General features: G+C 41.4%; 1 protein-coding gene and 1 non-coding gene across 3 annotated transcripts; both read left to right on the top strand.

Moving 5' to 3' along the window:
• Positions 1-21,274: 21,274 nt before the first annotated feature.
• Positions 21,275-21,350, top strand: TRNAS-GGA (transfer RNA serine (anticodon GGA)). The gene has a single exon. It is a non-coding gene; the product is annotated as a tRNA-Ser (tRNA).
• Positions 21,351-27,973: 6,623 nt separating this feature from the next.
• Positions 27,974-57,210, top strand: TRAM1 (translocation associated membrane protein 1). Of its 2 annotated transcripts, none has more exons than XM_066378910.1 (11): positions 27,974-28,287; positions 36,801-36,864; positions 38,619-38,740; positions 38,846-38,962; positions 41,566-41,624; positions 44,037-44,121; positions 50,301-50,371; positions 50,478-50,582; positions 51,742-51,885; positions 52,204-52,364; positions 55,636-57,210. In XM_066378910.1, the coding sequence occupies exons 1-11, from the start codon at positions 28,165-28,167 to the stop codon at positions 55,707-55,709; spliced, it is 1,125 nt and encodes a 374-aa protein (XP_066235007.1). In that variant the 5' UTR covers positions 27,974-28,164; the 3' UTR covers positions 55,710-57,210. The 2 variants fall into 2 exon arrangements, with proteins under 2 accessions (XP_066235007.1, XP_066235008.1); XM_066378911.1 differs by having other exon boundaries at positions 38,622-38,740.
• Positions 57,211-72,089: the final 14,879 nt, after the last annotated feature.

Here is a 72,089-nt window from a genome sequence, read left to right on the forward strand (position 1 = left end):
CCAACAGCATCCTTTGAACCAGAAGTTCATAGTTTTCTGCTTTTTTGTTCTAAAGGAAGTTCTTTGTTACTGCCATAAAAGATTGCCATGCTGCTTTCTCCTCCTTATTCATCTTCCTGGCAAATTCTTTGTCACATATGAAGGTTCAAATGTGAGGTCCATCGAATATACCTGCTTTTATCTTCTCAAAAGACAAGGCAGGGAAAGCAGAAATAATATGTTGAAAGCATTCACTTTCTCTATTCAAAGCCTGAACAAACTGCTTCATTAAGCCAAGTTTGATGTGAAGTGGGGGGAAAATGATCCTGTCTCGATTAACTACAGGTTCATTCACAATATTTTGCATCCCTACTTCCAGAGCTTCATGTTTTGGCCACTCCTTCTGTGTCCAGTGTTTCTCCAGAGCTTGGCTGTCCCACAAACAGAAAGTAAGGGTATTTCGTGAAACCTCTCTGTTGTCCTAGCAGGAAATTTACCATTTTAAGATCCACACAAATGATCCAGTTATGCTCCTCATACTTCAGAAAATTGAGGACAATTTTTATGTCATTCAATTCAGGTTGGCTAAACTGCTGAGGAGTTAATTACTGCTTGGCATCAGAAGAAGACCCTTCAGATTCTACAACCATTTCCTCATGCATCTTATCAAAATACATTTGATCACCATGTTCACTATCTTCGTCCTTAGAAGAAATAAAACCATTTAAAACTGGAACTGGGAGTGTCTCAGAGTGTGGGATAGGTCGTATTGCTGAAGGAATATTAGGATATGTTATCATGCCATTTTTTCTTGCTGATGCCCTTTGTAGGGATCAGACAGAAATAACAGTCACTGCTGTGGTCCTTAGGTTCACGCCAAACCATGGAAATACCAAAAGGCGTTCCTTTGTGTTTTCCTTCTGTCCAGTCACAGAGCATTTTCTCACAATTATGACACACAATATGAGGAGCCCAATTCTTGTCTTCATTGCCAAGGGGAACTTGAAAATAGGCAATATATGTACGTGTCACAAATGATGAAATATTGCGCCTTTGACATTGAAGTGTGTAACAGCCTCATATATAACAGAAGGTGTCAGGACTATTCTTACATTTACGCCTACTCGAAGAAGCCATGATTCAATAAAAACAAAATAAGGGGTGCTTTTATCAGATAATAATTTTTTACATTAAAAAAAAAACAATTATGTAAAAGTGATGTTTGTAAAACATTAATTGCCTTGTGTTCAAGAGTTGTTGCCCTTTAACTCCAATTTAAAAACCAATGCAAAAAAATAAATAATAAATAAATAAATAAAAACCAATGCATGCCATTAACTGTAACAAAAAGAAATTAAAATTGCATAAAAACTAGAGCATGCACCAAAAAACATGATTTCAGATTTGGAATCAGCGATGCAGAAATATATAGAAACAGTTCTAAAACCTCATGCAACAGAAAAAAAAAAAATTGTTCCCCAGTGTAAAGTCAACAAAGTCTAAAATAGTCAAGACAAGATATAAAAGCATAAGCATCTTATTCATTAAGCCCAGGGAAAAAAATCTTAAAGAGACAAAGTGGAAATGTTTTTCCTATTGATAGTATTTAATTTTTAAACTAGGTACATTTATTAGTTTGATATAAACTAAATATTTTAATGTTCCCATACTGATATTATGCAAAGAGAAGCAATGAGTAGTTTCCAACGTTTTTTCAATTTCTTATGAATTTATTGGCATGACATTGGTTAATAAAACTACAAGATTCAAGTACGCCATTCTACAATTCATCATCTGTATATTGCATTGTGTGTTCACCACCCCAAGTCAAATCTCCCTCCATCACCATCTATCCCCCACTGCCCTCCTCCACCTCTCCTCACCTCCTTTTCCTCATGCAATTCCTACATGTTGTCTGTGTCTATAAAGTATTTATTTCTTTGCCTAATCCCTTCACCTTTTTAATCCAGCCCTCCAATCCCCATCCTCTCTGACAGCTGTCAGTCTGCTCTCCATATCTATGAGTCTGTTTCTATTTTGTTTATTAGTTTATTTTGTTCATTAGAGTCCATATATAAATGAAAACATATGATATTTGTCTTTCTCTGACTGGCTTATTTCACTTAGCATAACGCTCTCCAGGTCTGATCATGATGTTGCAAAAGGTAAGATTTCCTTCTTTTCTACAGCCTAGTAGTATTCCACTGTGTAAATATACCAGAGCTTTTTCATCCACTCATCTACCAATGGGCTGCTTCCTAATTTTAGCTATTGTAAATACACTACAATGAACATAGGGTGCATATAGTCTTTCAAATTAGTGCTTCAGGTTTCTTCAGATAAATTCCTAGAAGTGGAATTTCTGGGTCATAAGACAGTTACATTTTTAATTTTTTGAGGTAATTCAATACTGCTTTCCACAGTAGCTGCACCAGTCTGCATTCCCACAACAGTGCACAAGGGTTCCCTTTTCTCCACATCCTCACCAACATTTGCTGTTGGGGTTCCAACAGAGCAAGCACTTTTGTACTAGAATTTTCATCTTAAAAAACTATTAGGGCCCTGGCCAGTTGGCTCAGCAGGAGAGCGTCGGCCTGGTGCGTGGGGGAGCCAGGTTCGATTCCCGGCCAGGGCACACAGGAGAAGCGCCCATTTGCTTCTCCACCCCCCCCTTCCTCTCTGTCTCTCTCTTCCCCTCCCGCAGCCAAGGCTCCATTGGAGCAAAGATGGCCCGGGTGCTGGGGATGGCTCCTTGGCCTCTGCCCCAGGCGCTAAAGTGGCTCTGGTCGTGGCAGAGCGACGCCCATGAGGGGCAGAGCCTCGCCCCTGGTGGGCGTGCCGGGTGGATCCCGGTCGGGTGCATGCGGGAGTCTGTCTGACTGTCTCTCCCCGTTTCCAGCTTCAGAAAAAATACAAAAAAAAAAAAATTAAAAAAAAAAACTATTAGGAATTGGGAACAATGAGAAGTACATGTTTATTGAATGTTTAATTAGGCCTAAGAATAAGAATTTTTAAGTTCATATTCCTTAATGAATAACAATTCTCAAGTATGTTTCCCCTAAGAGGAAATCTTGACCTATTATCAAAGATCTGGAAAATTAAGGTGAACTGGAGACTTATGACATTTAAAGTTTCACTGTGCAATGAAAACCATCTGAAAAGAACTAGACCCAAGGTTACCATAGCCAACAAATAGCTGTATGGTAGATGCCAACTTTGTTTTCCAGTCACAATATAATAGAGCATTAAAGATCTATCATAGTTTATTTCTCTTGTTGAGATCTAAACTGAATTTAGAATTTAGTAACTAACCGAGTGGTTCTCACACTTTTTGAAGTCAAGGAGCATTTAAAATCTGACAAATAATTGTAGGTGTACTATATTCAAAATTTGAGAAATATGTTATAATAAGTCAAACATTAAAGAAAAAATATAAAGTCAAGCATTTATTTATGGTAAACAAAATAAATACGACAAAATTAAATTTATTCTGACATTAAAAACCATTTTACATTACATTTTTTGAGTTATGCTTTTTAGAATTTTTAGAAAGAGAGGTTAAAAAATAAAAAAACAACAAAAAAGTTATCTTTTTATATATAGAGATACATTCTTAGTAAGATTTAATAGATTCAGCAGGTCCCTGCACAAAGGTGTTAAGTTTTTTCATTCTTGTGTTTATGAGAAACATGAGCCTGATGTGTCCTAGCAATTTCTTCAATGTTTGGGCATATATTTGAAAGGCAAACTCATTTCCTTGTCAATACATTGAAGAATTCCTCTCTTTTTACTCTTGTGTTGAGTGCAGAAAACCTCCATCATACATATCATCTTAACTTTACACCAAACAAAGGATAGAAGAAACTTGCCTCCAGTTTTTCCGGAGAACATGGGGGTAGTGTAAACAATCCAGCACCACAGCTTAACAGCCTTTTGCAATCTAATCATGCAAGTGAGGTGAGGGGTTAGGCAGACTGTCAGCGTACAGCCAATTCCCCACACCTCTGTCCCCCCAAAATCTAAACTCCGAAAACCCTGTTGGTTTTTTGGTCCCCAACAGGCAGATATTTTTTTGGAATACCATAGGGCACACCTGGAAATCTTCTAGGGCAGTGGTCCCCAACCCCCGGGCCGAGGACTGGTACTGGTCCATGGGCCATTTGGTACCGGTCCACAGAGAAAGAATAAATAACTTACATTATTTCTATTTTATTTATATTTAAGTCTGAACAATATTTTATTTTTTAAAAATGACCAGATTCCCTTTGTTACATCCATCTAAGACTCACTCTTGATGCTTGTCTTGGTCATGTGATACATTTATCTGTTCCACTCTAAAGGCTGGTCCGTGAAAATATTTTCTGACATTAAACCAGTCCATGACCCAAAAAAGGTTGGGGACCACTGTTCTAGGGCACACTAGTGTGCCCTGGCACACACTTTGAGAACCACTGGACTAACCAATGTAAAGAGAAGAGGGAGGAGTTGGCCTCTTATCAGAGGCTTCAGCCAACACCACTTTTTCTCTATGATTGGTCAAGCTACCCACTCACTACAGATTCTGCAGGAAAGCTAACACATGTGACAGATTGCCTCATACTAACGTTTTTTAAAAGTTTAGTGTGACTAATGACCACGAAGAACCAAAGAAGTGTACCTCTGAAAAAAAAGATTTTTCCTGATAAAATGAAGACCAGTCCAGAAAAACATGTTGCTATAAATTAGAGGTTTCCAAATACTATATGTTAAGTTGCAGCAATTCAGGGTACAAGTATATGATCCTATTTTGTGCATGATCATATGCTGCTCACAAACATTAGGGGATACTTTATTGCTTCATATTTATTTTTAAATATCCCCTAGTTTTTGTGAGCAGTATATTAATACTGTGATATCTTTGATACTTAAATGTTTTGAGTAAAATGCATCTCTACCAAAAGACTACTAGTCAATTAGTTTTCCCAGATGTTTTTTTCCCATGATTCTGTAAGATTTTCATCCATTGAGTATCAATTTCTTCCTCTTAAGGTGAGACTAACATCTGTTCTCTTGGCATATGATGCAACCTATGCTTTTGATATTTTCCCAACGACTGGAGAAAATTTTTCACTAAAAGAAGCTCTCTGGACCTGTAGTGGCGCAGTGGATAAAGCATCGACCTGGAATGCTGAGGTCACTGGTTCGAAACCCCAGGCTTGCCCGGTCAAGGCACATATGGGAGTTGATGCTTTCTATGCCCCCTCCCCCATCTTTCTCTCTCTTTCTCTCCTCCTACCCCTCTAAAATGAATAAGTAAAAAAAAAAAAAAATTTTTTTAAAGAAGCTCTCTGGTTTTATACCACAGAAATCTTTCCAGGCTACTGTGTGGAAATAAATTAATCCTGCTTCTTTCCCCTGCTTCAGTTTTTAAAAACTTGAAAACATGTCTATCACAAAATGGCATGGGTTTTATTTTGTTTTGTTTTTAGGAAAATGGTGTACCTTTAAGATTCTGTATCTAAATCTAAAACTTTAAGAAATATCATTAATCATCCATTATCTCAAAGCGAAAATGTGGTCTTGAACCACTTGTATCACTCTCAACTGGGGTAATTATTACAAATGCAAGTTTCTGGTTCCTGCACAGATTGACTGAATCAGAATTTCTGCAAGAGACTAAGGAATGTAATTTTTTCATTGGTTCTTTTTTTATTATTATTCATTTGAGAGAGAGAGAGGGGGAGACAGAGAGAAGGGGGGGAGGAACAGGAAGCATCAACTCCCATATGTGCCTTGACCAGGCAAGCCAGGGGTTTTGAACCAGTGACTCAGCATTCCAGGTTGACACTTTATCCACTGTGCTACAATAGGTCAGGCTCCACTGGTTCTTTTCCTATGTCTATTAATTTAGTATTGTGTTGTTGGTTTTTATTTTATCAAAGGTCATAATGAGGTACACACAATGAAATCTCTACCTTTTTTTTTATGCTATTGAGGACAGTTCTATTGTATTATTCAATATTCTTCAGTATCTGAAATCTCAGATTTCAGAGCTAGAAGAAAACTTTTTCTGTCCTGTGAACTGGTATGTTCCCTTTGTTAGGCTAGTGCTTGTTAAATTTGACTAATTCTTAAAATCACCTGGGAAACTTAAAACATACATAGCTCCCCAGACCCCGTGCAAGACCCATTCATCAGAAACTCCAGGTTAGGGAGAGCCATGTGAGTGATAACCATGTTTCAAAAACCCTATGTGGGACAGTATCTAATTAATTACTCTTGTTCACTTTTTGTCTTGGCTTCCTGGAAGCTAGTCTTATAAGAGTTTTTCTTGGGATTCAGTTCTTTAATATAATTATCCTCCTTTTCTTTTCCCCATTTTATTACTTGTCTCATTTAATATGTTTTTAATGAATTTCAGCTTTATAAGAAATAACTTAACAATAATACTATCCTTTGGACTATCAAATTTCATGCAATAGCATTTAAGCCTAAAATAAATCAATTAGATCACACAGTGAATGGATGAATACTCTGAGTACTAAAAGTTTCATCATTCAGATTTTATGGAGGCTTCCTGGGAAATTATTGTTTGAAAAACACTCTGGAAATTATTACAATGAAATGCTATATACATACTTAAGCTCCTGGTCCCACTTTAGTCCCTTCCCTATGGGCACCCCCAAGACTGAACACATCACTCTTCATTCTTGTTACTCACCACCTCAAAGATCTAATCCATGTTAGTGGTGTTAACCATTACCACCATGCTGAATAATTTCCAGATGTGTGCTTGACTTTGAATCATTCACCAAAACTTCAGGCCTAAATCTTTTGCTATCTGCAGGAACTCTTCATTTGGCTGTCTCCTCAAAGTCTAGATAGCAATGTGACGAAACTCAAGACATCTAAAGCCGAACTCTTCTGCTTATTCCACAACTTTATATTCCTAATAACCACCCTTCCCAGCTCACCATTTGGTTAAATAGCATCATCATTCTCCTATATCCTAAGCTGCATTAGTCCTTGTTTACTCCTATTTCTTTTAATTCCTCACTCTACTTAGCAGGGCAATATTTATACTATAACTTTTTTTTTTTTTTTTTTTTTTTTTTTTTTTTAGTGAGAGATGGGGAGGGGAGACAGAGGCACAGGAAGGGAGAGAGATGAGAATCATCAACTCATAGTTGTGGCACCTTAGTTGTTCATTGCTTTCTTGTACATGCCTTGACCAGGAGGCTCCAGCTGAGCCAGTGACCACTTGGTCAAGCCAGTGACCTTGGGTTTCAAGCCAGCAACCATGGAGTCATATCTATGATCCCATGCTCAAGCCGGAGACCCTGTGCTCAAGCTGGTGGGCCATGCTCAAGTCAATGACCTCGGGGTTTTGAACCTGGGTCCCTAGTATCCCAGGGCAACACTCTATCCACTATGCCATCACCTGGTCAAGCTATTTATACTATAATTTGAGGATGTAGATCTAATTTGAAGACCAAAGAAAATGCTGCTGGGTATGAGTGATGCTCAGAAGGAGTGATAAATAGCCTAGGAAATACAAGTGGCTTGCTCCACAGGGACACAGGCTATCATTTGCCTTAGACAGTCTCAGGGACTTATTCCTTTCTCTTTTCCTGCCTGGCCTGGTGCTCATTCCTCAAACTACTACTAATTGATTTCTGTGTACATGGCCTATTCCTATTGTTATAGTGGTGATGTTACTAACAGTTTAGGTATAATATTCCTCATCTATGGGAAAGAAGTGATAATAATTCAGTGAGTTGCTATAAGTATTAAATGTTCATAGTGTTTAGTACAGCCCTTGGCACCCAGTAAAATACTAGTTGCTTTTATTTTGTCGTTGTTGTTAACAATATATTCACATATTCCCCTATGATTATTTCACTTTGACTTATACCATTGAAGTTCCACAAAATATCATATTTATTCTTTAGTAAAATCTTATCATAACTTTATAAGATAAAATTCACATTCTTCACCTTGGGAGTTAATTTTTTTTTTTTTTTTTTTTTGTATTTTTCTTAACTGAAAAGCAGGGAAGCAGGGAGACAGACTCCTGCATGCACCTCACTGGGATCCACCCAGCAAGCCCACTAGGGGGCGATGCTCTGCCCATCTGGGGCATTGCTCCATTGCAACTGAAGTCATTCTAATGCCTGAGGCAAGGCCACAGAGCCATCCTCAGTGCCTAGGCCAGCTTTGCTCCAGTGGAGCGTTGGCTGCAGGAAGGAAAGAGAGAAATAGAGAGAAAGGAGAGGGGGAAGGGTGGAGAAGCAGATGGGAGCTCCTCCTGTGTATCCTGACCAGGAATTGAACCTGGGACTTCCACATTCTGGGCCAACGCTCTACCACTGAGCCAACCGGCCAGGGCCCTAAACAAATAATTTTACAGAGCTTCTGTTTCCCTGAAATAGGGCTAACATTATGTTCCAGGTAAATATGAGGTTAAAATGAATAATATATATCAACAGTGCTTGGGGGAAAGAATTCTCCATATTTTAGTTGTTTTCATTTGTGCTGTCAGTTTTGTCTTGGGCTGGTGCATTTAAGAAAAGAGCTCCAAAGAATCCTTGGCCACAACCCCAAGACCTTGGTTCTCTTGGTTCTACTAGGCACTGAGCCATACACCATTTTTTGATGGCTATGAGATATCAACTCACTCCAACCAGTCACAAATTCCCTAAGGCATAAGACCTTCTAATTATAGAAGCAGCTGACGAGAACATTTTGCACAGAATGATGCAGAAAGAGAATGATTCATTCTCCTCAGGTGTGAGAGTGATGCAAGGGGTGGCCTTCCTGGCAGAAGGCAGATGTAAGTACCCAGTTGCCTTAGGAAGCATCCCCAAATACGCTGCTGTGTCCAACATGTGCCAACCTCCCCAGGAACTGCTGACCTACCTCATGTTAGGACCCTCTTAAAAGCACAACAAATTCAAACTAAGACCCCTCCCCCTCCTCCATCTGTGTCTACTGAGATTATTTCAAATATCCACCCTACCATACATCATAGTCCTTGGCCATTGCCTCAAATATAAGTCACTCCACCCTTCTATTCTCATTCATCTGTGTTCATGCTGCTGTTGATTTTTCTCCCCTGATCCAACCACACCTTGCTATTCCTCTACCCCTAGAACCTTTCCACCAGGTGGTTCATGTTATTCTTTGCCCAACACCCTGTCCTCCACACCTTTTGCTAATAGACTCACCCCACTAGGCGAAAGCATGTGACTACGGTGGGCCACAAAAGTTGACCCAGAAATGATCTCAAGCAACCAAACCAACCTAGTGTAAGTCTTTCCTTCAGATTGTTTTATAGAACTTCAAGTGGCCATATTTTCTGCCATTAAGTACCACCCATTTACAACATGGAAAAAGGAAGCCAAATAGAAAAGAAAGCAAAAGCCTGACCTGTGGTGGCACTGTGGATAAAGCATCGACCTGGAAATGCTGAGGTCGCTGGTTCGAAACCCTGGGCTTGCCTGGTCAAGGCACATATGGGAGTTGATGCTTCCAGCTCCTCCCCACTTTCTATCTCTGTCTCTCTCTCTCCTCTCTCTCTCTCTCCCTTTCTCTCTCCTCTCTAAAATGAATTAAAAAATTTAAAAAAAGAAAAGAAAAGAAAGCAAAAAAGGATATATGAAAAAGTAGAGTCTTCCAATTCTGTAAGCAGCCAGAAGTGATCTCTGAAAATGGTTTGCTATTCACTCGACCCAGAAAACCCCACAAAAGCATGCAAATCAAGAAATTCAAATGTTCATGTTCACTTTAAGGACAGTCAAGAAACTGCTCAGGCCATCAAGGGTATGCATATCCAAAAAATCACCCAATATCTGAAGGATGTCACTTTGCAGAAGCAATGTGTGCCATCTCGTTGTTTCAATGGTGGAGATCGTAGGTGTGCCCAGGCCAAACAGTGGGGCTGGATACAGGGTCGCTGGCCCCCAAAGAGGTGCTGAATTTTTGCTGCACCTGCTTAAAAATGCACAGAGTAATGCTGAACTGAAGGGTGTAGATGTAGATTCTCTGGTCACTGAGCACATCCGGTGAACAAAGCTCCCAAGATGCGGCACAGAGCTCACAGAGCTCGTGGGCAGAGTAACCCTTACATGAGCTCTCCCTGCCACATTGAGAGGATCTTACTGAAGAAGAGCAGGTTATTCCTAAACCAGAAGAAGAGGTTGCTCATGAAAAAAAGCCCAGAGGAAACTGAAGAAACAAAAACTTATGGGCCAGAAATAAATTCAACATCAAACAAATGCTAGTAAAAGTAAAAGCAGAGCCTGACCAGGTGGTGGGGCAGTGGATAGAGCATCGGACTGGGATGCGGAGGACCCAGGTTCAAGACCCCAAGGTCACCAGCTTGAGTGCGAGCTCATCTGATTTGAGCTCACCAGCTTGAGTGCGAGCTCATCTGATTTGAGCAAAGCTCACCAGCTTGGACCCAAGGTTACTGGCTTGAGCAAGGGGTTACTCGGTCTGCTGAAGGCCCACGGTCAAGGCACATATGAGAAAGCAATCAATTAACAACTAACATACCACAACAAAAAACTGATGATTGATCATCTCTCTCCGTTCCTGTCTGTCTGTCCCTATCTATCCCTCTCTCTAGTTCTACTTCCTACTATCCACAATGTGTCCCAGTTCCCAAAACATTTTTTAATGTTTATTTTATTGACTTTAGAGAGAGAAAGGTATGGGGGGGACATCAATCTGTTCCTTCATGCACCCTGACTGGGATCAAACCCGCAACCTCTGCATTTCAGGACTATACTCTAACCACTGAGCTACCTGTCCAGAGCTCAAAACTTTTCTTTTGAATCTGTTAACTTTTGGTCCAATATATTCTCTTTCAGGCCCTTGCATCTAGAAGAGTTATAACTCATACGACCCATTCCATTGTGTATAAACCACCCTACATCCTCCACTGCACCAAACACTCCCTTGACCAGTGGTCTTCTATAGCCTACTCCCCTCAAACCACCAATTCCCTTCAGCCCTTTCGTGTGGGGCTGATAGTGCTTTCCCTCTCCAAACCATTACAGTGTTACACTACCCCTGTAAACCCCGCTCCCGCGGCCATCTTTCCCTCCACCCTCACTGCTGTCACTCCCACTCATCCACACAAAGCAGGAATCCAGCTAAGAGTCCTTCATCCTGACCTCATCACCCGCAGAGGAACCTCCATGACTGCCTTGCTGCTACTGACCTCCTCCCCCCTCCTTCCAGGGTGAAAAGAGGTGCCCTCCTATTAAGTTAATCCCTACCTGTGTTCAGGACGATCCCAAACCTTGGAGCCCATCAGTTTCCCACCTCACCCCATCTCCCAGTGTCTCCACGTCTCCCTCTCTCCCTCCTTCCCATCCTCTAAACATGCTGAGCTGTCACAACATTCAACAGCAAACACAAAGCCTACCTTAACTCCCATATTCCTCTTTACATAACCTGCTCTCTCCTCCCCTTCACAGCTAACCGTGCTGAAAGCATTTCCATGTCCTGCTTCCATTTCTTCATTTTGCATTTACCCCTTTCTGAAATTGATCTCTCTTCAATCAAAGAATCATTAACTCGGATCCTTAATGTGCTAAATAACGTGAGATTAAATACAGTGAAATGACAGAAACCCCATCTTGGGTTCCTTAAACTTCTAGAGGTCAGATCATGATCCTGCCCCTAGCGGGACACAGACTGGTCTGGGTGGATCACAGACTTCATAACCAACAGCAGCCAGCCCTCCTTCAACTGCCAGAGCCTCCTCTGAGTGTGATGTGTCATCTTCTGCCGGTCTGACCTACTGGTAATAACACTGCGTTATAAACTTGGTTAATAGTTTCCATAGCAGTAAAATTTATACTTAAGAAAATTATATCATTTCCAACTACTGTATTAGTAGAGTGATTTTGCTTCCTCATAGACATATAATTTCCTCTTCACAATAAGAAGGCAATTTTATAGTTTTAAAGCTTACTGTAAATGATACAACAATATCATATAAACAGATAAGTGAACTGGTTTTTGTTTTTTTGTAGCCCTGGCGGGTAGCTTGTTTGATTAGCAGGGGTCCCCAAACTTTTTACACAGGGGGCTAGTTCACTGTCTCTCAAACCATTGGAGGGCCAGACTATAAAAAAACTATGAACACATCCCTATGCACACTGCATATTTCTTATTTTAAAGTAAAAAAAAAACAAAATGGGAACAAATACAATATTTAAAATAAAGAACAAGTAAATTTAAATCAACAAACTGACCAGTATTTCAATGGGAACTATGGGCCTGCTTTTGGCTAATGAGATGGTCAATGTGCTCCTCTCACTGACCACCAATGAAAGAGGTGCCCCTTCCGGAAGTCCGGGGCGGGTGCAGATAAATGGCCTCAGGGGGCCGCATGTGGCCCGCAGGCTGTAGTTTGGGGACCCGTGGGTTAGAGAGTCATCCCAATATGCCAAGGTTGCAGGTTGGTTCCCAAATCAGAGCTCAAACAAGAATCAACCAATAAATACATAAATAAGTAAAACAACAAATCTGTCTCTCTCTCTAAAATTAATAAGTATATAAGTAAATAATGTTTTTTTAAAAATGGCTCCGTGTTTCTGTCGGGGCAGGAGCCGTTCTACTGAGTGGATTAGGTTAAGAGTCATTGCTCTCTGGAAGTACAAGGTCTTCCTGGTGAGTGCAGCTCCTGGAGGATTATTTCCATGAAACTAGAATAGGTTTGGAAGACAGATTACTAGCCCTATCGGCAAATTACTTAAACTCTCTGAGCCTCAGTTTTTCCATTTTTTTAAGTTAAAATAATAACACCTATTTCACAGGGTTTCTGTGAAAACTGGTAAAAACCTATGTGAAAAATATCTAGCCTAGCCAGGCAGTGGTGCAGTGGATAGAGACCATCGATCTGGGACATTGAGGACCCAGGTTCAAAACTTGCAGTCACTGGCTTGAGCGCAGGTTCATCCAGCTTGAGTGTGGGGTCACCAGCTTGAGCGTGGGATTACAAACATGACCCCATGGTTGCTGGCTTGAGCTAGGGATCACTGGTTCAGCTGAAGTCCCCCTGTCAAGGTACATATGAGAAAGCAATCAATGAACAATGAAAAGTGCAGCAAGGAATTGATGCTTCTCATCTCTCTCCCTTCCTGACTATCCCTTCCCTTTCTCTGTCTCTCTCGCTTAAAAAAAAAAAATCTGGAACATAGTAGGCAGGCAAGAAAAATGCTTCTTATTTTTTATCCTTTTGTCCCTTCGGAGACAAAAGCCCCTAAGAGAGGTTGGAATCCAATAGTCCCATTTCAGTTCTTCCACAGGCATTTTCTTGCACATATTTTCATATCATCTCAGAACTGGTTTTTCATTCTTATATATGTCTTGTGTGGCCAATCAGAGATAACATTTTGAGGCCAAAGACTTTCTGGGTTGTTGTTTTTTTAATAATTCTCATAATTATATCTACCCCATGCCACAGATTTTTCTACAGTCCCAATGTCAAACAATCTGCCATTTGTCCTTTTTAAAATCTTTTTTTTTTTTTTCTGAAGCTGGAAACAGGGAGGCAGTCAGACAGACTCCCGCATGCGCCTGACCGGGATCCACCCGGCATGCCCACCAGGGGGCGATGCTCTGCCCATCTGGGGCGTCACTCTGTTGCAACCAGAGCCACTCTAGCGCCTGAGGCAGAGGCCAAGGGGCCATCCCCAGCAGCCAGGCCATCTTTTGCTCCAATGGAGCCTCAGCTGCGGGAGGGGAAGAGACAGACAGAGAGGAAGGAGAGGGAGAGGGGTGGAGAAGCAGATGGGTGCCTCTCCTGTGTGCCCTGGCCGGGAATCAAACCCGGGACTTCCTCACGCCAGGCCGACGCTCTGCCACTGAGCCAACCGGCAAGGGCCTAAAATCTTTAAAAGTATCCAGAGAGGCCCTCTTCCCCTCCCGCAGCCGAGGCTCCATTGGAGCAAAGATGGCCCGGGCGCTGGGAACGGCTCCTTGGCCTCTGCCCCAGGCGCTAGAGTGGCTCTGGTCGCGGCAGAGCGACGCCCCCTGGTGGGCAGAGCGTCGCCCCCTGGTGGGCGTGCCGGGTGGATCCCAGTCGGGCGCATGTGGGAGTCTGTCTGACTGTCTCTCCCCGTTTCCAGCTTCAGAAAAATACAAAAAAAAAAAGTATCCAGAGAATCCTAGCATTTCAGATCCCAAGCGACATTTGCCAAAACTTCCTCAGACTGTGGTTTCTATACATGTGAAAGCCAGCACCATGCTGGACACACCAGGGCCTCCAGGGCTGGACACACCGATCAGCTTAAGACAGATATCCAGACGTCCATGGGCGTGGCCAGACCACTCCCCCCACTGCAATGACCACTCAGATTTAATGGCAGTCAGGCATCCCTATGAGCTTCTTTAGAAGGCAGTCCTCAAAAAGAAGCTAAAATTAGGGCCTGGCCGGTTTGCTCAGTGGTAGAGCGTCGGCCTGGCGTGCGGGAGTCCCGGGTTCAATTCCCAGCCAAGGCACACAGGAGAAGCGCCCATCTGCTTCTCCATCCCTCCCCCTACCCTTCCTCTCTGTCTCTCTCTTCCCCTCCTGCAGCCAAGGCTCCATTGGAGCAGGGTTTGCCCTGGCGCTGAGGATGGCTCTGTGGCCTCTGCCTCAGGCACTAGAATGGCTCTGATTGCGGCAAAGCGACACCCCAGATGGGCAGAGCATCACCCCCTGGTGGGCGTGCCGGGTGGATCCCGGTCGGGCACATGCGGGAGTCTGTCTGACTACCCCCTCCCCCACCCCCGTTTCCAACTTCAGAAAAATACAAAAAAAAAAAAAGCAGCTAAAATTAGAATTGATTTTCCACTTTCCACCAGAGTCAGATCCTTTCTGCCTTGGTCCTCTCCTGAGCAAACCTCCAGGGTCATCCATCAGCACCACATTCTTCCCCACATGGCTCTGTTCAGCCTGATATTTGACTTTAGCTATATATCCCCTCAATCTCCCAAACCCTCTCATGTATCCCCTAGCACCCCAGCTGTGTTGTGGCCAGACCCTCCCCACCATCTCTTTCTGAATGTTTCCTTCACTCTCTTGAGCAGAAACCTGGCTGCAGCTTAACTGAACTGAAACCTGCCTTCCTTAGTGCCTTCTCAAGAGGCAGCTGTTTTCTTCCTCCCACACACCACAGAGCCTAGGGGAGGAGAGGGTGCTTTGCATGACCCTCTTTGCTGCTCACAACACTTATCTTCCCTCACTCAAAAAGCACAGCATTTCTGGGAGCCCATGCCCTCCAACTACAGCACCCACTATCCCCTGTGTAGTCATCCGCCAACCTCTCCAATCTTCATTCAAACCAGATGTTGGCCCCTGGTCGCTCACCAGCTCCCCTTCCATCCTGTTCCTTAGGTCATGCTTGGTGACTAGCATCCAAGTGTGTGTGGAGCACCCTAGCCACTTGCTATCTTGACAACCCACTTCCAATGTGCTTGTCCTCAGGCCACGTTGGCCACCTGCTGCCTTCATCATGCCCTGCCCGTCTTACTGTCAGTGACCTCTGAACCCCTCCCAGCATCCCACTTTCACAACTTCTTCCTCAGTCAACTACCCTCCTCCACAACCTTCAACTCCATGGCACCTCCAGGGGTCCTACCACTATTTCTCTGTCTTCTGTATAGGCCGAGGATTGGCAAGGAACAGAGAGCATGCTCAGAGGGTTTAACTAGAGAGAGTTTAATGAAAGGTCCATTCACAGAGGAGTGGGCAGGTTGAGGGAGCCAGCCAGAGAAAGGAAAACTCCCAGGGAGGTGGACTGTGGGAAGCCATTACCACTAAGCGCCTGAGGAGGCAACAGAGGGACCGAGATACTGAGCCCAGTAGAGCTGGAACGGTGGGCGAAAGACTCCGACCAGGGCTCACAGGAGAACACAGCTACTGCCTGACCCATAGTGAGGCAAGGAGCCCTGACTCGACTCTGATGTTTGGCCAGTGTCTGCATTGGCCAAACTCACCTAGAAGTCAGAGGGCAAGGGAGCCTCAGTGATGTGGTCTGGAGAGGGTTGGCTCTCACAGCAGAAAAGAGTGGATTGTAGGATGGAGGATGACAGAGGATACAGAGCATAACCACCCCCTCAGCCCTCACCTCATCACCCCTGCCCTAGTCTACATCCATCTATCCTCAACATCCTTTTTCCTCTGTCATACTGGCCTGGCAAAACCAAACTCTGCCTTCTCTGTACCTGTATCCAAACAGGAGGATGTGACTGGAGACAGAGATGTGACTCTATTCACTAGTCTCACTGTCCACATCCCAAGTAGGTTCAGCTCCTTGATGATATTCCCCTAATCCATTCACCCTCTCACATTTAGCCCCATTCTCTTCTCCACTCCATTATGCTATCTCCATCCCTGATAATTTCATTTCCTATTTTACTGAAATAGAATCAATCAGAAGACGTTTTTCTTGTCATTATCAACCTATCCATGAAATCAGCTTTCCCTCTGGTGACCGTGGGTACACTATCCTTGTTACTGTGGATGCTCCACTGTGTACTACATGCTATCACCTCCTACCTACCTAAGGGCTTTGCTTCTGCAAGTATCTCCTGTAGAAGCAATTCCTCTCTCTAATGGCTCATTTCCTCTGCATGCAAATATGTCATAATAGATCATCTCTAGAAAGAAAACAAAAACCTTCCCTAGACCCCTTTCCAGCTACCTACCTATCTTTCTGCCTCCTCTAAAAGTAAAACACCCTCAAATGAATTGCTTATACCCACGCTTCCAACTTGCCACTTCCCATTCACTCTTGAACCCACTTCAATCAACCATTGATTTCTATCATTCCAAAGAAAATAAATACTCTTCAAGGTCACTAATGACCTTAGTAATAACTCAGGGTCCCTGCTCAGCAAATTTCACATTCAAATTGGGTAATTTGGGTAGTTTTTCATAAAAGGACTCTTCAAAAGGATGGGCACGGTGTGAGGAAACCACAAGGGATAGTGCAGTACTTGAGACTGTAGGCTATGGAGCGCTTCGAGGGGCAGGAGCAAGGAGTGGTTACCAAAGCTCAAGAGAGAGATGTGAGGACAGGGCACAGTGCCTCCTGAGAGAGGCTGTGACCTTCTGTGGAAGATGGCAAGTACACAGGGTGGGAGTATGTAGTCCCTGACTGAGCACAGCAGTGGTACAGGGACCCACCCTTTCTGCCCAGTGTGCTGGAGATCCCCACTGGGCTGGCTAAAACTTTCTCGGACTGCGCCTCAGTCTGAGGCTCTTCCTGCCTAGCCCACCCTCATTTCTTTCACAGGTGTCAGACCTGAACTTTAGTGAAGACTTCCCTACTGATTCCTTTCCCCTTTATATTTCACAAATGTTACTACCAGTAAATTTCTTATGATTCTAAGTCTGTCTTGGCATCTTTTCCTGCAAAACCCAATTACCAATTGCAACCACATATCCTCTGTCTTGCCCAATACAAATGGTTATCTCAGGTCCTATGGCTGACCAGAGTATGGTAGGTTTATGTGACTGAAAGACCAGTGTGGTGGGTATTTTCTCATAAAAGAGTGAAAAATAGAGTGACATCAGAGAAATGGCACCATGAGGGGTGCTCCCAGTCTCTCCCCTTGAAATTTCAACAAATTTAACAACTAAACACAGAAAAACCTCAGGAGCACCTGAAATATACACACACCAGACAAAGGTATGATTGGGCAAAAAGGTGGCTGAATATATAATCCACTCTGAAAAAAATAAGATGGAGAACAGGGTATTTCACTTTCCTCACTGATCTGAGGAAGGGGCGCTTTCATCTGGAGCCAAACAAAGCAGAGGGTCTGAGGCAGAGGGAAAGGAGCTGAGTTAGGGTGGATGATCAAGCAAAGGAGAGAATATACCAGCTCTGCCTGGGGTCGTGGAAGCATGGCACATGCCCAGGTGGTGGGCTCCACCTAAGGTTACCAGTGTGGGGTGCCCTCATGAGCCAGTGCAGGCACCAGCAGCTTTGTGCATTCCTGACTCTGCAATCACTGGTGGTGTGCAAGTGGTTCCACCTGGCACCACTGGCATGGGCATGCATGCACAGGCTGGAGGGCTTAGCCCAAGATTATCAGCAATATGCATCTGCATGGGCTGTTGCCAGCATCTTTGTGCATTCCCAGCTCCACAATCACTGTGTGGATACGCACTTAGGTTGGGATCCTTGGGCCTGGGACACCCAGGCAGGGTGCCTCCTCAGGGCCAATGCAGGCTTCTGAGTGCATTCCCAGCTCTGACTGAGACCATAGGCACTGTGCACCTGAGTGGGCAGGTGCAGGCCTCTGTGTATTGCTGGAGTCATGGGGGCTGGGCGTGCACATGATTTGCTGTGGGCTACCAAAAAGTGCACGAGGGAGAAGCCTGAGGAGATTAGACCCATGGCTCGCTGAGACATGCTAGACATACCTGGGGGCCCTTAAAAAGGTGCTTGAACTGCAATGGGCTCCCAGCCTCACTGAGATGTGCTAGACCTGTCCGTGGGCCCTTACAAAGGCACAAGATCTTCAATTGGCTCTCAGCCCTGCCTGCTCTCACTGGAAGCTGTGGTTGGCACAGTCTTACTCAGAACTGTGCTTTGAACAGTAATGGAGGAAATACCTGCTGCTATTAGAGCCTCCTGCTCTGCAAACAGTGGCTGGGGCAAACCTCACAGTTAAGTCCCCAGGCTGCTAGCTCAAGTGGGAGAGACTTGGGGAGAGGCACCTGGAAAACTGAGACTCCCATTGTCAGATCCTCCAAGCCCTAACAAACCCCGCCTACCAACCAGACTGAGGCCCAGCCTACATCATTGCCACAGCGACAAACCAGCAAACCTCTGCCCAAGAGCCCCAAAAGGGAAAAACCTATAGTAAAGCACCACCTGCCAAAAAAAGGTAAAAGCTACCTCTCAAAACCAGGAAAATAATTACATTTTTATAACTGTTCTGTTTTTTTTTTTGTTCATTTTGGTCATTTAACTTTCTTTCCTTTTTATTATTTCCTTTTCCTTTTGAACTTTATTATCCATAGTTGTAACATTTTTCATTCTTGTTTTTTATGAGGGTTTCATTTCAGAAACCAATTAACCTTTTTTTTTCTTTTTCTTTTTCTCATTCAATCATCATCGATAATCAAATTATTATATTTTGGATTCATATTTTTCTCTGTGGCATTTTGCATGTTTTTTACTTCATTTTTTATCTCTTTTGTCATTTTTCCTCAGTTCCTGCTCCTTGTTCTCTGTAGTTTTTATTCCACTTATCATTATAGAATTTTCATTTTTCACTGTATCCTTTCAATTTTATTTTATTTTTTAATTATCTCCTATTAGTGTTATTAACAATACCACTTTCAAATGCCATTAAGAAAAAGGAAATCAAATATCATGCTTACAAAAGACAGATGTAGCTCAGATAGATGAAAAATCCCTAGAAAAATATTTTAATTACTTGGAAACCTTGGAGTTAAATGACAGAGAATAAAAAATTGAAGTCCTAAAAATACTCAGGGAAATACAAGAAAACATGGAAAGGCAATTTAGAGAGCTCAAAAAACTATTTAATGAACAAAGAGAATACTTCACCAAGGAAATTGAAACTATAAAAACGAGCCAAACAGAGATGAAAAACTCAATACATGAACTGAAAAACAAGGTAACAAGCTTAGCTAATAGAACAGGCCAGATAGAGGAAAAAATTAGTGACATAGAAGATAGGCAACTAGAGATATTACAGAGAGAATGGGAGAAAGACTCATGAATTTTAAAAAATGAGAAAGCCCTACAGGAATTGTCTGACTCCAACATAAATAGCAACATAAAAATAATGGGTATATCAGAAGGAGAAGAGAGAAAAAAATAGAGAACATATTCAAACAAATAATCAATAAGAACTTCCCAAGCCTGTGGAAAGAATTAGAGCCTCAAATCCAAGAAGCCAACATAACACTGAATTACCTTAACCTGAACAGACCTACTCCAAGGCACATCATAATGAAATTATCACAAACCAATAACAAAGAAAAAATCCTCAAGGCAGCCAGGGAATAGAATAATACAACATATAAAGGAAGGCCCATTAGGCTATCATAAGATTTCTCAGCAGAAACTGTACAAGCCAGAAGAGAGTGGACCCCAATATTTAAAGTACTGAAAGAGAGGAACTGCCAGCCAAGAATACTATACCCATCAAAGCTATCCTTCAAATATGAAGGGGAAATTAAAACATTCACAGATATAGAGAAGATAAGAAAGTTTATCACCAGAAAACACCCCACTTCAGGAAATACTAAAGGGGGTTGTCCGATCAGATACAAAGAACAAAACAAAACAAAATCACAAGTAAAAGCTCTAACAACATCACAAAAATACAAGATAATCTGTGACAACAAAAACAAAAAAGGGGAGAGGACAAAGATTAGCAGTAGCAAAGGAGGATGGAGTGCAGAAGCACTCATGAGATAATGTACTACAATGAATATGATATATATCCTTTTTATTAACTAATGGTAGACACCCCTAAAAAACCACTACAGAAACACATGGCTTAAAAAAAAGAAACAGAGGAAAGAAGTATGGAATACAACCAAAGAAAAACAAATGACAGAAAAACAAAAGAAAAGAACCAAACAAGAAACAGAGCCATCAGAAAGCAATATATAACATGGCAATAGGAAACCCTCAAGTGTCAATAACTACTTTAAATGTAAATTAATTGAACTCACCAATAAAAAGACACATAGTAGCAGAGTGAATCAAAAAAGAAAACCCAACTCTATGCTGCCTTCAAAAAACACATATAAGCTACAAGGATAAAAACAAATTTAAAGTGAAAGATTGGAAAACGATTCTCCAAGCAAATAATATCCAAAGAAAAGCAGGTGTAGCCATACTGATATCTAACAATGCTGACTACAAGACAGCAAAGGTAACCAGAGACAAAGATGGTCATTTCATAATGATAAAGGGGAGACTGAATCAAGAAGACGTAACACCTCTTAATATATATGCACCAAACCAAGGAGCACCAAAGTATATAAGATGTCTACTAACTGATCTAAAAATAAAAACCGACAAAAATACAATCATACTTGGAAACCTCAATACACTGCTGACGGCTCTAGATCATTCATCCAAACAGAAAATCAATAAAGAAGTATGGGCCTTAAACAAACCACTAAAACAATTAGATATGATAGACATCAATAGGACGTTTCATCCCCAAACATCAGAGTATACATTTTCTCCATTGTACATAAAACATTCTCAAGAATTGACCATATGTAGGGCCACAAAACTAACATCAACAGGCCCTGGATGGTTGGCTCAGTGGTAGAGCGTCGGCCTGGAGTGCAGAGGTCCCGGGTTCGATTCCCGGCCAGGGCACACAGGAGAAGCACCCATCTGCTTCTCCACCCCTCCCCCTCTCCTTCCTCTCTGTCTCTCTCTTCCCCTCCCACAGCCGAGGCTCCATTGGAGCAAAGATAGCCCGGGCGCTGGGGATGGCTCCTTGGCCACTGCCCCAGGCGCTAGAGTGGCTCTGGTCACAACAGAGCGATGCCCCAGAGGGGCAGAGCATCGCCCCCTGGTGGGCAGAGCATCGCCCCCTGGTGGGCAGAGCGTCGCCCCCTGGTGGGCGTGCCGGGTGGATCCGGGTCGGGCGCATGCGGGAGTCTGTCTGACTGTCTCTCCCCGTTTCCAGCTTCAGAGAAAAAAACACAAAAACAAAAAAAACTAACATCAACAAATTCAGAAACATTGAAATTATACCAAGCATATTCTCTGACCATAAAGCTTTGAAACTAGAATTCAACTACAAAAAAGAAATAAACCCACAAAAATATGGAAATTAAACAATATACTTCTAAAGAATGAGTGGGTCAAAGAAGAAATAAAAGCAGAGATCAAAAGATATATACAGACAGATGAAAATAACAATATGACAGGTCAGAATCTCAGGAATGCAGCAAAAGCAGTAATAAGAGGGAAGTTCATATCACTACAGGCTTATATGAATAAACACCAGAGAGCCCAAGTAAACAACTTAACATCACATTTTAAGGAACTAAAAATAGAAGAACAAATGCAACACAAAACCAGTAGAAAAAAAGAAATAATAAAAATCAGAGCAGAAATAAATGAAATAGAGAACAGAAAAACTATAGAAAAAATCAATAAAACAAGGAGCTGGTTCTTAGAAAAGATCAACAAAATTGACAAACCCTTGGCAAGACTCACTAAGGAAAAAAGAGATAGGACTCATATAAACAAAATACAAAATGAAAGAGGAGAAATCACCACAGATATCATAGATATACAAAGAATTATTATAAAATACTATGAAAAATGATATGCCACCAAATTTAACAATCTAGAAGAAATGGATAAATTCCTAGAACAATACAATTCCTAGACTGTCACAAAGAAGTAGATAGCCTAAACAAACCCATAAGAAGGGAGAAAATAGAAACAACTATCAAAAACCTCCCCAAAAATAAAAGTCCAGGGCCAGATGGCTATACTAGTGAATTCTATCAAGCATTCAAAGAAGATTTGGTTCCTATTCTACTCAAAGTCTTCCAAAAAATTGAAGAAGCAATACTTCCAAACACATTTTATGAGGCCAACATAACCCTCATACCAAAACCTGGCAAGGACAACACAAAAAAAGAAAACTACAGACCAATATCTCTAATGAACAAAGATACTAAAATCCTAAACAAAACTCTAGCAAATTAAATACAACAACACATTAAAAAAATAATTCATCATGATCAAGTGGGATTCATCCTGGAATCACAAGGATGGTTCAATATACGTAAAACAGTTAACGTAATACACCATTATCAACAAAACAAAGAACAAAAACCGTATGATCCCATCAATAGATGTAGAAAAGGCATATGATAAAATACAGCATCATTTTAATTTTAAAACACTAAAAAAAATGGGTATAGAAGGAAAATATCTCAACATAATAAAGGCCATTTATGACAAACCATCAGCTAACATCATATTAAATGGCAAAAAACTGAAAACTTTTCCTCTAAAATCAGGAACAAGACATGGTTGCCCACACTCTCCACTCTTATTCAACGTAGTGCTGGAAGTTCTACCCAGAGCAATCAGACAAGAGAAAGAAATAAAAGGCATTCATATTGGGAAAGAAGAAGTAAAGGTTTCATTTTTTGCAGACGATATAATCCTGTACCTAGAAAACCCCAAAGACTCCACAAAAACACTGTTAGAAACAATAAACCAATACATTAAGGTTGCAGAATACAAAATTAATATACAGAAGTCTATTGCCTTCTTATATGCCAACAATGAAACTTCAGAAAATGAACTAAAAAAAAATCCCTTTTACAGTTGCAACAACAAAAAAAAATACCTAGGAATAAACATAACAAAGAATGTAAAGGACCTATATAATGAAAACTACAAAGCATTGTTAAAGAAAATCAAAAAAGATACAATGAAACGGAAAAATATTCCTTGTTCTTGGGATAGGAAGAATAAATATAGTTAAAATGACTATATTACCCAAAGCAATACACAAATTTAATGCAATTCCCATCAAAATTCCAATTTCATTTTTAAGGAAATGGAACAAAATATCATCAGGTTTATATGGAACTAAAAACCCAAATAGCCAAAGTAATACTAAGGAAAAAGAATGAAGCTGGAGGCATTACAATACCTGACTTCAAATTATATTACAGAGCCACGATAATTAAAACAGCATGGTATTGGCAGAAAAATAGACACTCAGACCAATGGAACAGAATAGAGAGCCCAGAAATAAAACCACATATATATGGTCAAATCATCTTTGATAAAAGAGCCAAAAACACACAATGGAGAAAAGAAAGCCTCTTCAACAAATGGTGCTGGAAAATTAGAGAGCCACGTGCAAAAGAATGAAACTTGACCACAGTTTGTCTCCTTGTACCAAAATTAATTCAAAATGGATCAAAGACCTAAATATAAGATATGAAACAGTAAATTACATAGAAGAAAACATAGATACTAAACTCATGGACCTTGGCCATAAAGAACATTTTATTAATATGACTCCAAAGGCAAGGGAAGTGAACGAAAAGATAAATGAATGGAACTATATCAGACTAAGAAACTTTTGCACAGCAAGAGAAACTGACAACAAAACAAACAGCCAACTAAATTGGAGATGATATTTTCAAACAACAGCACAGATAAGGGCCTAATATCCAAAATATACAAAGAACTCATAAAACTCAACAACAAACAAGCAAACAATCCAATAAAAAAATAGGAAGAGGACATGAACAGACACTTCTCCCAGGAAGAAATACAAATGGCCAACAGATATATGGAAAGATGCTCATCTTCATTAGCTATTAGAGAAATGCAAATCAAAACTATAATGAGCTACCACCTCACACCTGTTAGATTAGTATTATCAACAAGACAGGTAATAACAAGTGTTGGAGAGGCTGTGGAGAAAAAGGAACCCTCATCCACTGTTGGTGAGAATGTAAAGTAGTACAACCATTATGGAAGAAAGTATGGTGGTTCTTCAAAAAATTAAAAATAGAACTACCATATGACGCAGCAATCCCTCTACTGAGCATATACCCCCAAAACTCAAAAAAACATTGTTATGTAAAAACACATGCAGCCCCATGTTCATCGCAGCATTGTTCACGATGGCCAAAGCATGGAGACAGCCTGACGAGGCGTTGGCACAGTGGATAGAGTGTTGGACTGGGATGTGGAGGACCCAGGTTCGAGACCCCGAGGTCACCAGCTTGAGTTCAGGCTCGTCTGGTTTGAGCAAGGCTCACCAGCTTTTAGCCCAAGGTCACTGGCTCGAGCAAGGGGTCACTTGGTCTGCTGTAGACTCCCCCCACCTCCCGTCAAGGTACATATGAGAAATCAATCAATGAACAAGTAAGGAGCCGCAACGAAGAATTGATGTTTCTCATCTCTCTCCTTTCTTGTCTGTCTGTCCCTATCTGTACCTCTCTCTGACTCTCTCTGTCTCTGCAAAAAAACCCCAAGACAAGACATGGAAACAACCAAAAAACCCTTTATTAAAGATTGAATAAAGAAGATGTGGCACATATATACTATGGAATACTACTCAGCCATAAGAAATAATGACATTGGATCATTTACAACAACATGGATGGACCTTGATAACATTATACTGAATGAAATAAGTAAATCAGAAAAAACTAAGAACTCTATGATTCCATACATAGGTGGGATACAAAATTGAGACTCATGGACATAGATAAGAATGCAGTGGTTATCGGGGGAGGAGAAGGGAGGAGAGGGAGGGGGTGGCGAGAGGGTAGGGGCATAAAGAAAACCAAATAAAAGGTGACAGAGGACAATTTGACTTTGGGTAATGGGTATACAACATAATCAAATGTCAAAATGATCTGGAGATGTTTTCTCTGAATCTATGTGCTCTAGTTGATCAATGTCACCCCGTTAAAATTAATTGTCTAAATAAAAATTTTTAAAAAGAAAATAATAAAAAATAATTAAATTTTAAGCTATGAAAGAATCAATTTCAGCTTAAAAACTCAACTTTTCTGGATCAATTGATTTCCAAGTGACCCAGAACTTCCATTGCACCCTTCACCAAGCAAGTCTTGAAAACACCCATCACATTGGTAATTACTTGCTTATTGTCTTTCTTCCATTCCAGGCATATGAGTTTCAAGAACAAAGATTAAGTCCTTCTTTGGGGGATAATAAAAATGTTCTAAAGTTAGATATGGTGATGGTTGCACTAGTTTGTAATACCCTAGAAACCATCAAATTGTACACTTGAAATAGGTGAACTATACGATATAAATTATATCTCAATAAAGCCATTAAAACATACAATTAAATAATAAAATAATAACAGTAGTCAGTGAAGATTTCAAAGAGGTCACATGTGAATGAGACTTAAAGGAACAGTAGGAGTGTCCTGGGGAAAAGGAGAAAACATTCCAGACAGAAGCAGCAGCAGCCGACACAAAGCCAGGGGAGAGCATGCTATAGGGCAGTGGTCCCCAACCCCCAGGCTGTGGACCGGTACCAGTCTGTGGGCCATTTGGTACTGGTCCACAGAGAAAGAATAAATAACTTACATTATTTCTGTTTTATTTATATTTAAGTTTGAACGATGTTTTATTTTTTTTAAATGACCAGATTTCCTCTGTTACATCCGTCTAGGACTCACTCTTGACGCTTGTCTTGTAAGTTTGACAATTATATTTTAAAATACCACAGTTTTTACGCCAGTTGCATAATTTTATTTTGTGCATTTATCCGTCCCACCCTAAAGGCCAGTCCGTGAAAATATTTTCTGACATTAAACAGGTCCGTGGCCCAAAAAAGGTTAGGGACCACTGCTATAGGATGTGCAGTAATGCTGCTACTAGGGGACTGGGGCCTGGATAGGCAGGGGCCAAATCCTAACGGGCTAGTCATGCTAGCTGTCCTTTAAGAAAAAGGGAAACCACCCAAAATTTTTGAGCCTGTTTGAAGCATCATTCTAACGTAAAAATTGGAAGGCAATTTGGGGGTGAGTGAAACTAGTAATCTTTTGATCAGAAAGGAAGGAAACAATAATAGCTAATATTTATAGAGCCCTAATGCTCCACTGAGCACTTTCCTTGAATCACCTCATTTAATTGCCAAAGCAAGTGCTACAATCTCTATGTAGATGATATTCAGGTGGCTTGCTCCCTCACCTCCTTCAGGTCTTCAGGCAAATGCAGCTTCCCAACACTGTCCCTATTCCCCTTGCTTTATTTATCCCTGGGGCCCTCATCTCAGTTTAACACGTTGTACTTTTTAAATCTTGTTTAAAAATTCTCTTCCCACCTCTAGAATCAAAGCCCTTAAGAATGGTTCATTTCTATTTTCATTTAGTTCTGTATCCCCAGTACCTAGATACCCAATATTATGAATAAAAGAATACATAAATGAATGAGGAAATCAAGTGTCAGAGTTTAAGTAACTTGTCGGTGATCACACAGGTAATAAGTGACAGAATTCTGATTCAAAAACCCACATTCTTAACCACTGAGTGATTCACCAGAGTTGCAATATTGTAGGCCAGAGGTAAGTCCCTTCCCGAGGCTGTGGCAGTGGGAGTGGGGTGGGGGACAGAATTGCCTGGGTTTGATAATGGTTTGGATGTGGAAAGATGCTGGATCACTCCAGGATGACTTGGGTTTTAGAGTTAGCTAGTGGGTAAAGAGAGGTACAATTCATCAGGAGAAAGAATACAAAAGAGTCTTGGTTTGGGCAGAAAGATGAACGAGGAGGACATGTCTAATCTGAAAACCTTTTTTTACCATCTCCCTAAATTACTAAAGTGTTTTTAATAAGTATGAAGTAAGTAAACTCAAACAGATCCGGTGGTTGTCTTCAGTCTGAGGCCTAGTGGATGATGGGGATGGGTAGGTGGAACTGAATACGATTTTTTAAAAAACAAAAACTAGTTCAAGTCTACCAACAATAGGGGAAAGTACCCAGGAGCGTTTAAAATAACTGAAGTTAATTTGTAAGGTAGATGCTAAAACAGAATACACTATACCCTTGTGTGGTTACGCTCTAGTCCTATGTTCATATTATCTTAATGGTGGCGGTGGCTTTCAAGAAGTGACAAGCAGTTCGGCCGTAAGAACTGACAGCCAGGCCCAGGGTGGCCACGTGGGCAAGAAAGGATGCTTGCGACCCTGCATGCCAAAGCACGTGGCCGCCAGCGAGCCGGCGCACCCTCAGTCTGTTACCCAGACGCAGAAAGCCCCTGCCTCAAGCTACTTTCAACCCGTGGCCTGGAGCGGAGCAGGGGGCGTGTCGCTCAGGCTCCTTAGCCTCACGGGACCCCAGCCCGCGGCCTCCGGTCCCCAGGCGGCGCTGTGGGCTCGCAGGGGCGGACGCGGCACGAGCGAGCGCTGTCTCCCTGCTGCGCATGCTCGTCCCCGCTGTGGGCTCGCTCTTTTTTTTTTTTTTTTTTTTTTTTTTTTTCCGGGCGGCCCCGGCGGCTGCGTACTGGCCGTGGGATGGGAAGTGAAGCCCCAGCGAGCGGCAGCGGCGGGGCTGTGAGGAGCAGCCAGGGGGAGGCGGCGGCGGCGGCTGGTCGGTGAGCAGCGGGGAAGAGCGGAGCCGGGGCGAAACACCTGCAGGCGCGGGCGGCGGCTTCACCATGGCGATTCGCAGGAAGAGCACCAAGAGCCCCCCGATCCTGAGCCACGAATTCGTCGTGCAGAATCACGCGGACATCGTCTCCTGTGTGGCTATGGTTTTCCTGCTGGGGCTCATGTTCGAGGTGAGCCCGCCCCGCGCCCCAACTGCCAGCACCCTCTTCCCGGGCCCCCATCGTCACCCCGGGGCCGCGGGGACTCGGGCCCGGGGGAGGCACCGGCCCCCCGAGGTGCGGGCCTGGCCGGGGGCCGCCGCATCGCCCCCTGCGCGGACGCGCTGCCCTCCCTCCAGCCGCGCAGTTCCTGGTTCCCGCGAAGGGTTACGTGGCAGCCGGCGAGGGGCCGGCGGCGGCGGGGGCGGCCCCTGCTCTGCCGAGCTGGCTGCGGGGGTGGGCGGGTTAGCGTCCGGCCGGCGAGGGCCGGGGCGGCGTGGAGGCCCGGCGTGGGGGCCGCGGGGGCCGCGAGCGCGCGTGCGGGCCGGGGGCCGGTAGTACCGACTTTGGGGTGAACGAGATACGCGGAGCCCGGCGCCCGCTGCCCACTGCCCACTGGAAGGGCGGCAGCCGTGGCAGCGAGGGTCGCACCGATTGTTTGAATTCGTGCTTCCCAGGCTGGGGCTGTCACCCGCCAGTTACTGAACTTTTTGCCCTGACGCTTGCTTTCTCCTTAAACAAGATCTGATACATAAATCCAGGCTCTGAACAGCAGTGCCAAAGGGTCGAGTGTTTATTTTGTTTGTTTCCTGAAGTAGGAGAGGCTGGAAATATCAGGAGTGTGTAAATTCTCTTTCCACGTAGTACTTTGATCATTGACTTAACAGCTGTTGAATGTGGATGATAAACTTCGCGAGGTGAACGCGTCACATCCCACGGTTTTCTTTCCATCGCTCCCCTATACACACACCCATTCTTTACCTCCTTTTCCTTTTTTTCTCGACGGCCTCTAAGTCCTCTCCAAAGTACTAATTATTTTACCTATTTACTCTCTTCTCCCTCCTAAAATGTAAAGACAGACATTTTTGGTTTTTACTGGTCTATTCCCAGTGCCTAGAATAGTGCCTGGAAGTAAGAGCTGCTTTAAAAAATATGTATTGAATGAGTAATATTACTCATTCTTAAAAAAAAACAAACTACTGGAATGAAACTGCCGGTTAGCAAAGGATGAGTAAAATTTTTAAATGTAGACCATGTAGGTTTTTAAATGTTATTAGTAGGTAACTTAATATTTTATTTTATTTTTCTTGTCTTCAAATGGGCTAGTTACAAGTCTTAATACAGGGGTGGGCAAAAAAAGGTTTACAACTATGAGTATGCGAAAGTTTATTCTTGAATTATTTATTTATTATTATTTGTATTACAAATGTAGACCTACTTTTGCCCACTCCTTTATAGATTTTTTTTCCCCCTGATAATGTCATTTATCTCCACTTAGTCCATTGTGAAGGAGGGAATAGGTATAGTAGAAGGAAAGATAAGAAAATTAATATATGTCACTTGCTTCACTTTTGGCTGGGCCTGTGCTACTTACCTACTACTGTGTGACCCAAGGTTAAGCCTCAGTTTTTCGCTCCATGTAATGACATAACATCATCTGTGCTACTGTCACAGCTGGTAATGCAAGGTATCTGGTTTATAATATGCTGTATGAATGTATGATATTAAAAATGCAATGCTCAACGTTTGTACTCACTTTCTGAATATTCTATTTATTTATACATTCTGTTTTGTTATTAGAAGTAATACTTTTGTGAAAATTTGTCGTAACCCATCTCCATATGGTAAGAATCCCTGACTTTAAAAATATAATTTAGGGGTGCTATTATCTGCAAGGTACGTTTACAGTGCTTTGAGTGAAACGGAATATAAATTAGAAATACTGATACTTAGAAATGGTATAACTTTGCTTTTATGTAAAATATTTTACATTGTCATATCACAATTCTAGGGTAGTTCACCACCTGTACTTTGTCTCATATGTTAATGATTTTTTTTTAACCGTAAGTGGATTTTGCCTTTATGTAAATCTATAAAGTTTATAAAGCTAAATAGAGACAACAAAGATCTGAAAGTTTTTGGAGTCAAACAATTAAAGTAGTAGTATATAGGAGAGGGAAGTTTGTGCGAGTTGTCCACTTTACTTACCATATGTTAAAGATTTAGGATTTGAAAGCATATTTATCTACATATGGGAAAAAATTGACTAAGTTGGTTTTGCAATTTGTCTTTTAAAATAATTGCTGATAAATCTCAAAGTTAACATAATTATAGAATGACAGTAATTGTGCTAGAATAATAGAGAAGTTAATGTTTTTACAGTAGAGCTATTAAGCCTTTTGCATAAATATATTGAGGAAATGTCAGGATTTGTGGTGAAATTGACTAAGCAATAACAGATACAATATTACTAGGCAAAATGAAGAACCAATATAAAAAACTATATTGAAGCATAGCTGCTGGAGTTTAAGGGTTCCATGTTCAAGTTAGAGCTTTACAGCTTGCTAACTGATGATCTCAGGCATGTCATTTAACTTCTTGGCACTTGTTTCCTTTTCTGTAAAATTAGGCTCATTGGCTACTCTGAGAATAAAATTAACTAATGTATGTAAATACCTACCTAGTGGGTGGGCGTATAGGAGACATGCCTTAAGTGGTAACTTTTGTTATTATTTAGATATTTATCAAAGTGGGACAGTAACAAGACAGCATTTTTATGTGACAGCAGAGTCCAACCATTAGTATCTAAAGAGATTATACAGGGTATGACAAAAGTAGGTTTACAGTTGTTCCTATGGAAAATAATAATACAAGAATAAACTATTTCACATATTCACAACCATAAACCTACTTTTGCCCCACCGGGTATATACTGATAAGATTGATGAAGTGTAGTAGTCTGTTTGGAGGAAATGTAAGAGTTTAATTTCCAGGAAACTTCATGTTACCAAAAATTGCTTACAAATTTTGGAATCATGTTTCTAGTATAGTCAGCATCTGTCCACATAATGCAAATCATGGTCTGTAATTAATGGCTTCATGTTTGAGTTTGGAAAATTGAAACAGTTGATAAAATGTAAGGATACTTGAGAAGCTTTCTGAAAGTGAGGCTAGAAAAGACGAGTTATGGGTTTCCAAGAGGAATATTTTCTTCTGGAAGGGGGTTCCTTTCCAGGTACTCAGGAGTCTAGGTTGTGTGGCCGTGCAGGTTTGAGAGACATTACAATTACAACCACCTTGGAATAGTTTGGGAGGGTTTTTTTTTTTTTTTTTTGTATTTTTCTGAAGCTGGAAACGGGGAGACAGTCAGACTCCCGCATGCGCCCAACCGGGATCTACCCATCACGCCCACCAGGGACGAAGCTCTGCCCACCAGGGAGCAATGCTCTGCCCCTCTGGGGCATCGCTCTGCCGTGACCAGAGCCACTCTAGCGCCTGGGGCAGAGGCCAAGGAGCCATCCCCAGCGCGCCGGCCATCTTTGCTCCAATGGAGCCTTGGCTGCGGGAGGGGAAGAGAGAGACAGAGAGGAAGGAGGGGGGGGGGTGGAGAAGCAAATGGGCGCTTCTCCTATGTGCCCTGGCCGGGAATCAAACCCCGGTCCCCCCGCACGCCAGGCTGACGCTCTACCGCTGAGCCAACCGGCCAGGGCCTGTTTTTTGTTTGTTTTAATTTTTATTTATTTATTTATTTTTTACAGAGACAGAGAGTGAGTCAGAGAGAGGGATAGACAGGGACAGACAGACAGGAACGGAGAGAGATGAGAAGCATCAATCATTAGTTTTTCATTGTGCGTTGCAACACCTTAGTTGTTCATTGATTGCCCTCTCACATGTGCCTTGACCTCGGGCCTTCAGCAGACCGAGTAACCCCTGCTGGAGCCAGCGACTTGGGTTCAAGCTGGTGGGCTTTTCCTCAAACCAGATGAGCCTGCACTCAAGCTGGCGACCTCGGGGTCCTGAACCCGGGTCCTCTGCATCCCAGTCTGACGCTCTATCCACTGCGCCACCGCCTGGTCAGGCGGTTTGTTTGTTTTTTAAGCGTGATTTTTTTTCTTCCTTTCTCTCTCTCTCTCTCTCTCTCTTTCTCTCTTTCTTTCAGAACTTAATTTTACATATATTTATACTAGTATGTAAAGTTAGCAGGAAGTGGAATTTGATATTCAGAAATTGTCCTTTTATCTTATGTAGTATTCACACCAACCTCTAACAAGTACAAAATAGTTAACATCTTTGTATAACAACAACAAATACCAAGCCCTAGTGGTGACTGCTTAAAGAAATATTACAGTATTCCTGATGTTGCATACAACAGTTCATTTGTGTGTGGTAACCTCTTTAAGATGTATCTGAGTAAGTCATTTTTTTCTTATAAATGGAAAACATTGCTATAAATGTTCAGAACTGTCATAAACTCAGTAATTTTACCTTTTCGGGAATTACATATTTCTGTAGTGTATTTTATTCCATACTAATTTGTCTTGCTATTAACTAATTATAAAATTAGTTTAACTAAATAAAGCATTGCTGGGTGCAGTTGGAGGCTTATGGAGTCTAGAAATAGCTAGGAATGTGATAACTGGTTTAATTTTTCTATAAACATTTTGGCGCTGTGTAGATTGTATTTTTTTCTCTTATTCTACTTAATGGTCACATGCTAAACTAGCTGGAGGCCAAATAAATAAACAAAGAAATTAGCTGAAAGCGAAACTTTAGTTTTATTTGGAAGCCTAGCATTAAAAAATCTAATTTTTTTTTTGTTTTGGAATTTGATATTAAATTTATCTTAGAAGAATTTCACTTGTCCTTTGTAAGGGACTCATAAAAAAAGTTGCCTTTGCTATATGTACTGGTGACCCATGTTATAAACTAGAAACAGAGATATGGTATGTGTTTATGTTTATATATATATACTGCTCACAAAAATTAGGGGATATTTTTAAATGAATATGAAGCTATAAAATATCTCCTAGTTTTTGTGAGCAGTTATATATGAAGTCTAAACAAAGATTTAAAAATTAAGTTTAGTCATCAGTCAACTTTATTAAAAATAATTGCATGAAAGCAGTGTTACCTGGAAATCGTTCTGCTCTGATGCATCCCTGTGAATGATTCAAATTGTAACAAGAAGCCTTTCTGACCTTTTCTATTCAAGTGACCTTTATGTATCTACTACAGTTAAGCAACTCACTTTTAGGGTCATACTCTGACTTGATCCCATAGGCCTGCCTATTTCCAGATCCTGAATTCTAGTGTAGCAGAGGTCAGCCACAACTGTTGTCTGCCTCACTCATTCTACTGCTCACATGCCTGCTCTCCAGCTAGCCCAAGCGTTTATGGTCCCTTGGCCTTCTTTCCCCCTTTCCTTTTCTCCAGGACATTAGCCCCCTCATTGCTCTGCTTTCCCTGCAGACTTTACTTATCCTCACTCTCCCCAGGCCCTCAGCTCCCTGTCCCTCCTGGTCTTTCTCCCTATTCATCCTGCAAATATCCAGCCATCATTCCAGCCTGCCAAATGCCCTTTCAGTACCTCCCCATTCATGGATTGCTAAAAGGTGCCAGAGAAAGGCATACCCTCGCGTTGCCCCACACAGGCTCGGTCTCTCTCATCTTGAAAACGACGTAAGTCTTGACCTGGCATCTGTTGCTAGGTACCACTTTGTTCCTCTTTTGTTCTTCAGTCCCTGTGATGTGGCTTTTGCTCCCACTTACTTTGTTGAAATTACTCAAGCAATGACCACTGATGACTTCTTAAATTGTCCAGTCCCCATGTCTTTTGAAACTTTGGCTTTATTAACCACATCTGTGTGAAATGTTTCCTCCTTGGCTTTCGGAGTATCAGGCTCTCTCTGATCATTTCTTATTTTGCCACCAGCTTTTTCTCTGCCCACTCCACAGTCTGATGTCTATGAATACTGTACCCTCTCCTTAGATGGTTTATGCACCTCCATAGCTTCAACTACTGACTTTAAGTAGAGGCACCCAAAACATTAGGCGAGGGTCTCCCTGCAGAGGTCCAGATTTAGGCTTTAGTTGCCTACAGAAATTTAAGTTTATCTAGGTCTTGGTTTCTTCTCTTTTTCCCCAAACCTGCTATTCCTTTTTTTTGCCCCTCATTTTTACTGATAACATTTTTCACTTGGTTGTTCATTCTGTGAGCATCAGTGTGTAATTGTTGACTCTTGCTTACCAACCCTTATTTTGCCTCAAAGTCTCTCTTTTATCCCACAACCACTTCCTTAGTTCGGGCCTTATTATATTTTTCTTTTTTTTTTATTAAGTGAGAGGCAGAGACAGACTCCTGCATGCACCCTGACCGGGATCCACCTGGCAAGCCCCTACCAAGTGATGCTCTGCCCAGCTGGACCGCAGTTCCTTTGCTCAGCAACCGAACTATTTTAGCACCTGAGGTGGAGGCCATGGGGCCATCCTCAGCGCCTGGGGCCAACCATTTGAGCCATGGTTGTGGAAGGGAGGGAGGGAGAGAGAGAGGGAGGAGGGAGAGAGGGAGGGAGAGAGGGAGAGAGAGAGGGAGAGAGAGAGAGGAAGGGAGGAAGGGATGAAGGGAGGAAGGGCAGAGGGGTGGAGAAGCAGATAGTCACTTCTCCCATGTGCCCTGACTGGGAATCAGGCCTGGGACTTCCACACATTGGGTGGACGCTCTACCACTGAGCAAGCAAACTGACCAGGGCCTCTTATTATCTTCCTTGTGCTCTCTTATAGAAGTTTTACACTTGACTTGCATACTTACTGCAGTTTATATTTATCGAGTATTTATTCAGCGATATTGTTCCAAAACCTAATACTGTATGTGCCAGGCCTCATGCTGGTCTCTAAGCATATGGTGATGAGCAGAAGCAGGCATGGTCCCAGCTCTTACATGGCTTACTTTCTAATGAGTGAGACAAATTATTAATATAACTACACCAAGAGTTTGTGTTTTGCAAGGAAGAGGGTTCTCTGAGACTATCTAACAAAGGACATGACCTGCTCTGAGAGACAGGGCAGGCTTCCTTGAAAGGGTGTGATTGAACTGAGAGATCTGAAGGGGGAATGTTTCCCAGCAGCATTTTAGGTAGAGCTGCACGTTCACAGACCTGGGATAGGAGGAATGCAAGGGGCAAGAGGGCAGGAGGTGGTCAGAGAGGAGGCTGAGGGGAGGAGGCGGACCATGGATTGCTGTATGGGACACCGTCGAAGGATCTTCTGGTGGAGGATGGGCATGGGGAGAGGTGTGGGCATGATCAGAAGATGATTCTGGTTACCGTGTGGAGTCTGGACCTGAGACTAGAGAGTCCACTTAGTAAGCCCTACCAACCTCCTTCCCAAAAAGCACAGATGAACTTCCAAATTCTCCAGCTGTGCTAGAATAAAATCTAAACTACTTAGTTCAACAAAAAAGGTCCTTTCTAGCACTCGGCGCTTTTCTACCACTTCTGACGTGTGCCCACACCAGGGCTTTGACTGCTGCTTGACTTCTGCATTTTCTGTCTCTGCAGCCTGTACTGCCCTCCGCACCTTCCCAGCCAGCTTTTATCGTCCAAGACAGCTCCCTCACCCTCACCACATCCTCTGAGAAGCCTTTTCACAACATACCTTATTCCCCACCCAGGAAAACAACAAAAGTGTGTTTATCTTGAATGTCCACTTGCACCGATCTTATAGTATTGTAATGATTTTGCCTTCTCAGCCCCACTAAGCTCTTAGTCATCAGAGTTTATATCATACTTTCTTGTCTAGCCCAGTGCTAGAACCTATAAATATTCAGTAAACATTCATTTTTCTGTTCTGACCTCTTTACTTCTACCAGTAGTCAGGTCAGTTAAATATTTATTGACCTCTTAGCAGTTCCAGATGTGTTCTTTTATTAACTTACATTAAAATTTTTTTCTTGCCTGACCAGTGGTGGTACAGTGGATAGAGCATTGACCTGGGACACTAAGTTCACCAGCTTGAGGGCAGGATCGTTGACATGATCCCAAGGTCACTGGCTTGAGCAAGGGGTCACCAGCTCTGCTTGAGCCCCCCAGTCAAGGCACATATGAGAAGCAATAAATGAACAACTAAAGTGAAGCAACTGTGAGTTATGCTTCTCATACTCTCTCTCCTTCCTTTCTCTCCTCTCTCTCTCAAAAAAAATTTTTTTGATAGGAACTCTGTTCATTATACAGGTCTTAAAGTAGAGTAACTCAAATCACTGTTTAGTGGAACTGCAGAAAGTAAGTTTCTTTTGATTTTTTTTTAAATGTCTTTAAATTGATTTTAGAAAGAGAGAGAGAGAAAGAAACAGAAACATCAAGTGTTGTTCTACTTATTTATTCATTCATTGGTTGATTCTTGTATATGTCCTGACCTGGGATTGAACCTGCAACCTTGATGTATCTGAATGATGCTCTAACCAACTGAGCTACCTGGCCAGGGCAATTTCTTTTGATATATTAAAGTTAGGAATGAATTACAGTCTCATCTAAAGTGTAGAAAGCTCAGGTGAGTTATGTGAAGTCCCATCCTCAATTCCTTGGTGATAAAGAATTCCATTTGTCTTCTAGGGTGCTGTTGGTTCTTAGATTTGGGGACAGAAGTTGTAATATTTTCCCTGATCTACTATTCTGAAGGTTACAAATTGATTTGATCTTTTTTCCCCCTAGATAACAGCAAAAGCTGCTATCATTTTCGTTACTCTTCAGTACAATGTTACCCTCCCTGCAACAGGTAGGTAGTTTCTTTTTAGAATTTTCTGTTTAAGTGGAAAAGTTCACTTGGACAAACTGGGAAATTTCCATAAATCTCATTCGTGATTAAATTGAACATTATTTTGACGATTTTGTACTATAAGATCTGATGTTTTTGGTTGATATCACCCTATATGTTCTATGGAAATCAGTTTTTGTGTTTGTTGTATATTTTTGTAAATGGTCTTGAAATTCCATCAAAGAACTTTTTTTTTGCCTTCTCTTCCCTCTGATCTTTTCATAATAAAATTTTATGCATGTATACTTTGCATTTGCTTAAAGTATCATTGTTCAGTCAAGGTTTCTGAAGTTAGTGTTTAGGTTCGGTTTTTCTAACCAATGAGTTATGTTTTGAACCTATAATAACAATCCTTTTAAGTCTATTTTATTGTCTTTTTTTTACTGTGCTCTACCTATATTATTATTTTTATTAGAGAGGATGTCAGTAAACTCTAGGGATTATTTGGTAATAGTGCCCAAACTATCCTTTTAGATTTTATTTCAAATAGGATTCCTAAATTACGCTTATGTGAAAATCAGGTTGTTACTGGAAGTTGATTGTAGTTGAATACCGTAATATAATTAACTAGCATTGATGAGGAATGGGGTATTCAGTTAATAAAATATTAACATCTTCAGGCAGTAAACTTGCTCTGAAACTCCATTTAAAATGTAAGATCAATGATGTAATGTTAAGTTGGGTTTTTTTTTCATTATATAGTTTTGTAAATATTTGTTTTGTGACTTAGGTATCAGATAACTGAAAAACACAAAGTTGTTTTGAAATCATAGAAGAATGAAGCACTTTTACCAGTTCCCAAGTATTTGATTAAACTTTGCTCTGAACAATTAGGGCAATTTCAAGGATTGAAAACCATTTTAAGTAGCAGTTGCCTCTATCTGTACTGTGTATAGATCAAAACTAAATCAAATGCAGGTTAAATCACTTTTTCCTTCAGAATCATAATGTGGTGTCTAGTTGGAAAGTACAGATAGAAAGTAGAAAGTTTCAAAAGTTCTTTAAAAGTATAGGCAAATAGGCAAAGTGTAACCCAGGGGTCCCCAAACTTTTTACACAGGGGGCCAGTTCACTGTCCCTCAGACTGTTGGAGGGCCGTACTATAAAAAAAAAACTATGAACAAATCCCTATGCACACTGCACATATCTTATTTTAAAGTAAAAAAACAAAACGGGAACAAATACAATATTTAAAATAAAGAACAAGTAAATTTAAATCAACAAACTGACCAGTATTTCAATGGGAACTATGCTCCTCTCACTGACCACCAATGAAAGAGGTGCCCCTTCCAGAAGTGCAGCGGGGGCCGGATAAATGGCCTCAGGGGGCCGCATGCGGCCGCAGCCCGTAGTTTGGGGACCCCTGGCGTAACCTAATCTCTACTTCTGGGATAGTCAATTTTACCACCTTCCCAAAGAGCTGAGTGTGGCCACCCTCCCCTGTTCTTTGGTTTTTGATGGCTGTGACTAACATGTGTCAAGTCTTTGTAAGTATGTATAAATTCCAAAGTTTTCAATTTCTAGACGGTCTTCTCAGTTTTCATTGTTGCCATGATTCAAGATGTCCAAAAGCAGATTACCATTATGTTTCTGTAGTACTTATTTATTAGGTTAGTCATCTTTTGTTTGTTCCCATAACTATGTTGTACTTAGTGCTGTTTTTATAATCACATGTATATTTTTATGTCTGTGTCCTGTCCTTTTTTGGCCTTCAGAAGAACAAGCTACTGAATCAGCGTCCCTTTATTACTATGGTATCAAAGATTTGGCTACAGTTTTCTTCTACATGCTAGTGGCGATAATTATTCATGCCATAATTCAAGAGTATATGTTGGATGTAAGTATACAATCTTAGAAATATATACTTTGTAGCTCTCCATACTACGATAGTCATAAGTGAAATATATTTTACAATCTTATTTTTAATTGTTTTTATTTTTAGAAAATTAACAGGCGAATGCACTTCTCCAAAACGAAACACAGCAAGTTTAATGAATCTGGTCAGCTTAGTACATTCTACCTATTTTCCTGTATTTGGGGCATATACATTCTAGTAACTGTAAGTATTACTCTGCTTACATTTTCATCTCTTTAAGTATTTACATTATATACCCAGAACAGAAAATGTTGTCCTGTCCTTTTTTTTTTTTTTTTTTTTAATTGAGAGGTGAGGAGGCAGGAAGGCAAAGAGACAGACTCCTGCATGTGCCCCAACTGGGATCCATCTGGTGAGCCGCCTACAGGGTGATGCTCTGCCCATTGGCAACCAAGCTATTTCAGTGCCTGAGGCAAGGCCATGGAGCCATCCTCAACGCCCACAGACAATTTGCTTGACCAATTTGAGCCATGGCTGTGAGAGGGAAAGATGTAGAGGGGTCAGGGAGGTTTGGAGAAGCAGATGGTCGCATCTGCTGTGTGCCCTGACCGGGAGTCAAACCCAGGCCATCCATACACAGGGCTGATGCTCTACCACTGAGCCAACCAGCCAGGGCTTAGGTTTTTTTGTGTGTTTTTTTGTTGTTGTTGTTTTTTAAATTTTATTTATTCATTTTTAGAGAGACAGGAGAGTGAGAGAGAGAGAAAGGGGGGAGGAGCAGGAAGCATAAATTCTCATATGTGCCTTGACCAGGCAAGCCCAGGGTTTTGAACTGGAGACCTCAGCATTCCAGGTCAACGCTTTGTCCACTGCACCACCACAGGTCAGACCTAGTTAGTTTTTATACAGGAAAAATTCTATACTATATTTAAGGTTTCAGAAAGCCTCACTTATTTTTAGTCAATTGAATATAATTTTTGTATCTTAGCATTTACAGGTATTTCTGAATTAGCAAAAACGTTGTCAGTGATACCTCGGCTAGGTTACTGATACTTTTCCAAGCAGCTTAAAATATTGATTAATTTAACAATTAAGGAAGGCTATCTAAACTCTAAGTGTATCATTCTAACTAATGAAGGGGGGAAAGCAGCATCAACATTAGTATTTGGCCTGACCGGGTGGTGGCACAGTGGATAGAGCGTCGGACTGGGATGCGGAGGACCCAGGTTCAAGACCCCGAGGTTGCCAGCTTGAGCGCGGGCTCATCTGGTTTGAGCAAAACTCACCAACTTGGACCCAAGGTCGCTGGCTCGAGCAAGGGGTTACTGGGTCTGCTGAAGGCCCACGGTCAAGGCATATATGAGAAAGCAATCAATGAACAACTAAGGTGTCGCAACGAAAAACTGATGATTGATGCTTCTCATCTATCTCTCTTTGTTCCTGTCTGTCTGTCTCTGTTTATCCCTCTCTCTGACTCTCTGTCTCTGTAAAAAAAAAAATTAGTATTAGTTTTCCAGAGTTCACATATTTTTGAGTTTGTCAGAACACACAGGTTGTTTTTTGGGTTTTTTTAAGATTTTATTTATTCATTTTAGAGAAGAAAGAGAAAGAGAGAGAAAGAACGGTGGGAGGAGGAGCAGGAAGCATCAACTCCCATATGTGCCTTGGCTGTGCAAGCCCTGGGTTTTGTACTGGCGACCTCAGCATTCCAGGTTGATGCTTTATCCACTGCGCCACCACAGGCCAGGCAGCACACACAGGTTTTGCTGCTGTTGTTTTTAGAGAGAGAGGGAGAGAAAGGGGGAGGAGAGAGGTAAGAGGCATCTACTTGTAGTTGCTTTTACTTTTATATATTTGTTTGATTGTTTCTCATATGTGCCTTGATGGGGCAGGGAGTGCTCAAGCCAAGCCAGTGTTCCCTTGCTCAAGCCAGCAACCTTGGGCTGAAGCCAGTGACCTTGGGATCATGTCAGTGATCCCGCACTCAAGCTGGCGACCTTGGGGTTTTGAACCAGGGCCCTCAGCTTTCTGGGTCGACACTCTATCCACTGTGCTACCACTAGTCAGAACACACAGTTTTCTTTTTTAATCACCATGTTAAAGATGAATAAATAGGCAAAGTGAATTTTCCAAGGTACAACACTTAATGTAAGAGACAGGCTAAAGCTCAGTCTTTAGATCCAGTGCTCATTCCACTTTACACTGCTGCTTTACCAATACTTTACAGACATACAGCATGTATACATTTCAGCTTAAAATCTATTTTATAAATTTTTTAAAAAAACTATTATGTTTCATTGGGAAAATGTTATTAAAGATAAGTCACTTTAAATTTTTTTCCCTTATGTAATAATTCTCACTGACTAGATCCGGTTATCTAAGGAAAAGATTGGTGGTTGTGTGGACAGAGTCCTATAGAACTTGGCAGCACCGTGATCTTCCATCTCCTGGCTGGTGCTGCCGCTTTCCTGAAACCCTCTGATCACCTGTGATCAAGTCCATCTCTAGTTTAGCTGTTCTCCCTCTGTTGGGTACCATTCCTGTTTTTTGATTGGTTGACATTTGTTTGCGTACATGTATTTTTTTTTCTCTACTGGATTGAAAGAATTTAGAAGGCCAAGAATGATCTCTTATTTGAGTTCTTACATCTCATTGATTTTCACTTCACTAAAGCAAGCAGTTCAGCTGAGTTGACAATAACTAAAACAACTGGAAAACATTTTACTTCAGGGGCTCTTTGGGACTTGATTTGGGAAGTTGTAAGTGTGTAAGAAATAAAAGTATTGTCTTAGTTTCCAAGAAGTTTGCATTCTCTGACAGACTAATATTTGTATCTTCTTTCTTAGGAAAACTACATCTCAGACCCAACTATCTTGTGGCGGGCTTATCCTCATAACCTGATGACGTAAGTCATGTCTAGCTGGCTTTTCTTAGTTACGGACCATGGTCCTGTCACATATGTAAGCCTTACATTATGCCCATGCCCACCAAGACTGAGTGCCTTGTTAGCAATTGAAACTTCCTCTTTTCCTTTGTCATGCCAGGCTGCAGATGGTCGTGACCTAAGCATTATTCAATAAATGCACTGTGATGTGAGCATTGGAGAAAAAGATGTGAAGGGAATAACATGACCATGCATATCTTCATATTTTAAGTCCAGCAATAATATCCACTCTGCTGAATCACTCTAACTTTGTAAAGTTAAATTGATTCAATGAACTTTAATGGATTGTAAACATATTTATATAGGACTGTATCCCCCCCTCTTCCCAGAAGTGATTTCAGATTGTATTTTCTAGTTCAGACTTCTGGAGGAGAGGGATGAGGAGAGTAAAGGGAAAGCAGGACTAGGGTACAGTGCGAAGAAGAGACTAGTGATTCCAGACTGATGGTGAGATATCTCCTGGGGACCCTTCTCTGCCTGTTCCTCTACTTAATCCTGGTTAGCTTCCATTGATTGGGTTCTCAGTGTTCCAAACAGATAGTAGAGTTGGAACATTCACTAGGAAAAAGCCAGAGTATATTTAAAATTGGGATTATCTGAGTGTTAGGTGATTTTTAATTTTAAAAGAAAAAATCTTTTAATTGCCTTTGCTTTTTCTTCTTTTCAATTTTTATTTATTGATTTTTAGAGAGAGAGAAAGTTCAGTTTTGTTCCACTTATTTATATATTTATTGGCTGATTCTTGTATGTTCCTGGACTGAGGATCAAACCCACAACCTTGGAGTATCAGGGTGACACTCTAACCAATTGAGCTACCTGGCCAGGTAGTGTGCCTTTGCTTTTGTGTCAGTCTTTCCCTCTTTCTTTTTTTTGTGGGTTTTTGGGGTTTTTTTTGTATTTTTCTGAAGTTAGAAGCGGGGAGGTAGTCAGACAGACTACCACATGTGCCCGACCGGAATCCACTTGGCATGCCCACCAGGGAGCGATGCTTTCCCCATCTGGGGTGTTGCTCTGTTGCAGCCGGAGCCATCCTCAGCGCCTGAGGTGGAGGCCATGGAGCCATCCTCAACGCCTGGGCCAACTTTTGCTCCAATGGAGCCTTGGCTGCGGGAGGGGAAGAGAGAGACAGAGAGGAAGGAGAGGGGGAGGGGTGGAGAAGCAGATGGGTGCTTCTCCTTTGTGCCCTGGCCGGGAATCGAACCTGGGACTCCTGCACGCCAGGCTGACATTCTACCACTGAGCCAACCTGCCAGGGCCCCTCTCCCCCCCCCCTTTTTTTTCCTCTTCCCTTTTTGATGAAACCTTATAGATCTGTGGTTTGATTCCCTCAGTTGTGTTCCTTATGTGCCTTAGCTAACATGGCACACAAGTCAGTTTTGATTAATTAATAGACAAGGAGCTCTGGTTTCTTCCAACTAATTTACATGTTAACAGGGTTCTTCAGATGATGTCTTTGCTCTGTTGTGTAATCCAGAGGAATTAACTGATGGTGGATATATCCTAGAGAGACAGGGTAAGTGGCTGAGGGAGAGTTGTTGAAAGTACACAGAGTATTTATTACAAGAGCACCTGAAGTGATAACACAAGGTAACTACTTAGTATGTTATCATTTCCTGTCTTTGTTTTAACTTTATTCTTTAAAAATATCAGGCTTTAAAATGTATGTTTTTCCCTGGCTGGCTGGTTAGCTCAGTTGGTTAGAGCATCGTCCGGAACACCAAGGTTGCGGTTTGATCCCTTGTCAGGGCACATACAAGAATCAACCATAGAATGTATATATAAGTAGAACAACAAATCAATGTTTCTCTCTCTCTCTCTCTCTCTCTCTTCCCCTCCCTCCCTCCCTCCCTCTCCCTCTATCCCTCCTCTCCTCCCTCTCTCCTTCCTTCCCTCCCTCCTTTCTTCCCTTCCTCCTTCCCTCCATATCTCTCTCTCTCTCTCTCTCAATCCTTCCTTCTCCCTCTCTCTCAAAAATCAATAAAGCTTGACCAGGCGGTGGCGCAGTGGATAGAGTGTCAGACTGGGATATGGAAGACCCAGGTTTGAGACCCCGAAGTTGCCAGCTTGAGTGCGAGCTCATCTGGTTTAAGCAAGGCTCACCAGCTTGAGCCCAAGGTCACTGGCTTGAGCAAGCGGTCACTCGGTCTGCTGTAGCCCCCCAGTCAAGGCACATGAGAAATCAATCAATGAACAACTAAAGAACCGCAATGAAGAATTGATGTTTCTCATCTCTCTCCCTTCCTGTCTGACACTATCTGTCCCTCTCTCTGACTCTTTCTGTCTCTCCCACAAGAAAAAAAATTGGAAAAATAAATAAAATTATCTTTAAAAATTATGAATCAAATATATTTTTTACTTTCTTGTGTTATGCAGATTTCAGGTGAAGTTTTTCTACATATTACAACTGGCTTACTGGTTTCATGCTTTTCCTGAACTCTACTTCCAGAAAACCAAAAAGGTAAGCTGGGATTTTGTGGTTTTAAAATTATCTTGTTGGCCCTGGCAGGTTGGCTCAGCAGTAGAGTGTTGGCCGGCGTGTGGAAGTCCCGAGTTTGATTCCCGGCCAGGGCACCCAGGAGAAGCGCCTATCTGCTTCTCCACCCCTCCCCCTCTCCTTCCTCTCTGTCTCTCTTCCCCTCCTGCAGCCAAGGCTCCATTGGAGCAAAGTTGGCCCGGGCGCTGAGGATGGCTCCATGGCCTCCACCTCAGGCGCTAGAATAGCTCCAGTTGCAACAGAACAACGCCCCAGATGGGCAGAGCATCGCCCCCTGGTGGGCATGCCAGGTGGATCTCAGAGGGGTGCATGTGGGAGTGTCTCTGCCTCCTGCTTCTCACTTCAGAAAAATACAGAAAAAAAAAAGTAAAATTATCTTGTTACTTTTTCCTTTTATGTCTCTAATATCCCTTTCACCTCAACTCTCCTAGCTCCCCTCTTTTCACAAAGACTAAGGATCGTTAAGTACACTCTGCTCACAAAAATTAGGGGCTCAGGGAACGTGCAGATACTCCAGTACTTCCAGCCTTCTGTAGAGTGTATTTTCACCAATGAAACAAAAGTTGGTTTTGCATCTCATTTGCATAATCAAACAACTTTCTTTGACTTGTCGTTTGCTTTTCTGATGTTCCTGTTTAATAAAGAAAAAAAATCAAATGCTTTTTTTATCATTTCATATTTGTTTTGAAATAACCCTTCATTTTTGTGAGCAGTATATTGTAAAAACAAACAAAACCTTTAGTCACTATTTTAATGTAGAGGAGGATCTTTTACATTTAACATGCTAATTGTTTTAAAATTATATTAGTAGTCATTTAAAATAATTTTGGAATATGTTAATTTCATATTATTGATATAAGAATGAATCAGATTTACTACAACTAATGGTACTGTGTGTAATTCCCAAAGAAAAATTCAGTATTGTGAAAGTAAACCATAGTTACATGTTCACTGGTGAAGCTTTTCCAGAAATGGGTGGGGCATTCCCTTTTTAGCATGTGGGAAAGGTGTTTGCTTTATTTGGGCAAATGAGTTCCTGGAGCCTGCAGTATTCTTTTTTTCTACAATAGCTTACCTTCAGGACTTCTGAAGTCAGACTTCTAGGATATCACAAAGCACCTTTAGTTCCTTTATTTGACTCTTTCTTCTCTATAATCTGGACTAGCTCCCTGTTGCTATAGCTGACACAGAGCTGCCGACCTGTGCGCCCTCCCCGGTCCCTTTCTCCTCTGCTCTCACCCCTGCTTCATTCCCATTAGTACGCTCTCATCTCACAACCCCAACACGTGTTCTCTCTCCTGGAATACCTTTTCCCTGTGGTAAATTAATGAAGCACTTTAATTCCCTTGTTGGGGAGAGATTATTTTCAATTCCTGTATATGAGATTACACGTGGCTGAGGATATGAATGAAGCAAGGTTGCTCATGAGTTAGTGAGTGTTGGAGCTGGGTTATGGGTTCATGGGGATTCATTTCACTCCCTGTTTGTTGTATATATATTTACATTTTTCCACATTAAAAGCAGTTTTTTAATTGCCTTACTTTAAGAAGCTTTCCTAAATAGTATAACAACCCATTCAGTGGCCTCAAATGCCTTCTCAGATACCACAGTCACTTATTTTTATATGCTGCAAATAGTTAATTCATGAGTATAGTTTCTTGATCCACTACTCTTTTGTGTTAGTGTTTTTTTGTGTGTGTTCTGTGTGTCTGTCATCATTGATGTTGTCTGCTACAATGAGAAGTCAGCACCAAATTAGAGTCCATGTACTAGGGCTCAGAAGTTCTTTTTATGTTGATTTCTTTTATAAAGTAGAATGTTCTTCTGGTTAAGCTGATTGTAAGAATTGTGATGCTGATCCATAAAACCTTTGATATAGAATCGTCCTAAGATAAAATTTTTAAACTCAAAATTTCCAGTAGCCCTTCCATATTCAATGAGCACCCACAGTGATCCATAGATGTCCTAAAGCTGCACCGTTCCCAGCAGGGGCCGCTAGTCACAATTGAAGTAATTAAAATTGAATAAAAACAAAATTCACTTTCTTGGTAACACCAGGCCTATCTCAGGTTTCATTAGCCACATGGGGCTACATTCCCACTTTGGATAGCAGAGTAGAGAACATTTCCATCAGAGTAGGAAGTTCTTTCAGACAGTGCTGCTGAAAATGTCATGGTTTCCTGATGTCTTAATACCATGGCTCAAATACTTAAAGCTTCTTCGTGTAGTTTCATATCCATGGACATAATACCTCTGTGTTTCACTATTAATCCATGTGTCTATATTTTGTTCATTGACCATGTAAACAAAGAGCGATCTTTCAAAGTAATTGTTCATTTAAGTTCTCAAAGCTCTTTTCTTATCAGTTCCTGCCAAATGGCATTTCTCCAGAAATGCAGTCTAATTTTATGGAATAATTTGCATAACTTAGAACTTAACTGAAACTATTTTTAACACATACATATTATAGTCAAAAGTTTCAAGTAATTAACATAATTTGAAAGTAACAGCTGCATATGTGTCAAACAGTTTCTTAAACTTTACTCTGAAAATTATTTTTGGAAGAGCTCTTTACTGGAAGAAACTAGTACAGTGATTGTTTTGAACCAGTCCTACAGAGAAACAGAGAAAGAAAAGAACACTGTTGGTAGCGTTACAAAGCTTTGTTAGTCACAAATAACTCAGTTTTTCTTAAGGAAAATATTTTAATTATATATAATATGTATGGTTCAATATAAATAATCCTTAATTTTGTCCACAGAAGATTCAAAATGTAATTTCTTAACCAAATTGAATATATGACGTTTCAGGGGAATGTGGCTAAAACAGTAAATGTTTATTTCTGATATTCAGCTTACTTAATTATACATACACTTGTCTGTCATATAAAGTATATTATAAATAATGCTTTTGTTCCATGCCTACTTAATGAAAATTATATTCACACTTTTTATATGCAACCTTGTTAGTATGTTATTCATTACTAGAGACACTTTATGAATCTTCTAATTCAGTTTTTCAAAGTATATTTTTTTACTTCTGTCTTGCTGAATTCTCCACTAGACCTCTGTAAGCATTTAATAATGATATTGACTGAGGTCTTTAAGGCTATGTATCTTACCTAAACATTTATTTATTGTTCAAAATAAACAAATCCCTATAGATTACTGTAATGTGAGAGTTTTGAAAAGATGGAAATATGAAATGGCTCCATCTGTGATTTAAGGAGAAACCTTAGCCTTATATTTGGGCATATATGTGATACTCAGTTTAAAATAAAGTTTGATTTTTAGTATGGTATAGTTAAAAAAACCATATTCTTAGAAAAATAGAAAGTCACTAATGTATGTGGCTGACCTTTTTAATAAAAAGTTATTGGAACAACAACCAAAAATGTCACTTGAAATCGTTACAGTTTTAGAATCAGGTTTAATTTAGTGTTCTCTACTTATTAGATTTTTTTTTCCAGGGGTGAGGAGGGGAGATAGTGAGGCAGACTCACAGGGGTCCACCCAGCAACCCCCTCAGGGGCCAATGCTCAAGAACAGACCTATTTTTAGTGCCTGAGGCTGATATGCTCCAGTGGAGCCATCCTCTGTGCCTGGGGCCAGGCTCAAACCTATCAAGCCACTGGCTGCGGGAGGTGAGAGAGAGAAGGGGGGCGGAGAGAGAAGAAGATGGCCGCTTCTTCTATATGCCCTGATGGGGAATTGAACCTGAGACGTCCATACACCAGGCCAACACTCTATATCCACTGAGCCACTGGCCAGGGCCTAGATTTTCTTTGAAAAGTGAGAATATCAGAATTTTATGTCATTATCCCATGATTTCATCCTTATGTAAACTGCGTGAACATTAGCATTAATACATATAAGTATTTGGCAACGCTTTTCTAATAACTCATTTTCGTTATATATTTTCCCATTTGAGTTTTAAAAGTTTGTTAATCTTTAAACAAACAAATAAGCAAAACTTCATTTCTGGCTCTTGGTAGGAAAAATTTATTTACATAACAAAATCATATATAGCATATCATGTATCAAATATGTATATAGCATACCAAATTACATTTATAACACTATAACTGAGCTGTTCTGAAATGATTATGAGAGAAGAGGTTTCCCTCTCTCCTTTGGTAAGGAGAACTACTTACTGTACCAGATGTTTGAAAATTATATGGAGAGGATCTTAAGACAGCTAGCTTATTCTCAGAGATTTTTCTCTCTCCAGTTGGAGGAACCACTGTAAACTTGGTCTTGTGGCGAGGGGATTTTTCCTGAGAGTCCCGGAACAGTACTGCATAGGACTGCTCGACTGAAGCTCCACCTTTCTAACACTTACCTTTGTACCATTCTTACTAGAGGAGAGGTTTTAGTTTCAAAGCTACACTTATAAAATCTCTTTCTCAAAAGACTCAATGAAGTAACTCTCTACCAAAATGACTAATGTAGACATGCATATTTCAGTTTCCCCTGTTATCCAAAACTAGAGTGCTCCTATAAAATATTTTGTAAAAAGAAATGCCATAAAGCAAAGAAGCAATTACCTTGCTAACGGATGCACAGAATAACTCAAGATAAAGCAAAGATGCTGGCAGACACGGATCAAAGCCATGGCGCTCCATGCTGCGATGCCAGAGTAGTTCCCGGGGAAGGAACTTGATGGGGCCGCCTGCTGTTCTCTGCCGTGTACTGCCAAGCAGGCTTAATGCTCTTTTCAGTTTGTTGCCTTTTTTCGTACAATCCTTTTTGGATTTCTTTTGGTTATAAAAACTGACACCAATACAGGTCTCTTTATAAAAGTGAAGTGATGTAAAGTGAACTTTGGAAAAGCCAGCGGATACCTGAACGTGGAAATCTGCCAAAACCAGAGAGGGTAGAATTGTGAAGTACAGGCATTTTGCAAATATTTTTTACTGCACCCAAGAGGAAAACTAGATTTTATGTTGTAATCCTGTGTGTGTGTGTGTGTGTGTGTGTGTGTGTGTGTGTGTGTGTGTGTGTAAAATCTGGAATAAAATTTTCATGAAACAATACAATGTGCTTGTTGTACACTCTAGCATTTTCTCTTCTATGTCATATTTTGAAAGAGGTTAGTGTGACCCCCCTAAATCGATTTAATGATTCATTACTGAGTCTTGACTTAAATTTTTTTTTTTTTTTTTTTTGTATTTTTCTGAAGCTGGAAACGGGGAGAGACAGTCAGACAGACTCCCGCATGCGCCCGACCGGGATCCACCCGGCACACCCACCAGGGGTGACGCTCTGCCCACCAGGGGGCGATGCTCTGCCCCTCCGGGGGTTCGCTCTGCCGAGACCAGAGCCACTCTAGCGCCTGGGGCAGAGGCCAAGGAGCCATCCCCAGTGCCCTGGCCATCCCTGCTCCAATGGAGCCTTGGCTGCGGGAGGGGAAGAGAGAGACAGAGAGGAAGGAGAGGGGGAGGGATGGAGAAGCAGATGGGCGCTTCTCCTATGTGTCCTGGCCGGGAATCGAACCTGGGTCCCCCGCACACCAGGCCGACGCTCTACCGCTGAGCCAACCGGCCAGGGCCTTGACTTAAATTTTTAAAACACTGTTTCTAAGATAACCAGATTGCTAGGGACTAGGGAAGAGTAAAGAGAAGAACTAAAATGTGGGTTCTTGGTTTAGGGTTACTGGGAGCAGGAAGAATATACAATTAGGTGATATCCTAACTAATTTTAATGACAATGACTGATAATGAAAGCTCTTAAAGAAGAGCTGAAAAATGTAACTACAATTTTAGGTAAACAAAAACATCTCTACTGCTAACCATAGCAATTTTACTATTAGAAGGACATCATGAGTGTTAGTATTGTTTAATTTAATAAATGTTTATTATAAAAAGAACTGTAGATCATAGCACTGAAAGGGATTTTGAGTTCATCTGCCTTGAGCAAACCCAAGTAATATTTGCGTGTTGCTGATGGGGTAGCTGAAGCCAAATGAAGTTCAGTGACTTGCGAAAGCCATGCTGTTCATCAGGAGGAGGAGCCAGGGTGGGGTGCAGCGGCAGGATGGCCTTCGGTCTTCTGTCACAGTGTGTCTCCACCCTGCCACACTGCTCCTGAGGAGCAGAAGGGTGTCCTCAGGTTTGTATCTGTAATGCAGTTTTCTATTTGCAGGAGGATATTCCTCGGCAGCTGGTCTACATAGGTCTTTACCTCTTTCACATTGCGGGAGCTTATCTTTTGAAGTAAGTTGGGATTTTTCTTGGGTGTGTATGTGGACTGGGCAGATAGTATGCTGATCTGTCTTAATTGCTAAGTAACTATTACATTTTAAATTTGTTCTTTTAACAGCTTGAATCACCTAGGACTTGTTCTTTTGGTGCTGCATTATTTTGTTGAATTTCTTTTCCACATTTCCCGCCTGTTTTATTTCAGTGATGAAAAGTATCAAAAAGGGTAAGTTGGTTACCCATTCTACTTCTTATGTAATTAAAGCTAGTGCTATGTTGCCAAGGCCCAGGCAGTTATATTACTTTATAAGTTGTTAATAGCAGCTTTAAATAAAATGAAACTAATAGTAGTCTTACAGACTTTAAAATAGAGTCTTTGTTAAGCTAGACGGATGGGTGTTGGAACTTGTAATTCTGAAGGCTTTTTGAGTTTACTTTTCTAACTTCTCCAGTCTTGTTTAATGCATGTTTTTCTTTTGGACAAGGAAAAATAGTGAACTTTCAAAAGGAAATGAAATAATAGATTATATAGCCTTAAAGATATTAAAATAGTTTTTTTTCTTTTTCCAAGTGAGAGGGGGGAAGATACAGAAACAGACTCCCGCATGCACCCTGACTGGGATTCACCCGGCAACCCCCATCTGGGGCCAAGCTCGCATCTGAGCTGTTTTTAGCACCTGAGGTATAGGCTCCATGGAGCCACCCTCAGCACCCGGGTCCAGTGCGCTCGAACCAATCGAGCCATGCTGCAGGAGAAGAGAGAGAGAGAGAGAGAGAGAGAGAAAGTTAAGGGAGGGGGTAGGGAGGGGAGAAGCAGAGGGTTGCTTCTCCTGTGTGCCCTGACCGGGAATCAAATCGGGACATCCACATGTTGGTGATGTTCTACCACTGAGCCAACTGGCCAGGGCCATGATATTAAAATATTTTGATGGCAAAATTGAATTGAAAACAGAATTGAAACAGTATGATTTGTAAAGAGTGAAAAGTCTTTTTAAACAGTAGAACTAGAACTCTTAAATGAGAACTGGTGTCCTATTTATAGCACAGCTTCTGTTGTGTTTTGTCTAGCCATCTTCAAAATTATTATATATACCAGAAGTTCTGAGGGTTGTTAATAGTAGTTATATAAAAAAATAAAAAAGGATCCGCTAAAGACAAAATAAAACATTTCCTTACTGGACTTTCTAGAACCTTAGATATGTTAGTATGTTATCTCTGAGCATGTGATATAGCATCTCCCAAACATTTTACTTGCAGAATCATTTTTGTATAAAAATAAGAAATGCTATTTTAATACTCATTTACTTAATAGACTCTGATTCCTACTAGAATACTTTTTTATTGTAGCAATTTTATGAATTTGAGTTGTGACATTTTTCTTGCAGATTTTCTCTGTGGGCAGTTCTGTTTGTTTTTGGAAGACTTCTGACTTTAATTCTTTCAGTACTCACTGTTGGCTTTGGCCTTGCCAGAGCAGAGAACCAAAAGCTGGATTTCAGTACTGGAAACTTCAATGTGTTGGCTGTAAGGTACTGTCAATTTAATGTTTTTCTCACTTTATACAGCTGTATAGTATGAATTACCAGTTTATGATATGAATTACCTTAAAAATATGGAGGTTAGGGAAAATACTCATTTCATTTGATTTCCTACCTGTTTTCTATGTCTAAATTTAAGTGCCAAAACATTTATTTTAACATCTGGGATTAATTATTAATGGAATAGTTATTTATTAACATAATCTTGGGAATTTGGTACTAAATACTATCAAAACATGATCTACTACTTTATTCAATAACCTTGTGTTGATGCACTCTAATATTTTGCTTATTTTTTCATGTTCTCAGAATTGCTGTTCTAGCATCCATTTGCATAACCCAGGCGTTCATGATGTGGAAGTTCATTAACTTCCAGCTTCGGAGGTGGAGGGAGCATTCTACTTTCCAGGCACCAGCTGTGAAGAAGAAGCCAGCAGTGGCAAAAGGCAGATCTTCCCGAAAAGGAACAGGTTTGTACACAGTAAGGAGTGAAAACCTGGGGTAGAAAACATTTTAAAAATTGTTTTGGGTCTTATTTATAATCATACTAAGATTTAAAATCCTGTAAAGAAAGTTTTCTACTTTTAAGCAAAATTAGAGGCAAAGTAATCTTGCTCCATTCTATAGCTCGGTGATTCTGTAGGGTCAGTTATTTCCCTGTAAAACTGTCTACTCCATTTCTCTCTCTTTCCCTGTTTGATTAACTTTGAGCCTCTATAGACCAATGTATGTGGGCAGTTTTAGTGAATAACTGACCTAAGGCGGGATAGTTTATGCTTTCAAACATCTTGCTCATATTTAAAAAACAAAAACTCTTTACAACTCTTTTCTGTATGCCCTTGAATCCCAAGTGGAATAGTTTTGCTTTTTGTTTATAACAGCATCTGATTGCTTGATTCTTTTCTGTACGTTTCATATAAATGGAATCATACAATATGTGATCTTTTCCAACTGGTTTCTTTTAGTTAGCATGTCTTAAAGGTTCATGTTTTAGCATGTACTGATACTTTATTCCCTTTTTTTTGGCCAAATAATATTCCATTGTATAGATAGACCATATTTTGTTTTTCATATATTAGTTGATGAATGCTTAGGTTGTTCCCACTCTTTGGCTATTATGAATAATGCTATAAACTTTCCTGTACACGTTTTTGTTTTTTTTGTGTTTTTTTTGGCAGAGAGAGTCAGAGAGAGGGACAGATAGGGACAGACAGACAGGAAAGGAGGGAGATAAGAAACATCAATTCTTTGTTGTGGTTCCTTAGTTGCTCATTGATTGATTTCTCATATGTGCCTTGACCATGGGCCTTCAGCAGATCGAGTGACCCCTTGCTCGAGCCAGCGACCTTGGGCTCAAGCTGGTGAGCCTTGCTCAAACCCAGTGAGCCCACGCTCAAGCTGGCGACCTCAGGGTCTTGAACCCTGGGTCCTCTGCGTCCCAGTCCGACGCTCTAGGTCAGGCTCCTGTTCAAGTTTTTGTCTAATGATCTGTTTTTTACTCTCTTGGATATATGCCTAAGAATGGAATTGCTGGGTCATATGGTAAATGTATTATATATTTAACATTTGGGGGGACTGCTAAACTGTTTTCCAAAAGGGCTGCACCATTTTGCAAGCATTGTGTTGCATATTGATATCCAGTTGTTCCTGGACCATTTGTTAATCTAGTTCAGTGATTTTCAACCTTTTTTGAGCCGCGACACATTTTTTACATTTACAAAATCCTGGGGCACAACCATCTACCAAAATGACACTCTAACACAGTACATATTATACATATAGTTAATAATATAGTTTCTTAATGTATTTATACTCACTTAGTGTGAAACCTAGGCCTGTTTCGATGAACACAAAAGGGATATCCTGGCAGGAATGGTAGAAAGACACACACACAAAGCTCTTCCTCAACAATTCTCAGTCTCTCTCTGTTTTTAGTTTTTATCGCAGTCAAGCTTGAGAAGCTCAGCTCACATAGATATGTGGTTGAAAACGGGAGCAATGTCAAAAGCGCTTTGTTGGCCAGAATGGGGAACTCCTTGGCAACAGATAACCAAAACCTGTCCAAAGGAAGATCAGCAAACTAGATAACATTGTGATGCATTGTGATAATTGTATATCACCCTCTGCAGGGGGCCTCTTTTAAAAGAAAAAGGTCAAATATCTATATACACCATCAACATAGACATAACCAGCTGAGGCTGAGGCTTCATCTAGTGGTGGCAACATTTACCTCCAGTCCTGACCAGAATTAGAAATCGGGACCATGGGAGGAGTAGCAGCTTCAACTACTTGCCGGGGGGCCACACAATGACAAGTGCGCGGCAGCCAGAGCGGGGACCTTCCTGGGGGTGGATGAGAGGCGGCCTACTACTGGTTCATCGCTAGTGGTCGGGATGAATCCTAGAAGGTGATTGGTCAGTGAGTGTTCCCTGTGCCTCCACTCTTCCTGTCGCTGATAGCTGGATGGATTGTGAGGGGAATGTTTATGTTCAGATGGAGGCGGCTGGCGGCGGGCCGGATAAATAGCCTACGCGGGCCGTAGTTTGGGGACCCATGTTTAATTTCCCCACGGCACACCTGACTATGTCTCACAGCACACTAGTGTGCTGCGGCACACTGGTTGAAAAACACTGATCTAGTTCACTAAATTCTTCTGTGCCCTAATTTGCTATTAAACTCATTTATTAAATTTATATTTTAATTACTATATTTTTAACAAATTCTAGATTTAAAGATTTCAGTTCTCTGGTGAAATTCATCTCTTTATTTTTATTAATCATTGTTCTTATCTGACAGTGGCAGGTCTGAATCACCTAAGGATCTGTTTCTGATCATTTTTTTCTCTTAGTTTTTAGTCATTTGGTCTTTTTTCTGGCATGCCTGGTAATTTTTAATTCAATTTTGGACATCTTGTATAAAATGTGTGAAGACTTAGAGGGTGAATTTGTAGCAGTTCTGGGTTGAGTATAGGTGGATCATTCTCTCTCATCGAAACCTGTTTCTAGTTTGCCGTCATTTCTAGGACATAAACTATTTATAAGGACTTTCTTGCCTGATGGACCCTGAATTCAAGTTTCTGTCTTTTTATCAAATCTCTGTAGCTTTGTACTTTCTTAGGAGTTGCTTTCTGCTTGATTTTTCTGAGTTTTATTTGGTGTGTGCACATTTAGTTGTTGGCAGATACCTTGAGGGAAAAATACACATGCTTGGTTTTTTCCCATCACCTTTAAAAAGCCATTTTTGTGTTCAACTCTTATGGGTTAGTCTGACATTAGTTATTCCATCAAAGCTTGAAAAGAAGAAGGCCATGATATACTCCTAAACATAAAAGTTATCCTAAATGGCAACTTTTATAAGTGTGTTAAAGGGAACATGCTCCCAAGAACACCGTCTGCCATCAAACGTTCTTTATTTCTACCAAAAGCACTGCTCTAAAAACCTTTAAAATTCTTGTATTTTTTAGTTTTTTCTTTATATTTTCTGCTTTCAATAATACTTTCCTTTTTATTTATTGAGATCTAATGACATAATTACTTTTCATTTTCTACTCTTGGTGTTTAAAGCGGGTTTTATGATTTGTTAAATGTTAAGTAAAGATTAAGCACTGATGAATAAGTTTCACCTAAAGGCATGAAGGTATATATTCGATTTAAAATTTTCTTTTCTGAAGGTACCTTTATGTATAAAGATATTTGTATTTCTTCACAAAAGAGAGTAACACTGATTCTTTTCTCTTTTCAGAAAATGGTGTAAATGGAACAGTAACTTCAAATGGAGCAGACTCTCCCCGTAATAGAAAAGAGAAATCTTCATAATGAATTATAGTCTAATTGGTTAATGTCCCCAAAGAAATCTGCTTTTTACTGTATCTTTCAGCACTAGAGGTTTTTTCTGTTCCTGAAAACGCAGTTTGTGCTCTTTTATCTCACTGTTTTACTGTTCCCTGCATTCTTTGAAGAGCACTTGAGGGGAGGATAATTACTATGAATGAGAAAAATGTTTTAGCTTAGACTAAGCTACTTGCCTTTAAAATAGTTTAGGGACCACCACCATGTTTTACTTTGTTTTTTGATCTTTGAACATTTTTCTAATGATTTGGAGAGAGAACTATTTACAAAAATCTACATATCAATAATACAATTTATTGCTCTCACTGATTTTTTATATTAGCAAGATGGCCTCTTCCAGCCAGGTCATATTTTTTAAGTTATCTTTCAGGGTAAAAAGAAAATAATATAAAGTTGGATGTCAAACTTTAATATGTTTTCAGTGTTCTCTAATTTCTAGGAATTTTTGTAGTCTTGTTACACTAGGGAAAAAAGATTTGTAAACTCGCCAAAATAATTGTGTGCTTTATTTTATAGTTAGTGGTTATTAGTGTTACATCCCATTTTTTAAAAAAAAAAAACAAAAGCATACTATTGGTTACAGTGTGGAAGTTTATTGCCATATTTCTTGAATCAAAATATCTTATATTAACATAAAAGTACTTGTGAAGTAAAATGTTTCTTATGCATTTTCAACACTTGTAAACAGGAAATCAGAAAATTAAATATTTCCTATAAAGAAGAAAATCTTGATGTAGCCCTTTTTTGATATGTTTATTACTAGTGATCTTAATGGGGCTTATCATAAGTTCGATATGCACAGCATCTTAGAAAAACATTGTTCAGCCTGCAAACTCTTTTAAAAAATAATGCGTACGTGATTTATATCTATAAAAAGATGTCAGGTAATTATATTTGGAAAACATTTAATGCACTAACTTTAAAGAAATTGAAAATTCAGGTGGATAAATAGTTTTAAAAAAAGACAGTGCTTTATGTTATGTTGGTGTAACTATGGCTTTGGTCCCATCTTTAATTGAGAAGCATTTATCTGTAAAAAACATATTTTTGGATAAAATATATATATATATATTTGTATCTCTACAGAAAGGCTCTAAAAACATTAGAGTAAAATATTGGTTCTCTTTTCTATAATTATCCTTTAAAGTCCTTATAGCTATATTTGGTGTTTGTTGTCATTACAGTACATATACTGCTCCTTTCAGTGTATTTTGGTCACCAGCTCATCTTCGTGCTGTCTGAGTGTAAAAGGTGCCGGCCTGTTAGGTCTGCACTGTAATCAGTTGCCATGCTGCTAGAAAAAGTCGTGCTTTCTGTTTCCAGCTGTTTACCTACTTCCTAGAAAAAGTAGTGGCTCTCTGTAGCATCATGCAGTTTGAGTGTAACCAAATTTTTGCCATTAAAAACTGGCATTATATTGAACCATTCATTGAGAAATCAATTACAATAAAAATTTTTACTTTTACAAGCTGTATGTTTTCTTCATTGTTAGCAAGTTTGTCTTGTTTTATTATGGTTTGTATTTTGGTTTTGGTTTTCTTTTTTTGATAGAGAGGAAGGGGGAAGAGAGGGGAGAGGGGAAGGGAAAGAGAGAAGCATCAACTCGTTTTTCCATTTAGTTATGCCACCGATTTGCCCTAACCAGGGCTTGAACCTGCTGCCTCGGGTCTAGCCTGTGATCCTGGTATCAAACTGGCAACCCCAGGATCAAACTAGTGACCCTCATCACTCCAGGATAATACTGTATCCACTGAACCACAAGCCAAGATGTTAACAACTTTTTAGAAGACAAACTTTTTTTTTTTTTACAGAGACAGAGAGAGAGTGTCAGAGAGAGGTATAGATAGGGACAGACAGACAGGAACGAAGAGATGAGAAGCATCAATCATCAGTTTTGTTGTGGTACTTCAGTTGTTCATTGATTGTTTTCTCATATGTGCCTTGACCGGGGGGGGGGGGGGGGGGGGGGGGCGAGTAACCCCTTGCTCAAGCCAGCGACCTTGGGTCCAAGCTGGTGAGCTTTGCTCAAACCAGATGAGCCCACACTCAAGCTGGCAACCTCGGGGTCTCGAACCTGGGTCCTCTGCATCCCAGTCTGATACTCTATCCACTGCGCCACCACCTGGTTAGACTAAAATACAAACTTCTAAAATGTACCATGTTTCAGAGTACACTCTTGATAAACATTTAGAAGAGCCTTTCCCAAAAGTGTGTTCTATAACATGACTAGGGGCTACTGAGGGGAAAGTGGTTCATAACCAAATAAATTTGGGGACTATTAATGGGTTAAACAAACTTAAAGGTTTCTTTACTACCAGACTGTTCATTCAATCCTTTGCATACAAACGTGTGTCCTGATGCACCAAGAATGTTGGCAGTAAAGATAAAATATGCAGTTTTCTGCCTGGCCTGTGGTGGCACAGGGGATAAAGCATCAACCTGAAATGCTGAGGTCACCGGTTCAAAACCCTGAGCTTGCCCAGTTGAGGCACATACGGTCAATCAATCAATGAACAACTAAAGTGCAGCTCAGAGGTTGCTAGTTCAATCCCTGATTAGGGCATATAGAGGAACAGATTGATGTTCCTGTCTCAAATCAATTTTTTTTAAAAAATGAAAAACTAAAATGATGCAACTATGAGTTAATACTTATTCTACCACCCCCTCTCTGTAAAATCAATAAATAAAAATTTTAGCAATATATATGCAGTTTTCCAACTCATTTAATTGAAGAAACTTCTTTCTGTGCAATTACACAGCACTTGTGTTCTACAGCATATGCTATGGGTTTAAGGGAAGAAAAAAAACCCTTGACATTCAGTTAAAACTAGAATATGCAACACTAAAATATGCAAGTGTAATTGTACATTACAACCCCTAGACTTCCTTCTCCCAAATGTTCTGAGCGAAGTCCGTCTCTGTCGGCCTCCAGATCCACAGAGGCTGTCTCTGTCACGTGGCCTCAGTCAAACATTAAAGCCTGACGGGAAGCATCAGGGTAGGACCATGACCCCGACAGCTGTCAGACTCATTGAATAACCTTGAACTATGTGCTTTGCCTTTCTAGGGCAGGGGTCCCCAAACTTTTTACACGGGGGGCCAGTTCACTGTCCCTCAGACCGTTGGAGGGCCGGACTATAAAAAAACTATGAACAAATCCCTATGCACACTGCACATATCATTTTAAAGTAAAAAAAAAAAAAAAAAAAAAAAACAGGAACAAATACAATATTTAAAATAAAGAACAAGTAAATTCAAATCAACAAACTGACCAGTATTTCAGTGGGAACTATGCTCCTCTCACTGACCACCAATGAAAGAGGTGCTCCTTCCGGAAGTGTGGTGGGGGCCGGATAAATGGCCTCAGAGGGCCGCATGCAGCCTGCGGGCCGTAGTTTGGGGACCCCTATTCTAGGGTTTAGTCTTCCCTCTGCAAAAGGCCTTGCCTGCATTTTAGAATATGGTGTGAGTGGAACAAACGAATTAACTACATTTACTGAAATTAAGTAATCTTCCACAGTTCTTAAATTCAAAACTAAGCCTGGAGCAAAGGTTGTGTCGATGAGGAAAGGGGAGAGAAATACTATTTTGCGCAATTATTGTTAGAATAGCTGACTACACCCTGTATCTCCAAGGTGTTGCCAAAAGTCCTCGGCTGAAAACTACTGCCTGCCTACACATGAACAATAACAAATTTTTAAAAAGGTTTTATTTATTGATTTTACAAAGGGGGATGGTGAAGAGAAGTAGTTGCTTCACATTGATTGTTCATTGGTTGCTTGTCAAATGTACCTTGAGCGGGCAAGCCCAGGGTTTCGAATTGGCAACCTCAGTGCTCCAAGTCGGCGCTCTCATCTCTTGCACCCCCACAGGTCAGGCAATGTAACAGAAACGTAAAGAAATGACAATGATATTGATCACCTGCTTGCAAGGGGGTGGGGGGAGATATATTCGGTGGGACACTTGAATCTATGTAAACACAAAATCATAAATAAAAAACAAAATAGAAATGAAATACTGAAAAAAAAAGTAACTGGGGAATATTCTAGATAATACACATTTTTTCCCCAAAGTCCGCCCTAGCAAACTTTGCTAGGTGATTCATTTCAGGATCATCTCCTATAAAACCAACACAGTAATCAAAGTAGACATTACCAAGTATTAGGATGAAGAATTAAAGACTAGGAGTCCAGGACCTGAAGGGAGTGCGTGGGGGTCAACAGCCCAGTTCACTAGGATGAAATGAGAAGCAAGAGGTCAAACTCAGAAGAACTGGGCTTTGTTAATGTGGTTACTGAACACTTTAAAATTTATGGGCTATTTATAGAAGGTAACACACCCCCAAGGCTCCGCTCTACCTAGTGAAAACAGCAAGGCCCAATAATGGAAGGACGTACCCGTCCTGTGTTTACCTATGCATATGCTTTACAAAAAGCTGTACTAATATCTATTTCACACATTGACCAGCTTTATCCAGTACCATATGGGTAAAAGCTAGCCCAATTTGTCCAGCTTAACTAGTTTTAGTGAAAAGATTAATGTATTTGCTTAAAGCTAAAATCAAACATTTGGGGTGTCCTGAAAACAAGCAAATCAAAAAAAAATTTGGAGGCTTTGGTCTAATTCATGACTATTAGTAACTTTAAGTTGGCCAAAGGGGAAACAAAAGTTTTGAAGATCTTGCCCTGGCCGGTTGGCTCAGCGGTAGAGCGTCGGCCTAGCGTGCGGAGGACCCGGGTTCGATTCTCGGCCAGGGCACATAGGAGAAGCGCCCATTTGCTTCTCCACCCCTCCGCCGCGCTTTCCTCTCTGTCTCTCTCTTCCCCTCCCGCAGCCAAGGCTCCACTGGAGCAAAGATGGCCCGGGCACTGGGGATGGCTCTGTGGCCTCTGCCCCAGGCGCTAGAGTGGCTCTGGTCGCAACATGGCGACGCCCAGGATGGGCAGAGCATCGCCCCCTGGTGGGCAGAGCGTCGCCCCATGGTGGGCGTGCCGGGTGGATCCCGGTCGGGCGCATGCGGGAGTCTGTCTGACTGTCTCTCCCTGTTTCCAGCTTCAGAAAAACGCAAAAAAAAAAAAAAAAAAAAAAAAAAGTTTTGAAGATCTTAACTTCAACCAATTCAAGTGATAAGTAACCTTGTTGAATTTCAATTAATATTAATAAACCCTGCCCAGGTAGCTCAGGTGGTTAGAGCATCATCCTGATGTAGCAGGGTTGTGGGTTCAATCCCCAATCGGCACGTACAAGAATCAACCAATGAATACATAAACAAGTGGAACAACAAATCAATGTTTCTATCTCTCAATCATTAAATTAAAATTTTTTAATATTAATAGGTACACACACAATGGTAAGACTAGCATACAGAGTTCAAATCCCAACTCCTTCATTAATTAGCTCTGTGTAAGGTAATGTTTATGCCTCAATTTCCTGAGAAAAGTGTTAGTACCTTCCACACAAGGTAGTTCTGAGAACTGAGGCAGTGCACCTTAAGTTGTACATTACTCCATGCCTGATGATTATTAAATGTTAATCGTTAGCTCATAAGGTTGTGACAAACAGCACAGGGGATGGCTAATGGTGAGTATTTAATAATTATAGTTGTTGCTTTTTCTTCATAAGATTCCACGTAGAAGATTCTTCAGCAGTCATGCTCTCCAAGGCAAGCACAGTGATCTATAGATACCACACTGGAGCAGGTGGACCAATGAAGTGGCATGAGATGTCCAAGCCAACATTACTGCCATTTAATCGTTGGAAGACTTGGTCAGCATGCTCACATAGCACTGAAGTTACAAATCAAATATCTAAGTCGGAACTGAGTCATATACACTTGAAAAAAGCAAATAGTATGTTTAGTTTCTAAAGAATGATAGTTTAAAAATCACATACCTTTGGCTTATGAAACCATAGTTTCATTTAGATTATGTGTACAATTTTTAGCTGCTTAGAGTTGCCGTACCTTCTAAGGGGAAGAATCTAACTCCATCAGGTAAATGGGGATATTCACCTGGGACAGGAAAAGGGTGTATTACAAAATAACATTTATCAAGAAATTTGAACCAATCCCATAAAATGTGCTAGAAATGACCATTCTGCGGGTGGTCCGGGAGGCCTGGATGTGCTAGTGTACATGCAACATATGCGTAAGTGTGGATAATGCACGGAACAGACTGAAATCTGAAGGCTCAGACTGTCACTCATTTGTATACTTGCTGATTGACTTCTGGATGACTTCCTTTTTCCTTCATCAAATATGAGAAACTAATGAAGTTCCTATGAGAACAATTATAGATTAATTTTTCAAAAATGCAATTTTACCAAACTTATTTAGGTTACTAGTGATCTGACCAATTAAGAGTGGTCTTTTTTTCTTTCTTGCTGATTTCATTCACAACAAACAAAACTGTAAGACACAAATTATGTGTAACTTAGGTCATAAGGGGAAAGTGTCTAGACCGTATATACTAAGTGTATGAAAAAAATGAAAAATCAAGTGTGGCCTGACCTGTGGTGGCTCAGTGGATAAAGTGTCAACTTGGAATGCTGAGGTCGCTGGTTGGATACCCTGCCCAGTCAAGGCACCTACGACAAGCAATCAGCGGACAAAGTGAAGCAGTTAGGAGTTGAAATGTCTCTCTCATTCCCCCAACCCTCTCTGTAAAAATCAATAAATAAAGTCTTAAAAATAATCAGCCAATGAAAAATCAAGTGTGGTTGTTAAAATGTGAACTAAATTCTCTAGGATTGCAATAGAAAACTACTTGGAATATCTTAGAAGCTTGGTGATTGGCCTAATAATACACATAGAAAGCTTTGAAAAATTCAAAATATGCAAGGCCAGGTTCAACTTGATCTTCAAAGAGAACTTCCATAACTGCACAATTATTGTTCACGATGAAGAGGAAGCTCCAATTCAAACCTGGAAGTCATTTCTCTGCTGATATTAGGGTATGGGGGGGTCAAGCTTGTCTCAATGCAGAAACAATGGTACAGAGAAATAAGATGAGGTAACCATTTAGCAAAAAACAAATCTTTTTGAGGAAAAATACTCCACAGTGATTTCCATTGAAATTATAAAACATATTTCTAAACGCTGGTCATTCTACAGAAAGCTCAAGCTCATTTCATTTATTCTTTTATAGCATTTTAATTGTGCACAGCCTGTGGTTTGGAGGGTTTTGTTTTTAATGAGCACTAACACAAAGAATTTTAAAAGCAGAGCTATCTTGCAGGACATAGCTTCAGGTGTAAGTAATCACTGCTTTATCTTCTTGTTTTGCTGGATTTTGATGAGTGCCAATATTCTAATTGCAAGCCAGTATCTCTTGTTTGGCAGGCAGTGCCAATCACCCGCTATTATATATTGATGTGGGGTAAGTGCCCGGTAGGGGCTGCAGCATATGCCACCCTAATTTTCCACGCATGCTCCATCCACGCTAGCGCACTCGTCTCCAGCAGTAAAAGCGGCTGTAGACACTGTACTCTTTAACCCAATCGCCCTTGAAACTTCTTTTTTTTTTTTAACCTAATGTCGCAAATTCTCTACTAGAGGAAACACTTTGGCTTGTGATTTTTTTTTTCACTATCTCAGTTATTTCTTTATGCAGGCTCTGAACGTCCATCTAAAATAGTACTCCCACATTTCACACCAAGGTCTAAAATTACAAAGAGAAGAGCTGCCATTACTACGACTGGATGTGACAGAATGGCAACGAGAGGGACCAGGTTCATCGTAGGTCTAGAACTGCATTCATTAATCTCAAAGTTTGGCTTTAAAAGTGTTAGAAATTTATTTTTTCTTGGTATTTTCTAACATGCCTAAAACACTGCAGTTATCAGTTAAGTACGGCATGTTATACTTAGTGATTCTCATTTTATAAAAGCTTAGTATACATATTAGTGGGTTCTTATCCTGCCTCCTTTACCTCTGCCCGTGTCTGCTCTTGAGACGGTCACTCACATCAGTTACAGAACCTGTGTCTGCCTTTTCCCTGCACTCAGCCAGGTCCCCATGTCAAGCATCCTGCATATGAAATGGAAGAAGTGGAGAAAGGATATTTGCATCTTTACATCCTGGTATAGCAAAAGACCAACCTTTCCTACCTCAGTCCCCAAAACACTTCCTCACAACTTATTCTTTATCCTCTACAATCGGTTTTTTTTTCCTGTAAGACAATAATACATACTTTAATGATTCTAAAATGCACCACCCCTACTTTAGCATCTCTGAAATAAGAATGGCTCTTTCAATCCATGGCCTGTGTAATTGGCAGCATTTTTCTTAGTGTACACAAAATAAGCATTTAGACAGAAGCTGGTAAATTCTTTGATTGTATGAAATGCTAGCATTTATTGAAGGCTTTCTCAGTCCCAATTATTGTATTATTTTAATTGTTTCCCCCCTCAGTTTTATTCTCCACAAGAACCCCGTGACAAGGCAGGGACCCTACTCAGCCCTGTTTCACAGGAACTGAATCTCAGAGGGATGAAATAACTTAGGAAGCGGCACAGCCAGGTTTTAAACACAGGTCTGTTGATGAAGCCCCGGTCCCCCTCTGTCCCACCGCACACCTCTCCTCCGCCCCAGCCTGCCTTCAGAGGATCATTTAATCTGATCTGCAGTGTTCTTTCTCCCAAGGAGTGTTGCCAAGGTAAGTTTATCTCTAATTGTAGAATATTAATCATTGACAGTAAAATAGTTTACAAAGCATTACATTTATTCAATAAACACTAAGAGACTCTTCCTGGATATTATGGGGATCCAGAAATTCCTAGAGCACAGTCTGTCTCCAAGGGCTCAGTCTAGTGGGAGAGACAGACATCCCAGACAATAATTAACAATGGGGATAGCTCTAGAGCAGGGTAAGTGCCAGGTACTTCAGATATAAGGTGTCTCGGGTATAAGGCTGAACTTGAACTGGACACTGGAGGCTGAGAGAGGGCTTCCCTCAAGGGCATGACCTTGAAATTGAGTGTTGAATCGTGAGACTTTGCTTGGGGGCTTCATGCACAGGTCTAAATGATGACTGCCTGAGTGACTCAGTTGATCGATCGGTGAAGGAAGGAATCAACTGTGGCTTCATAGACACCAAGCCCATAACCCGGGGACATGGTGTACAAGGAGCAGTCAGTGAAAGACAAAACTTTGAAGGAGGCTGAGAGGGAAAGGGAAGAGGTGAAGAGATGCTGGAGGTCATGCAAACCAAGCAGAAGGCCACCAAGGAGGAAATACTCAACAGTGTCGGAAGCTGCAAAGGAGGAAAAATAAAGACGGACAGCTCATCAGATTTGTCTCTTAGGAAGGCTTTGGGGACCTCAGTAAGAAGAGCAATGGGTGTCACCAAGGGGCTCCCTATGCCTCACTTGCTTAGGGACCTACGGCCAGAAGACCCTGGTGGGATCTTGTGCAGCCTGACTCCCAGGTGGACAGCAGGTACTGGACCCTCCCAGGGCCAGGAAGAGACTGTGAGCACACTGACCACCACCCAAACCCAGCCTGGAAATGTGCAGGTGAGGGTGGCAGGGTGTTGAGACACTGCCCCCGGTGCCCCCTCACTGAGAGCCTTCCAGGGGGCTGGCCCTGCACAGAGGATGGCAGCCCAGGGTCCCGGCAGCCAGAGGAGCTGCCCCCGGGCAAACATTTGCCACCTTCATCATGCCCTTGGCTGAGACTTTAAGGGCTAGTATTACTTCTTATTACCTTGTGACCACAGGTAACTTTTTGTGAGACCTATGACTGACGTTACAAGCTATAGGACCTGCCTAAGAACATGTCCACAGGCAGGGAAAAAAGGAGCCCCCAGAGTGTGTTGAAGGGACAATGAAATAAAATTAAGTTGCTTTATGATTTCACCCCATCAAACCCAATTCATTGAATCAAAAGGTTACAAGCAAAAATCAGCAGAGGAAAACAACAAAAAAAAGAAATGGTTATGAGTGGTGTGGTTGTGGCGGGGCTGTCACTAATGCTCCAGCTCCAAACATGGTGGCCAGACATAGAAAATGCAGGGAAGGACAGCACAGGCAGGATCCACCCTCACCAGACTTAACGTGTGAAGACGAGTGACATATACAAAAATCTGACGATGGTAAGCGCTATCAAGGGGGAAGGTCCTGTGTGAGAAATTTACCTGTTAGCTGAGAAGCTCAGAATGAGTAGCACTAGAACAGAAGGGTGTGAGGGTTGTTAGAATGGCCCACTCAAGACAAAGATGCCATGGGGAGAAGGGGGTGACAGGCAGGGCAGGGTCTCCAGGACATTTATGCCAGGCCCAGGGAATTGCAGGTCCAGTGAGCTTTCCTTGGCACCAGAATATCTAATACCTCCTCCACCCCTCAGTTTCCATGGAGACATGTGGCCTGCAGGTGTATCCTGGGCCAGGTATAGCGAAGGAGTATATTCACCTGTCTGTGCCCCCTGGCTTTCCCAGCAACTCATTCTGCTGTGAAGACGCTGGTGAAAGTCAAATTTCCCGGGACACTCTTCAGCAATAGCTGTGAATCTGATGGGTAAAGTGCCTGCTTATTTCCTAGCATATGTATTAATATTACTTGATTATTTCCTTCCCCTTCCCGGCATTCATCGAGCACTGTTGAATGAGACCTGCTGGTTAGTAAGGGATAAGATCACCCACTGAATAGTTCTGTGTGCCTGAGGGAATGCGTCTCCACTGAGAGGCAAAGGGAGACGGCAACTAGCTTGGAGGGAGAAACATTGGTGATTTCAAATTTTCAAGCTCTGATTTAAGTCAGAACAAACGCTACACACAGTCAAGGGAAGGGGGTCTTCTCTCTGATTCTCCAGGAATTAGTTGAAAGGCTTCCACTTGGGAAGCAATTCACAGCCCCATCATGGTTTAAGTCAGTGCTCCTCAAACTGCCATCCACGGGCCAGATTCTGTTCCATTCTGCGAAGTGTTTGTAACCCGGTCAGCAGTGAGATAAGTACGGCAGCAGAGGAAGCATTTAGAACTCTTATGGCAATTTGACATAATAGTTTTGTCTGTTGAACCTAAAAAAAAAAATGAGCTTGTGATTTGTTTGCTATTGGAGGGTTTTTTCATTGATGTCTTCTAGTAGTTTATCTTATTATTATTATTTTAAATGTCGGTATATGATGTATTTAACAGAATCAGTCCTTCCCCACAGTTGTTCAGAGACTGATTGTTCTGAGCCACTAAGGGGGCCTCAAAGGCACTCCACGCAAAAGCACAGGCTGTGAAACCCGACAGTCCCCGAAAGATTCAGAAACACTGCTGAGAAGTCAGAAGGGAGCTTGGGGCCATCCTGTAGACTTTCAGACGCAAAACGGGTTCTTGGCAGCCTTTCAGCTTTCTCTTCCAGCAGGAAGTACAGGTAAGGAGGCTTCTGGAAAGTAGAGTCCACTCCCCTTGAAAGTCAGGTTTATCTGGAGTAGATGCTTCATTCCACAGGAGCTGGCCCAATGGAGGCGCAGCAACTGAGAATTACCTACCAGCGGTGCCTCCGAGTCAGGCAGCGCGACCACTTCTTTTCACTTTAAGCAGATAGAAGAGTCCTGAGCTGATATAGTCACAAAGCTTGTGGCATAAATCACCGTGTGGCCGTGTTGGCACATAGATAAAACCACATATTCTGGGGTAGTAAACCAACCCTTCTAAGCAGAGGCAGATTAGGTTGGTTGAGGCCCTAGGCGCAGAAGAAAATATTGGGCCCCTTAAAAAAAAGAGACAGGGAAAATAAAAATACTCATTAACCATATTTTAAAATTAATAATATTATGTACTGTTAATGTTAAAATTGCACATATGAAACCAAACTTGGTGTCATTAGAAAAAAGTATAAAGTTGGGGTTTTGTGGGGCCCTTCAGAAGTCGGGGCCCAGGGAATACACCTAGTGCGCCCACCATTAAATCTGCCTGTTTCTAAGCCACATTTACCCATGGTTACTCTCGCAGGGACTGAGGAGGTAAAGGAGGCTATATGACTGATTTTTGCCAGGGAGAAGCTATAGCATTCCCAAGTGGGTTGCTTCTGGGGACACTCACCAAGCCAGGCCTCAACATTCATGAGCAATCGAAACTCAGGTGTCCTTAGTAGACATCACCAGCGACCCATTCTTTGTATTCTAAGCTGTGCTTATGTGTCTTTAGTTAGTGTCTTCCATTAAACTAAATAAACTGAATTTCTACAAGCAGAAAAAAATGTCTTCTCATGTCTTTTGCAATCTTCCCACACATCTATTACATCCTGTACTCAGTGGGTTCTGAGTAAATGTTGACTAACCCATTAATAAAATGATGTAAATCAAACAGCAGGTTCCTATTCTTTTTTTAACTTTTGCAGTGATTTTCTTTTCCTTGCTGGTATTTGTACTATTTTACTCAAAGCTCCATGAATTTGATTTAAAACATTGGAAATTATAGAACATAGGAAAAATAATACAAAATTTAGGTAATGTAGATCCCATGTATCAGGGATCATGCCCACCCTGAGAACTCAGCAAATACTTGTCAATATCTCTTTTGCCTGGGCAAAATCTGTCTACTCACTATTTGAGGAAGCCTCAATCGATGAGATTTCTTAAAGGGCAATTAAGAAACTAGGACCCCTTTTCTTATCCCTTCTTGAATTTCTTTCTTTTTTTTTTTTTTTTTTTCCTTTTTGAGAGAGAGGAAACAGGAAGGGAGAAGAGAGAGAGATGAAAAGCATAAACTTATAGATGCAGCACCTTAGGTGTTCATTGATTGCTTCTCATATGTGTCTTGACCGGGGGCTTACAGCTGAGCCAGTGACCCCTTGCTCAAGCCCCGCAACATTTGGCTCAAGCCAGCACCCATGGGCTTTGAGCCAGTGAGCTTTGGGCTCAAGCCAGCAACCTTGGGATCATGTTGATGATCCCGCACTCAAGCCAGATGAGCCTATGCTCAAGCCGGTGGCCTCAGAGTTTGAACCTGGGACCTCAGTATCCTAGGTCAACACTATATCCACTGTGCCACCTCTGCTCAGGCTCTTCTTAAATTCCTTGAAAATGATGCAGAAAGGCTCAAATGGAAGCTGGATGTGCTCTCTCTTAGAATAGTGAACCAGCCTCAACAACCAGTAAGCAAGGCCCAGCTATGAGGGAGCCTGGAGGGATTGAGGGGGACAAGGCCAAGGAAGAAAGAGCCAATAGGGGGTCAGCCAGGTCTGAGATTGGTTGCAGGAGCCAACCTCAGGCCACCACAGTAGACACAAGCTTCATTTTGTGGAGAATTGGCAGCACCTGGGACATAGAAATTTCATTCCATTCCTCCCATATCACCCCTCTGTCTCCTTCTCTTCTACATCCACCCATCCCACCCCCATCTTTGCTTAACTCACTTTCCTTCTCACAGAGAAAAGGAGGGAACTTGTTTGCCTGGGGGTGGGGAGTGACCCACTCTATGTTTTAAATGAGGGTTCCATTTTCAACTCACTACCCCATTAACTCTGTGACTACCTTAAAACTTTGCAACTGGAGCCAACCATTTCTTTGAGAAAAGACCCAAATTCTTCAAATATAGTAAGGCTCAACCTTCCCAAGCAACACTGCCTTGACAATAACTAAACCCTTTGAGAATTACAACTTGTATTTTAGAATCTTGTTACAACTTGTTCCAGAAAAAACATATTTGGTGATATCACTGTAATGCCATTTGGTCACATTATTGTTTATATAAGAAGTGAGCACAGCAGTGCAGTGGATAGAGCATCGGACTGGGATGTGGAGAACCCAGGTTTGAAACCCTGAGCTCACCAGCTTGAGCACGGACTCATCTGGCTTGAGCACAGGCTCACCAGCTTGAGCATGGGGTCACTGGCTTGAGCAAGGGGTCACTCAGTCTGCTGTAGCCCCCCCCGTCAAGGCACTTGTGAGAAAGCAATCAATGAACAACTAAGATGCTGCACTAAAAAATTGATGCTTCTCATCTCCCTCCCTTCCTGTCTGTCTGTCCCATCTGTCTATCCCTGTCTGTCCCTCTCTCTGTCTCTCTCTCTGTCTCTGTCACACACACACACACACACACACACACACACAAACACACACAAAAAGAAGTGAGCACAAGCTATAATAAAGAGGGTAAAGAGAGAAGAAACCATGAAAAATATGATCCAATAAGCAGAGGCCCAAGTCTCCAGAATCTTGCCCTTTTTCAAATGACCTTATGAAAGCTGAAAGCTGAGAATTAGGCAATGGGGGAGGGGTGGACATTGCCTGATCTTTCTTATTTTTTTTGTTTGGTTTTCTGAGCAATACCTTTTGTGGAATAACTTTGGTATACTTACTATTGGCAGGAGCTTGTAGAACAATTCCTCATTAATGTACAGGAGCTGATTCAACAATTGTCAGAACTCCATTACCTGTAGAATTGCATAGGCTATATTTGGATATTTCCTAGGATATCAAAAAAAGATTTGGGTTAAAAAAAGAGAGAGAGAGAGAAGAAGGAAGAACAGAGAGAGAGCTATAAAAAATTAAGAGTCAACTCTGATAGTGAACAAATCATTTAATTCTTACTAAAGTGAGGCCCAATTTGTGCAATAACACATTTCTCATTTATATTGTAGGTGTTTGTGAGGGTGCAGAGGACGTCCAGGAGAGTGATATGTTGCTACCCTCAGTCTTTCATAAACTTTCTCAATTCACCCCCCATGACAGCTCCACACTCCTAGCTTTCTATTTGCAGCAAGAACTAGAGAACGCCTGACCAGGCTGTGGCGCAGTGAATAGAGCGTCAGACTGGGATGTGGAAGACCCAGGTTCGAGACCCTGAGCTCACCAGCTTGAGCGTGGGCTCATCTGGTTTGAGCAAAAGCTCACCAGCTTGAACCCAAGGTCACTGGCTCGAGCAAGGGGTTACTCGGTCTGCTGAAGCCCTGCAGTCAAGGCACATATGAGAAAGCAGTCAATGAACAACTAAGGTGTCGCAATGCGCAATGAAAAACTAATGATTGATGCTTCTCATCTCTCTCCGTTCCTGTCTGTCTGTCTCTGTCTATCCCTTCCCATGGAGTCAGGCAATTTGTAATTTGCAATCTGCCACCCTGAGGGCAAGCACGCACAGCCTTCCACAGATTACATACATGTGGCGCTGCCCACACCAATGCAAAATACGAGCAAGCAAATCTAAACACACTTGTTTACCCAACAGGTGGGGTTACCTGCAAAAGGGAGCCGAGAGACAGGGGGTCTTGCTCAGTCAGGGGGCGTGGTATCTGGACTGGAGTAACCTCCAGTGATTGCAGTGATTGGTGGTGACAAGGCTCAGAGAATAACCACTAAGGTTAGTGAGTGAGGTAAAGGAGATGATAAGAGGAGGTCAAGGCACTGAGAGGTCTGGGTATTAAAGCAGTTATCAATGTGTATGTTAGAAATCAAGGATTAAGATGGGAGTAGTGTTGGAGAGACTTACAATGAGCTAGAAATGATAATAATCAAGACGTGGAGGGAGTAAACCTGGGTCAGGTGATGATGCACCTGTCAAGAGTGGATAATTCGATGGCATCAGATTAAAGCTAGGTGAATTTGGGAGGATGGTTGGGAATGAGCTGGAAGCATTGCAGAGGAGGAAGGACACTCCCGGACCCAGTGGTTCTAGGGACAGGGGGTTGGGAAGAGGACAACAGGGGAAGCAGTGACCTCAGGGAGGATCCACATTTTGTTTACAGAGGGAAGCTGAGGAGAACATTCAAGAATGAGGTAGAGAGTGTAGGGGTTTTGCTAATGCTCAAGGGTGGGTGGGAGGGTTTCAGGGTTTGGAGGGGATGGAGAAATGGACAGAATTGGGAAATGAGATTAGAAGGCAGGAGGGCAGGAGTGACCTGGGTGTCTGGGGGCCTCTGTGGAGTGACTGAACAGGGATTAAGGCATAATGAGATTAGTACTAATTGACTCAAAAGAGATAGTGGTGGGCCTGACCAGGCGGTGGCACAGTGGATATAGCGTTGGACTGGGATGTGGAGGACCCAGGTTTGAGACCCCAAGGTCGCCAGCTTGAGCGTGGGCTCATCTGGTTTGAGCAAGGCTCACTAGCTTGAGCCCAAGGTCACTGGCTCGAGCAAAGGGTCACTTGGTCTGCTGTAGCCCCCAGAATTGATGTTTCTCATCTCCCTCCCTTCCTGGCTATCTGTCCCTATCTGTCCTTATCTCTGACTCTCTCTTTGTCTCTGCCACAAAAAGAAAAAAAAAAAGATAGTGGTGGGAGGCTGCCAGTGGTTTATTAACAGTTCAATTAACTCCTCTTTAGTTTGTTGTTTTTTTGTGTGTGTGACAGAGACAGAGAGAGGGACAGATAGGGACAGACAGACAGGAAGGGAGAGAGATGAGAAGCATCAGTTCTTCTT

Source organism: Saccopteryx leptura, chromosome 3 (genome assembly GCF_036850995.1).
Source record: "Saccopteryx leptura isolate mSacLep1 chromosome 3, mSacLep1_pri_phased_curated, whole genome shotgun sequence".
NCBI lineage: Eukaryota > Metazoa > Chordata > Mammalia > Chiroptera > Emballonuridae > Saccopteryx > Saccopteryx leptura.

Bases quoted from the DNA above. Each gene is read 5' to 3' on its own strand.
- TRAM1 (XM_066378910.1), top strand. From the start codon at position 28,165: ATGGCGATTCGCAGGAAGAGCACCAAGAGCCCCCCGATCCTGAGCCAC. The intron at 36,865-38,618 runs GTAGGTAGTTTC...TTTGGCCTTCAG, and splicing joins TGTTACCCTCCCTGCAACAG to AAGAACAAGCTACTGAATCA. The intron at 52,365-55,635 runs GTTTGTACACAG...TTCTCTTTTCAG, and splicing joins ATCTTCCCGAAAAGGAACAG to AAAATGGTGTAAATGGAACA.